Below are 54,686 nucleotides of genomic sequence, written 5' to 3'. Positions count from 1 at the left end.
TTTGCTACTTATAGAAAAAACTGCTTGGAATTAGAGGTTTCTGCTAGCGCTTTGAGACCCAACAAGTGCTTTTTGGGTCGGAATTCTGATATTTATTCTTTTGTGAACAACACAGCACCCACTTTTGTCAGTGGCTTTCCAACGTACGTAGGGTGGACTGAGACTTGTTGAACTACTAGATCTTGTTCATCCTGGTTGACCAGGTTCTCTCTCCACATGCCGAGAGTACATCCTGATGTGTTAAATTGTTCCTAGCTCCTTCAGGTGTGATGTGCGATTGCTCTTACCCGGTACGTGTGTGAATACTGTGTACTTGACATCGGGTTTGTCTTTTCACAATGGCCATGTTTATTATTTTTAGAGCTGTCTAATAAAAGTTTTTTTTTTAAATGTGGATCTTTTTCACGATTTCCTCTTTACTTTGAGGTTTCTACTGCCTTCAGTGATTACCTGCAGTGTTCATATTGGTTTACCAGTACATCATCGCTTCAGTCATCTAAACAGAACTGTTATGGGAAGCACTGAAGTGGCGGTGCTGGAATAGAGAGGGATCAAATGGGAGAGAATAACTTTTTGGGACTTTTTAATATTCCCTGCACCTACAAAAATAAATGTATAACTTGGCTGACCAATTTAATGTTTTAGGTACCTGTTAAAATCCAAGTGCAGTAAATTTACAGTATATGGTCCTGGTCTTCAAACTCATAGCATTTTAATGTTAACATTTTTTGCCTTCGCTATGGCAGCTTGACCAGCTCTCAATGAGCACCGTGTAATGAATAGAGGCAATGGCACTGCAGTTGTCTCTATTGGGCCCAGCGATGACATGTTCTCTAGGTGCCCCCTGACATGGGAAAGCTTCTGTGTGTTAGAAGACCCAGATTAGCTCTGTCAGGGACTTATGTCAGCACAAGGATGCCCCAGTTACAGTAAAATACTGCAAAAAATAAGTGAAAAAAATCAAAACCAGGTATAAAAAAAACCATAGATATAATAGACACTGAAACTGATGCTGTAGCTGCTGCAAAACGTCTAAGAATATACATAGTATATGTCAAAATGGTTGAAATAATAATGGAGAAAGTACTGTATTGTTTTTTTTACCTTTTGTACAATTTCTCTCTTCTAAAAGTAAACAAGGAAAAAAAATATGTGAAAAACAGCCCTAAATGTTGTTTAAATAAAAAGACTCAAAAATTGTTTCCTCAATCTTGCAATGTAATGTAATACCATAGTACTACATTACACCACAATCTCACAGGCAGTCTTTCAATCCAACAATGGGAGCACTGAAAGACTTCAGAAAGCTCCAGACTGCCATGGCAACCGAACAGCACCTCGCGATCCCATTGCGGAGGACAGGGGGTGGGAAAAGTGGGGTATTCAGGACCTCAGAATATCAAATTGAGGGATTTAAATGCCACTGTCAGAAGAAAGAGCAGCATTTACAGTGGTAACAGCAGTGATCAGTGTTAAAGTTGATCATAGCTATTGACAGCGATGATCTAGTCCGAAAAGGGACTTTGGCCATATTCTGCGTATAGGTGCCCAACGAAAAATGGCGACGTGTGCGCAGAAGACCGGATAGTCATGGGACATTTCAAATCTCCTGCTTCCCGGGTACTGAAGGTAAATAGGAAACAGGTGATGTCATCGGGAACTGCGGTGACCAGTCCCCGGGCCCATGATCACTGCTATCCAATGGATAACGGCGATCACGGAAAACTTCTAAAAAGTAAAATAAAGTCAAAGTTTCACCGTTTCTCATCCTCCCTTCAGATTCACGAGGAGAGGTGAAAATACTCACCCTCCTCCTTCCAGAATCTCGCGTTGCCTTCTGCGCATGCGTGCCTGATGGAAACATCGGGCACATGCACAGAAGGGCTCACCTCCACGCCCACCATCACTTTTTTCAAATAACTGCCTACTCGTCGGAAAGATTTGGGGGGGTGGTGGGAGGAAGAGTGAGATCTGTCTCTGTCTTGCCTCTGTCTGCCCCTCCCCACCCCCCGAATCTTTTCGGACGAGTAGGCAGTTACTCGAAAAAAGCGACGCTCACTTGAGTAATTGCCTTAACCGAGCATGCTCGCTCATCTCTAGTAGGGATCTGACATCTAATGTTTTAAGGACAATGTATGAAAAAATAGGATAGCGCTGCCAGAGTGTACTAAGAGGTCATATAGCAGACATAAAACAAAATTATATCTCACTCACCCGGTGTCTAGTGAAGATCCTGTTTGTTAGGATCCTCACTAACACTCTTTATCCAGGTTCTCTTATATATGCGCCTGTGCCTATAATCCTATAATCTTCCCCATCCCCAACATCGAACATGGTACCAAGAATATACAGTTACCAGATGGGGAAGATTATAGGATTAAACAGAAAATGACTTGTGACGTGACAAAAGTAATTTATATGCTGGAATGCCCATGCGGGCTGAGATATATAGGAAGAACCATTAATACGCTACGAGAAAGGCTCAATAAACACCGTAGCAATATTAAGAAAGGATTCGATAAGCACAGCATATCACGGCATTTCAACACCCATCATGCCAAAGATTCTTCACTTTTGAAAGTTATACCTATAGAAAACATTAGGGAAAGATCAGTGGAGAAATTGAGATCCAGAGAAATGTACTGGATATTCCGCATGAACACCCTAGTTCCTAGGGGTCTGAATGAAGTGGTAGAAAAATTATAAAAACATTTTTAACAGCAGGAAAATACGGTACTAAATTTTATTTTATTATATTTATTTTATTATATCCATCTTATTACTGTATTTTTATGAAGGTTACGGAGATAAAAGTACACATTTTTAATGGATTAAGTATTTATATTTATATGACATCTAGCATTTTTATCCATAACAATTATATTATTTATTTATTATTATGAATATGATTATGAGAAATATAGAATGCAATAGGAGTGTTATGTTTATTTAAGTGTTATACATGTTCCATTTTTATTATATTGATAGAATAGTATGAGTTTTATAATGCTTAATAATACATATAAAAAGAAGTATCAATTATATAGAAAGGAAATAAGAGGGATGTAGGCCAGTAACACCCATATTATTAATGTATTCAGGCAGTGCGAGCGAGCCCGTCCACATTCCCACTTCCACATAAGAAGCAGCGCCCGACGATGTGACGTCACGGCACCACGTGACCTAGTCAGCTGACACGCGCGGAGGGGGCGTGACGCCGCAGGACGCTGGAGGGGATGGAGGACGGAGCGGACCGCATGTAATGAAGGTATGTAACTTTTACTATAAATGTTTAGTTTGTAATGCATTGTCACACTTGAAAAAGTCCCTTTAGAGGGATGAAACGCATTGTGAAGTGAAGATTAAAGTATTGAAGTGCCACATTCCCGGAGCGCGGACCTATTTTGTTATTTGTATACATCTAATGTTTTAATACAGCAAGAGCATTACATTAGTTACATTACATAAAAGTTGCATACTTCTAATATTTTGGCTGTTTAATCAGACTACTTTTATAAGCAGACGGTAAAGGAAAAGGGACGTGTGCAGTATAGTAAATCGAGACATTTGACACATTAAGTGAAGTATATTCAGACTCTGTGGTTTGATTTTGATAATTGTTTCTTTCTGTTTCAATTTCCAAATACATATGATCCTCTTCTTCAGCCTGCTCTTTTGAATCCGTCATCCTTCTGGTCTCTGCTTCAGCTTGTTCATTTGCTGGTGTTGTATTCTGGTAGATTATGGAGCACATGGTATTGTTCATCTGACTTTGGACCAGTAAAGGGATATTGTTTACTGGCTCTCTGAAGACACCATGCCCAAGATTATGGTGTGTGATCTGTAAATGAGGAAAATAATTGGAAAATAAGATACTGTTTTATGTCCCTGGATCTGCTTATGTCCCTTTTAAATGGGACAACACTTGACTAAGGGCATTAGCTCTTGTGCAAAGTGTATACCCAGACAGATTTTGCTGCTGGATCGCAGGCCTCTCGTTGGCTTCTCGCTCAGCGCTTTACCTGCTATCCGCAGTCTTCATATTCTGTGCTGTGGATGTGCTGGCCGGCGTACATACGCATTACAGATTATGCCGCACCGTCACTAGGTGATAATGTGCATCCCGCAAGCTTTCCGCAATGATGATTGCAGAAGGGCCGCAGGTCGGACTGCTTCCATTGACTTTAATGGAAGCCATCCACACGGAATCCGGCTCAAAATAGAGCATGTTGCGATTTTTTTCCCCCACGAGTAGAAAATCACAATTGATTTCTGCTCATGGGCAGGAAAAACACTTTTCCATAGCATGCTATGGGCGGTCTTTGCTGTGGAATCCGGAGGTGGATGCCCACTGCGGATTCCACAGTGCAAATCCTCCCATGTGCAAGCGGCCTAATTATGGAATATCTGGGGTTTAAACATTTTTTAGATAAGTGTAAACACAAAAAAATTTAGAATGATGGGCTGAATTTAGCTATAAACACTTTTTCATGGGACAACCACTTTAAAATAACAGCTAAATCAGCAACTAGAGGGAACATAGGACATGCATTGTTTACTGGGACTTGTAGACATAATGGTGATGCAACAACAAATCTAAGCAAACTACCATCTTGGAAGTCAGGTTTGACTTTTTCTACAGTACAGCGAGCAGCATAATGGCTGAATGAGAATTGTATAATAGTTCAAAAGGAGGCCCACAACACTGGAGATCCATTGTAATACAGAGGATTATTTTTTTTTAACTTAAAAGTGAAATTATATTACATAGTATGTAATTTTTGTACAACCTATTTGAGGTCACTTACACGGGTTCCTGCGGCACTGCTTGGAGTTTTTCCTGGGGGAAGATAACAATCTTATATTAACGGTATGTACTAGCTCTGGCAATATTAACAGTCACACTCATGTGAGAAGCTGCTAACAATGCTTGTATCTACAGCCGTGAGTAAAAGAAATGAAAAAGGAGGGTGGAGCAAGACCAAGTGAGGGTGGTGGAATATTTATGGAGTACAAAGTGTTTCCAATGATTGAGTATTTTGAATGGTGGAGATGCTGCCAACCAGATGACGCTCCACCAGTGTGGGCGTGAGTGTAGCGAAAAGGATGTGAAAAGAACTGGTATGGAGGCGCAACCCTCTAAGCTACTAGAAGATGTAGATCAAAGTCCAATGTGTGATGGTGAAAGCACTTTTTTATTTTTTCACAAATTAAAAACCAGCAATAGAATACGCGTTTCGGGGATGAAACCCTTCGTCAGTTCGGCTGGATAGGACAACAGGATGCCTGGGGGTGACACAATTCCAAAGGTGTATTGGATGTGTCAGAGGTCCTGTATGTGCAAGAGGACAGGGGAGAAAAAAAGTGCTTTGGCAAAGTGCTCTGACACATCCAATACACCTTTTGGAATTGTGTCACCCCCAGGCATCCTGTTGTCCTATCCAGCCTAACTGACAAAGGGGTTCATCCCCGAAACGCGTATTCTATTGCTGGTTTTTAATTTGTGAAAAAAATAAAAAAGAAGTGCTTTCACCATCACACATTGGACCTTGATCTATATCTTCTAGTAGCTTAGAGGGCTGCGCCTCCATACCAGTTTTTTTCACATCCTTTTCGTGTATCTACAGCCAGCTTTCCTTATAGATGTATTACTTAGGTCTATTGGAGATGATGAGCATTCTGTGTTGTCCAAGTTGGGAAAATGGCATGAATGACAAAATATCACGCCAACTATATTTCTATGTAATATCACTCATATCTTTTTTAAAAGTGCATCAGCATGACCTTTTAGTCAGACAGAAGTAAACATTGTGATCGTAGGTTTTACTGCTAGCAACCAAGAACAAATGAGCTCCAGGCAGCTTCCAGATTAGCATATTTTAATTAATTACTTAATCCATGTTTTGTGGTCCATAATACAGAGCGAAGGAAAATCTGTAGGACTATTCACGTGCGATTTTCACAGCCGTGTTTAAAATACGACGTATGCACTGCTTTTTGACATTTTTATGGTTTATGGATACTTTTTTAAACTGTTCAGAGTAAAATGTGTTTAAGGCTGGGTCCACACGGGCGGCTGATTTGCAGCGGAATGTCTGCAGCGAGCATTCTACTGCAGATCAGGTTTGATTTCTCTGTTGGACTCACCCCCGCATTGAGAAGAGGTGAATTCCGCAGTAGAAATGGCGATAAATTTGACATGCTGCGGAATTGAATTCCACACAGCATATCAATTTCCACACTGCTTTTGTCTGGATTATTCAATAATTGGTGGTTTACCTAATTACACAATGCATAACAAAAATCCTAATAATATCAAATTTTTATTTTGTGTATCAGTTTAAAAGGGTTGTCCTGCGCCGAAACGGGTTTTTTTTTTTTCAATAGCCCCCCCGTTCAGCGCGAGACAAACCCGATGCAGGCATAAAAAAAACAAACCGTCCAGTACTTACCCGAATCCCCGCGCTCCGGCGACTTCTGACTTACCTTGTGAAGATGGCCGCCGGGATCTTCACCCTCGGTGGACCGCAGGGCTTCGGTGCGGTCCATTGCCGATTCCAGCCTCCTGATTGGCTGGAATCGGTACACGTGACGGGGCGGAGCTACAAGGAGCCGCTCTCCGGCACGAGCGGCCCCATTCAGAAGCGAGAAGACCGGACTGCGCAAGCGCGTCTAATCGGGCAATTAGACGCTGAAGATTAGACGGCACCATGGAGACGGGGACGCTAGCAACGGAACAGGTAAGTGAATAACTTCTGTATGGCTCATAATTAATGCACGATGTATATTACAAAGTGCATTAATATGGCCATACAGAAGTGTATACCCCCACTTTGTTTCGCGGGACAACCCCTTTAAGTTTCTCCTGTATATTGTCAACACAATTGTTCACTATTTAAGTCTCTTATTTTTCTAAAACATACATAAACCTAAATGGATACGATGGTGGAAAGTTGCAGTATTTTACTAGGTTGGGCAATGGTAAACGTCTATATGAATATACTTACTTTTCTCCATTCTCTTGTATACCAGGCAAGATAATAAAGATACTGCAAGAATGACAAGACCTCCTACTATGTAATAGATCCAGGATGCCGGAGTATCTCTGTCATCTATAACATCTAGGGAGTGAATAGATGAATACAAGTGTGAACACATCCATTTATTGCAGAATATATTTAAGGCACATATATTAAGCTATAGCAGTCAGATGGAAAGAAAGACAGACAGACACTAACAAAAGCTAAATGATGCAAAATTGGGATTACTCTTTCTTTTTTATGTCGAGAATTATGTGCTGATTTGTTCCATAGTCTTTATAAGGAAATCTAGAGCTCCAAATCCTCTAAATCCTTTTATACAGGATAAAGTTAAATGATACAATCTTGTTTGTCTGAAGTCACTATGATCCTGCATACAGATTTATTACTGAGTAGAATAGAAGCTGTAGACATCTTCATGCAGTGAGCTCCCCCTAGTGGAGGTTGAAAGCAGACAGAGTTGTATCATTTTATATAATGATGGTGTAAAGACAAGCTGGTGATTTGGACCTCTGAACAGTCAGCCTCCAGACCCTAGAAGGATATGTAATAAAACACAGTTTTCTAGTATCATAAACAAAAGGATGTTCATAGTTCATAGACCAATAACTAAAATATAATAATCATGCCCCCCACCCCCTGTAAATCGTGGGGTACAATTTAGGCTGAAAAACTCAATTTTTTTTGCTTTTGGTTACTATGTACTCATTCAATAGGAGGTGCAGCGTAAGAGCCTTCTTACACGGAATCGATCATCGTTCAGTGAATGGAGGTAGAGCGAGCCAGGATCGTTCCAGGCCTCCCACTTCCATTCACAGTAAACAGGCAGTCGTTTGTAGATGAATGACTGCCTGTTTACACATGCCGATCATCATTGAATTTTTATACATCCATAAACTGAATGAACAATAAGCAAACAAATTTTCATCCGTTGTTCAGTCGGTGCATACATTTATACTGAGCGATAATTGCTCAGATTCTCACTGGATCATCAGAACCTTAATGAATTTTGGCCTGGGTAAAAGGGCCCTAATCTATAAGGATAACAGAGTTATAATAGAAGATGTGGTGATCTTCCTGATAGAGCCATCACATGACACAAAATAATGCTAAATATATATATATATATATATATATATATATATATATATATTTTTTTTTTTTAAATTTTTTTATTGTTTATTCATTCTGAACAGTTTGACAATAAGAAGACTTATAACATACTGTATAATACGTAATACGTAGAAAGAATCCGGGTACATATAGACTCTTACCTGCTATCTGGATATTTACTTCATTACTTCTGTATGATTGTTTCACTTCTCCATTACTTCTCAGCCAGTAGCCACAGACATAAAAACCTTCATTCTCTTTCATTGATGTGATCATTATGTAATAATACATGGTTTCCTTTTTTGTATCAGATTGTATTTCAGTCAGATTCTTAAAAAAGCGGATTCTTTCCACATCCATGTTATTTGGAGGGGAGCAGATCATAGTGATTTCCTGTCCATTGCCATATGAAGGTTGTGATGGACTCACAGTGAGAGAAGGTGATGGACAGTACGCTAAAATAAAGGATTATTGCATATTTATGGTAAATAGCAACAAAATATAACATTTGTATTGCATGTGGTAGCTGGTAGTCTGTGAGAGGAAAATAGATTACATTCCCCGTCAACCAGTTGGAAGGGTATATAGTTCATGGTGTCTGTGAAGACGGAGGTAGTGACATTCCCTGGTGATAGCTTGTTATTAGGGAGTATTACCTACTTCCCTCTCACTGACAAGGGTGGCTAAAGGTACCTTCACACAGGCCAATAGTCCCCCGAATGATCACTGAACAAGCGATTTTGGGTGGCTGTTGGCTCATGTACACATGGCCCCAGACATGACAAAAAGCGAGAAGTCACTCACTTGTCACTAGTCGATCCATTTCAGTTCACCAAAACGGAACGATTGCTGAGCGGCTTCTTGCTCAGTGTAAACAGGAATTGCTCAATCTATGGGTGATTCCAGTATACTGTGAATGTAAAGGGAGTGCCACAACTATCCCCGACTCACTCCACCTCCATTCACTTGAAATAAGTTCGCTCCATTCACTTGTAAAGCACAGGAACAATAGTCACTGGAACGGCCCATTGTACCATGTAAAGGTACATGGGGAACATTTATTGAACTTTTAATCGCGTTCTGGCTTAAAGAAGCTGCATATTTTTGTACATGTCCCACTTACCGGATTTTTTTCCATTTCTTCGTTTTTACACAAGCGTTACTACCTCTCTGAAAAGTGGGCTTGTCAGGAGAGGGCGAGGCCAACCTGAACAAACTATAATTTACACCAGAAACTAGTGTAAATTATGCCAGAAATATACACCAGGTCGGACCTGGTGTACATTTCTGTGTAGGTGCATGGCAGTGTTGAGGAGTGAACCTCTTCATGTATCAGGTGCATTATTATACTTAGACCAGCATTGGGAATGTCGGTCTTGATAAGATTCCCTCAATATATCTAGTGTAAGACAAAAAGTTATTTCATATTAAATGATAAAAATAGTAGGAAGTCTACATACCTTCTAACTTTCTATGTTGGAAAGATGCAAAAATACCCCCATAATAGAGTCAACCACACGGAGTACCTTTTTAAAAAGAGACAGCCACAGTGGTATCTAACAGCAGCAGCACCAGTGCTTCTTTAAGGACTTTTAGGCCGCCTGTAGACCGCTGGGTCGGATCCCACTGCGAGAATTCTCACAGCGGGATGCGGACCCGTGCAGCTACAGAGGTCTGCGGCTCACCCACTCCCAGCGTCTTCTGTTTTCTGCTATGCGCCGGCTGCCTGCCAGCCAGCACATGCGCAGAGCGGAGCAAGCCTGGCACTACTGGCATTTTTGTGCAGGCCTCTGCGAGATCCGCACAGGAATAGAACATGCCGCGATTTGTTTTCCGCGTGTGTTTTCACGCAGACAAATCGTGGCTGTGTGCATAGGATCGTGTTTTTCAATGTAATTCTATGCATGTGGGCACAGGCGGAAATTCTGCAGAAAAGACCGCTGCAGAATTTCCGCCCGTGTGCTGCGGGCCTTACCCACCGGCAATAGACTTTCCTGAAATGCGGGAGTGAGTGAAAAGGCATGATTATGAAACCAAGGATTTTCAATCAGAGGACATCACCTAACGGTACGCAAAGTTGTACACTTAGTAGTATCTTATAGGTTATATATCCTCACTAAATTCCTGACTTTTAGAAGTTTGGAAGTGGACAACAACTTACAACATGGAAAAGGAGAGGAGCCATATGGTGAGCTGCAACATATGCTATATGTTTACAGATCTACTAGAGGAAAAGCTAAACTTCACCTGTCAGAAATGCAAGCTTGTGTCTCTACTGGAGGAAAAGCTGCTGAGTCTTTAGGAGAGAATAGCTACATTGAAACTCATTAAGGAGGTGAGGATTTCCTTGACAGAGCAAAAGAAAGTCTTTAAAATGTTGAAGTAAAAGAAATGTCCAGTGTATCTGCAGAAGCAGAGGAATGGAAGCATGTAACCCAAGTAGCAGGAGGATCAGGAATCAGCCAGCACCCATACTGCTGTAACCAGTACCAGGTTCGCACGTAGGAAAACAATGAAGAGGTACAGCAAGAAATGACTCTACCCACAAAGAACTGTGTACTAAGCACACAGAGTCCTCTTGGATAGAGAAAAAGAAGTGTTGGGAAGAAGAAAAGGAGAGTGGTGGTTGTGGGGGATTATCTATTGAGAGGAACAGAGGCCACTGTCTGCAGACCTGACACTTCACGAGAGATGTGCTGTCTTCAAGGTGCATATATCAAAAGATGTGTCTGATAAGCTGTCAAGACTCTTCAGTCCTACAGAACACCACCCATTCCTACTAATACATGTAGGGACAAATGACACTGCAAAAAAAGGACCTTGAAACTATTTGCAGAGGCTTTAAAGACCTTGGAAAGAAGGTGAAGGAACTAGAAGCACAGGTGGTCTTCTTATCCATCCTCCCAGTGGAAGGACATGGAATCAGAAGATGGAACAGGATTCTAGAGGTGAAAAACTGGTTATATTGATGGTGCCGTCAGCAAAGATTTGGATTTCTAGACCATGGAGTAAATTACCTATACAATGGACTGCTTGCTAGAGACGGGTTGAACCTTACAGAAAGAGGTAAGCATATATTTGGTGGGCGCCTTGCTTCACTCATTAGGAGAGCTTTAAACTAAAACAATATGGGAAGGGAAGTGAAAGGCCAGGTAAAAATATACAGCTAATTAATACATTTGAAAAACTTGCTATTAGAAGTGGAAAGAAAAAACAAAGACAAAAAATTCAGAAGGAAAGTAAAGTAGAGGCGCAAGAGACACCGATCACAAACTAAAATGTTTCTACACAAATGCACAGAGCATGGGAAACAAACAAGGAGAATTGGAGCTCATAACACAGGAAGAGAAATATGATGTCATAGGCATCAGAGAAACTTAGTGGAATCATACACATCATTGGAATACAAGGCTTGAAGGATACAACTTATTTATAAGAAACAGGCCTAAAAAAGGGGGAGGAGGTATTGCATTGTATGTTAGGATACGATTTATTTCCATAGAGATTTAAGTTTCAGAGAATGGGAGTTCTGTAGAAACTGTTTGGGTAAGAATAGAAGGAGAGAACAACAGAAAGGACACTATTGTAGACACTATTTACTATAGGTTGCCCGGACAAGCAGAAGATATTGATGAACTCTTTCTACATGAGATGGTTAAGTTCTCAAAAAAGCATGACATAGTGATTATGGGAGATTTTAACTATCCAGACATTTGTTGGGAATATCTCTCAGGTAAAAGTAATGGATCCAACAAATTCTTATCCGCTCTTGCTGACAACTTTATCTTTCAAAAGGTAGAAGAGAAAACAAGGAGATCTACTATTTTGGACCTAATTTTCAACAACAGGGAGGGAATGGTTGAGGAAGTAAGGGTGGCTGGGACCTTAGGAGGCAGTGATCATGCTATCCTTGAATTCTGGATAAAAAGGGGAGGAAGACCTAAGAAAACTCAGATCTCAAGATTGGATTTCATAAGGGAAGATTTTAATAGACTCATAAAGAGGGTAGGAAGAATCCAATAGCTGGATGTTCTTAAGGACAGAAATATCCAAGAAGGTTGGGAAATATTGCAAAATGAGATTCTCAAAGCACAATCGTTAACAATCCCTAAAAGAAGGAAGAATAGGAAGCATTTAAAGAGACCAGGATGGATGAACACAGAACTTGCACACATGCTAAAAAAGAAGAAAAATATGTTTACCAAATGGAAAGAGGGGAAAATATCTAAAGAACATAATGCGGTCTGCTAAAAATGTAGGGCAAGTGTCAGAAAAGCTAAAGCTAATAATGAATTGAGGATTCCAACAGAGGCCAAAAGCAATAATGAAGGATTTTGGGGGGTATATCAAAAGCAAAAGAAAAGTCAAAGATGCTATTGGATGCTTACAAGAAAAAAATGGTGAATTGGTTAAGAATGATGTTGAAAAGGCTGAACTTTTAAAATGCCTACTTTGTATCTGTTTTCTCTCATAAAGTAGATGTAACATCAACTGATCGTTCCTGTGCTATTGGGGGAATAAAACAATGCAGGTTATCTATAAGCAGAGAGATGGTGAGGGAACACTTAGCTAACTTAAATTAATTCAAGTCTCAATTTCCAGATGAATTACATCCTAGGATACTAAAGGAAGCAGTGGAGGTAATTGCTAAACCACTCGCCATAATCTTTGAAAATTCCTGGAGAACAGGAGAAGTCCCAGAAGATTGGAAAAGGGCAAACGTTGTCCCTATCTTCAAAAAAAGGGAAGAAGGTGGATCCAGGAAACTACAGGCTTGTGAGTCTGACTTCTGTACCGAGAAAGACAAATAATTGGATAAATAATAGAGATGAGCGAACACCAAAATGTTCGGGTGTTCGTTATTCGGAACGAACTTCCCGCGATGCTCGAGGGTTCGTTTCGAACAACGAACCCCATTGAAGTCAATGGGCGACCAGAGCATTTTTGTATTTCGCCGATGCTCGCTAAGGTTTTCATGTGTGAAAATCTGGGCAATTCAACAAAGTGATGGGAACGACACAGCAACGGATAGGGCAGGCGAGGGGCTACATGTTGGGCTGCATCTCAAGTTCACAGGTCCCACTATTAAGCCACAATACCGGCAAGAGTGGGCCCCCCCCCTCCCAACAACTTTTACTTCTGAAAAGCCCTCATTAGCATGGCATACCTTTGCTAAGCACCACACTAGCTACAACAAAGCACAATCACTGCCTGGATGACACTCCACTGCCACTTCTCCTGGGTTACATGCTGCCCAACCGCCCCCCCTCCCCCCCCACAGCGCACACCAAAGTGTCCCTGGGCAGCCTTCAGCTGCCCTCATGCCACGCCACCCTCATGTCTATTTAGAATTGCGTCTGCCATGACGAGGGACCGCAGGCACACACTGCAGAGGTTGGCACGGCTAGGCAGCGACCCTCTTTAAAAGTGGCGGAGCGATAGCCCACAATGCTGTACAGAAGCAATGAGAAATAGAATCCTGTGCCACCGCCATCAGGAGCTGCACACGTGGGCATAGCAATGGGGAACCTATGTGCCACACACTATTCATTCTGTCAAGGTGTCTGCATGCCCCAGTCAGACCGGGCTTTTTAATTCATAGACACAGGCAGGTACAACTCCCTATTGTGAAGTCCCTGTCGACCCACAGCATGGGTGGCTCCCTGGAACCCACCGGCGGTACACAGAAATATCCCATTGCATTGCCCAACACAGCTGAGGTAGTAATGTCGTGCTTAATGCAGGTGGGCTTCGGCCCACACTGCATGGCCCAGTCAGACGGGTTCTTTAGAAGTGTACAGATGTCTTAAAAACTCAGTGTGCACCTACAGCATGGGTGGCTCCCTGGAACCCACCGGCGGTACATAAAAATATCCCATTGCATTGCCCAACACAGCTGAGGTAACGTCAGCTGTAATGCAGGTGGGCTAAAAATTAATTTGATTACACTGTAGGCGAGGGCCCACAAAAATTGCTGTATCAACAGTACTAATGTACATCCCAAAAATTGGCCATGGCCAGCCAAGAGGGCAGGTGAAACCCATTAATCGCTTTGGTTAATGTGGCTTAAGTGGTAACTAGGCCTGGAGGCAGCCCAGTGTAACGAAAAATTGGTTCAAGTTAAAGTTCCAATGCTTTTAAGCGCATTGAAACTTATAAAAATTGTTCTGAAAAATTATTTGAGTGAGCCTTGTGGCCCTAAGAAAAATTGCCCGTTCAGCGTGATTACGTGAGGTTTCAGGAGGAGGAGGAGGAGGAATATTAGACACAGATTGATGAAGCAGAAATGTCCCCGTTTTGGATGGTGAGAGAGAACGTAGCTTCCATCCGCGGGTGCAGCCTACGTATTGCTTACGTATCGCTGCTGTCCGCTGGTGGAGAACAGAAGTCTGGGGAAATCCAGCCTTTGTTCATCTTGATGAGTGTTAGCCTGTCGGCACTGTCGGTTGACAAGCGGCTACGCTTATCTGTGATGATTCCCCCAGCCGCACTAAACACCCTCTCCGACAAGACGCTAGCCGCAGGACAAGCAAGCACCTCCAGGGCATACAGCGCTAGTTCAGGCCACATGTCCAGCTTCGACACCCAGTAGTTGTAGGGTGCAGAGGCGTCACCAAGGATGGTCGTGCGATCCGCTACGTACTCCCTCACCATCCTTTTACAGTGCTCCCGCCGACTCAGCCGTGACTGGGGAGCGGTGACACAGTCTTGGTGGGGAGCCATAAAGCTGGCCAGGCCCTTAAAGACTGTTGCACTGCCTGGGATGTACATGCTGCTCGATCTACGCACATCCCCTGCTACCTTGCCCTCGGTACTGCGCCTTCTGCCACTAGCGCTGTCGGCTGGGTATTTTACCATCAGCTTGTCCGCAAGGGTCCTGTGGTATAGCAACACTCTCGAACCCCTTTCCTCTTCGGGAATCAGAGTGGGCAGGTTCTCCTTATACCGTGGATCAAGCAGTGTGTATACCCAGTAATCCGTCGTGGCCAGAATGCGTGCAACGCGAGGGTCACGAGAAAGGCATCCTAACATGAAGTCAGCCATGTGTGCCAGGGTACCTGTACGCAACACATGGCTGTCTTCACTAGGAAGATCACTATCAGGATCCTCCTCCTCCTCCTCCTCCTCCTCCTCCTCAGGCCATACAGGCTGAAAGGATGACAGGCAATCAGCCGGTGTACCGTCAGCAGCGGGCCAAGCTGTCTCTTCCCCCTCCTCCTCATCCTCCTCATGCTCCTCCTCCTCCTCCTGTACGCGCTGAGAAATAGACAGGAGGGTGCCCTGACTATCCAGCGGCATACTGTCTTCCCCCGCCCCCGTTTCCGAGCGCAAAGCAGCTGCCTTTATGGTTTGCAGGGAATTTCTCAAGATGCATAGCAGAGGAATGGTGACGCTAATGATTGTAGCATCGCCGCTCACCACCTGGGTAGACTCCTCAAAATTACCAAGGACATGGCAGATGTCTGCCAACCAGGCCCACTCTTCTGAAAGGAATTGAGGAGGCTGACTCCCACTGCGCCGCCCATGTTGGAGTTGGTATTCGACTACAGCTCTACGTTGTTCATAGAGCCTGGCCAACATGTGGAGCGTAGAGTTCCACCGTGTGGGCACGTCGCACAGCAGTCGGTGCACTGGCAGCTTAAAGTGATGTTGCAGGGTGCGCAGGGTGGCAGCGTCCGTGTGGGACTTGCGGAAATGTGCGCAGAGCCGGCGCGCCTTTACGAGCAGGTCTGACAAGCGTGGGTAGCTTTTCAGAAACCGCTGAACCACCAAATTAAAGACGTGGGCCAGGCATGGCACGTGCGTGAGGCTGCCGAGCTGCAGAGCCGCCACCAGGTTACGGCCGTTGTCACACACGACCATGCCCGGTTGGAGGCTCAGCGGCGCAAGCCAGCGGTCGGTCTGCTGTGTCAGACCCTGCAGCAGTTCGTGGGCCGTGTGCCTCTTATCGCCTAAGCTGAGTAGTTTCAGCACGGCCTGCTGACGCTTGCCCACCGCTGTGCTGCCACACCGCGCGACACCGACTGCTGGCGACATGCTGCTGCTAACATATCTTGATTGCGAGACAGAGGAGGAGGAGGAGGAGGAGGGTGCTTTAGTGGAGGAAGCATACACCTCCGCAGATACCAGCACCGAGTTGGGGCCCGCAATTCTGGGGGTGGGTAGGACGTGAGCGGTCCCAGGCTCTGACTCTGTCCCAGCCTCCACTAAATTCACCCAATGTGCCGTCAGGGAGATGTAGTGGCCCTGCCCGCCTGTGCTTGTCCACGTGTCCGTAGTTAAGTGGACCGTGGCAGTAACCGCGTTGGTGAGGGCGCGCACAATGTTGCGGGAGACGTGGTCGTGCAGGGCTGGGACGGCACATCGGGAAAAGTAGTGGCGACTGGGAACTGAGTAGCGCGGGGCCGCCGCCTCCATGATACTTTTGAAGGACTCAGTTTCCACAACCCTATACGGCAGCATCTCAAGGCTGATGAATTTTGCTATGCGGACGGTTAACGTTTGAGCGTGCGGGTGCGTGGCGGCGTACTTGCGCTTGCGCTCGAACACTTGCGCAAGCGACGGCTGAACGGTGCGCTGAACTACACTGCTGGATGGGGCCGAGGACAGCGGAGATGAGGGTGTGGGTGCAGGCCATGAGGCGGTAGTGCCTGTGTCCTGAGAGGGGGGTTGCATCTCAGTGGCAGGTTGGGGCACAGGGGGAGAGGCAGGGGTGCAAACCGGAGGCGGTGAACGGCCTTCGTCCCACCTTGTGGGGTGCTTGGCCATCATATGCCTGCGCATGGTGGTGGTGGTGAGGCTGTTGGTGTTGGCTCCCCGGCTGAGCTTTGCGCAACAAAGGTTGCACACCACTGTTCGTCGGTCGTCAGGCGTCTCTGTGAAAAACTGCCAGACCTTAGAGCACCTCGGCCTCTGCAGGGTGGCATGGCGCGAGGGGGCGCTTTGGGAAACACTTGGTGGATTATTCGGTCTGGCCCTGCCTCTACCCCTGGCCACCGCACTGCCTCTTGCAACCTGCCCTGCTGATGCCCTTGACTCCCCCTCTGAAGACCTGTCCTCCTGAGTAAGCGTTGCACACCAGGTGGGGTCAGTCACCTCATCGTCCTGCTGCTCTTCCTCCGAATCCTCTGTGCGCTGCTCCCTCGGACTTACTGCCCTTACTACTACCTCACTGCAAGACAACTGTGTCTGATCGTCATCGTCCTCCTCACCCACAGAAAGTTGTTGAGACAGTTGGCGGAAGTCCCCAGCCTCTTCCCCCGGACCCCGGGAACTTTCGAATGGTTGGGCATCAGTGACGATAAACTCCTCTGGTGGGAGAGGAACCGCTGCTGCCCAATCTAAGCAGGGGCCCGAGAACAGTTCCTGGGAGTGTTCCCGCTCCTGAGCAGGTGTTATTGTAGTGGAGTGAGGAGGCTGGGAGGAAGGAGGAGCAGCAGACAGAGGATTCGGATTGGCAGCAGTGGACGGCGCAGAACTGCGGGTAGACGATAGGTTGCTCGAAGCACTTTCTGCCATCCAGGACAGGACCTGCTCACACTGCTCATTTTCTAATAACCGTCTCCCGCGTGGACCCATTAATTGGGCGATGAATGTGGGGACGCCAGAAACGTGCCTCTCTCCTAATCGCGCAGCAGTCGGCTGCGACACACCTGGATCAGGAGCTCGGCCTGTGCCCACACCCTGACTTGGCCCTCCGCGTCCTCGGCCGCGTCCACGTCCTCTAGGCCTACCCCTACCCCTCAGCATGCTGTATTACCAGTGATTTGATTTCACAGGCAGGAAATAAATTGGCGCAAGACTGCAGGCCAAATATAATTTTTGCCCTTTTTGGAAAACGAAAGGCCCCACTGCCTCTAGTGAATGAATTATCTAAGTTTAATAACTGTGCTGTGTCCCTGCTAATGTGTCACAGAACGTGAGGGTAGCAGAGTTATTATAACTCTTGGAGAGCAGGTATTTTTTTCCCAATTAAGGAAAGCAAATGGCGAAGCCAGCAGTAAAGCGTAGCTGGGTGCGTCTGATTTAGCAATGTTGTTCACGCAGCTCACACGTCTCCACCGCCCTTAGGACGGACAGAGGCTGGACAAATAGATTTGTTTTCAGTTTTTTTCCACCAAAAGGCAGCACTGCGTATATTCAATGAACATGAGAAGTTTAATAACTGTGCTGTGTCCCTGCTTATGTGTCACAGAACGTGAGGGTAGCAGAGTTATTATAACTCTTGGAGAGCAGGTATTTTTTTCCCAATTAAGGAAAGCAAATGGCGAAGCCAGCAGTAAAGCGTAGCTGGGTGCGTCTGATTTAGCAATGTTGTTCACGCAGCTCACACGTCTCCACCGCCCTTAGGACGGACAGAGGCTGGACAAATAGATTTGTTTTCAGTTTTTTTCCACCAAAAGGCAGCACTGCGTATATTCAATGAACATGAGAAGTTTAATAACTGTGCTGTGTCCCTGCTAATGTGTCACAGAACGTGAGGGTAGCAGAGTTATTATAACTCTTGGAGAGCAGGTATTTTTTTCCCAATTAAGGAAAGCAAATGGCGAAGCCAGCAGTAAAGCGTAGCTGGGTGCGTCTGATTTAGCAATGTTGTTCACGCAGCTCACACGTCTCCACCGCCCTTAGGACGGACAGAGGCTGGACAAATAGATTTGTTTTCAGTTTTTTTCCACCAAAAGGCAGCACTGCGTATATTCAATGAACATGAGAAGTTTAATAACTGTGCTGTGTCCCTGCTTATGTGTCACAGAACGTGAGGGTAGCAGAGTTATTATAACTCTTGGAGAGCAGGTATTTTTTTCCCAATTAAGGAAAGCAAATGGCGAAGCCAGCAGTAAAGCGTAGCTGGGTGCGTCTGATTTAGCAATGTTGTTCACGCAGCTCACACGTGTCCACAGCCCTTAGGACGGACAGAGGCTGGACAAATAGATTTGTTTTCAGTTTTTTGGCACCAAAAGGCAGCACTGCGTATATTCAATGAATAATAACTGTGTTGTGGCCCTGCCTATACAATTCTTTCCCTGCAGTATCAATGGAGGGTGCAATGGTCTGCAGAGGCGATTTTGAGAAGCAAAAAAAAATGCAGCACAGCTAACAGCAGCCTGGACAGTACTGCACACGGATAAATGTGGCCCTAGAAAGGACCGTTGAGGTTCTTGAAGGCTACACTCACTCCTAACACTCTCCCTGCCTATGCAGCACTTCTGTCCCTAATGCCAGGTGCAACGGTCTGCAGAGGCGATTTTGAGAAAAAAAAATTTGCCACTGCTAACAGCAGCCAACACACAGCTATCAGTGGCCCTAATAAGGACCTTTGGGGGGTCTTGAAGCCTACACTAACTACCAATTCTTTCCCTACAGCAGCTCCGGTACAAACAGCACTGTCCCTCATCTAACTCACACCGCATCTGAGGCGAACCGCGGGAGGGGCCGACTTTTATGTTCGGGTGACACCTGATCACCCCAGCCACTCACAGCAGGGGGGTGGTATAGGGCTTGAACGTCACAGGGGGAAGTTGTAATGCCTTCCCTGTCTTTCAATTGGCCAGAAAAGCGCGCTAACGTCTCAGGGAAGGAAGTGAAAATAACCAGAACACCGCATGGTGTTCGTTACGAATAACGAACATCCCGAACACCCTAATATTCGCACGAATATCAAGCTCGGAAGAACACGTTCGCTCATCTCTAATAAATAATTAAACAACATGTATGCTAATACTTGGATAAAAATGGAGTAATTAATCAGAGCCAGCATGGGTTTGTAATAAGCAAGTCATGCCAGACGAATCTAATTTCCTTCTATGACAGCATCACTGACTGGGTTTATCAGGGAAATGTGGTAGATATAGTACATTATGACTTTAGTAAAGCATTTCACAAAGTATCTCATACCATACTTATTGAAAAAAATGACCAAATATGGGATTGACAAGGCAATTGTTAGGTGGATTTACAAGTGGCTGAGTGATTGCACTTAAAGGGGTTGTCCCGAGGCAGCAAGTGGGTCTATACACTTCTGTATGGCCATAATAATGCACTTTGTAATATACATTGTGCATTAATTATGAGCCATACAGAAGTTATAAAAAGTTTTTTACTTACCTGCTCCGTTGCTGGCGTCCTCGTCTCCATGGTGCCGACTAATTTTTGGCCTCCGATGGCCAAATTAGCCGCGCTTGCGCAGTCCGGGTCTTCAGCAGTCTTCTATGGAGCCGCTCGTGCCAGAGAGCGGCTCCGTGTAGCTCCGCCCCGTCACGTGCCGATTCCAGCCAATCAGGAGGCTGGAATCGGCAGTGGACCGCACAGAAGAGCTGCGGTCCACGAAGACAGAGGATCCCGGCGGCCATCTTCAGCGGTAAGTATTGAAGTCACCGGAGCGCGGGGATTAAGGTAAGCGCTCCGGTAAACTTTCTTTACTTCCCTGCATCGGGGTTGTCTCGCGCCGAACGGGGGGGGGGTTGAAAAAAAAAAAAACCCGTTTCGGCGCGGGACAACCCCTTTAAGGAGTTGTTATAAATGGCTGCACATCTAAGTGGAAGAATGTACCAAGTGGGGTACCACAAGGCTCTGTCCTAGGCCCAGTGTTGTTCAACATTTTTATAAATGATCTGGAGGAGAGAACTGATGCGAAACTTATCAAATTTGCCAACGACATAAAGCTAGGAGGGATAGCTAACACTATGGAAGAGAGAGAGTATTCAAAAAGATCTTGAAAAGCTTGAACAATGGGCGTTGACTAACAGAATGGTATTTAACAAGGAAAAATGCAAAGTCCTACATCTGAGCTAGATGTAAATAATGAAAAAAGCACATACAGAATGGGGGGAATTGGGCTAAGCAGCACATGTGAAAAAGAATTTGGTATACTAATAGATTATAGGCTGAACATGAGTCAACAATGTGATGCAACAGCCAAAAAGGCAAAACACAATTCTGGGATGTATTAATAGGAGCATAGAGTCTAAATCACATGAAGCAATTATCCCCCTCTACTTTTCCTTAGTCAGTTCTCATCTGGAATACTGTGTCCAGTTCTGAGCACCCCACTATAAAAAAGACAGACAAACTGAAGCAAGTTCAGAAAAGAGTTACCAAGATAGTGAGCAGTCTGCAAGTCATGTCCAACAAGGAACAGTTAAAGGATCTGGGAATGTTTAGCTTGCAAAAAAGAAGGCTAAGAGGAGACTTAATAGCTGTCTACAAATATCTGAAGGGCTGTCACAGTGCAGAGGGATCAGCCATATTCTTATTTGCACAAGAAAAGACTAGAAGCAATGGGATAAAACTGAAAAGGAGGAGACACAAATTAGATATTAGAAAAAAACTTCCTGACAGTGAGGGTGATCAATGAGTGGAACAGGTTACCACGGGAGGTGGCAAGTTCTCCTTCAATGGAAGTGTTCAAACAAAGGCTGGACAAATATCTGTCTGGGATGATTAAGTTCATCCTGCACTGAGCAGGGGGTTGGACTAGATGACCCTGGAGGTCCCTCCCAACTCTACCATTCTATGATTCTAGAAAATTATCCCCGATCCTGTGGACAGTGGATAACCTATCATGGCACAAATACTTTAGTTTCAACAGATTTTATTAAGATATTTTCGAATGTAGTACAGATGCAAAACAGCCTTATGGCCCCATACAGGGGGCTAATTATTGCCATCTTGAAGTACGCTAGTTTTGTTTTTATAAAACAACTTACTCCTAGTATGGACTACTGGGAGGGTGTAACAAAGGGCATGAAACAGGGTTGTCAAGGATGCACATCAACTCCCTTGGTATGAGCATAGTGGATAACTGGAGCTGGTTTCTAATGTAATAAAGAATAGAAAATTAGATCAAATTTGTTCTAATTTTCTATTCTTTATTACATCAGTCTGGTTAGACATCTCACCCATCGGGTGATTTGGAAAAACCAGAAGACCACTATTTTGAGTGTATCAGGCTACCATCTATTCCTTTGGCTGGAAGTTTTATAGATACAGGTCAGCACAGAAAGGGCATATCCAGTAAGCAGGCAACTTTTGAAAAAGATATCCTAATAGGGTTCTTATTCAGTTAGTAAACTGTCAGTTGGTAGTACCCCAGTAAATAACAATATGGGGGTGGACACACTGAAAAATACGGATTGGTGATACTCTTAGAGAGATCCTTTCCCCATCAGGAATCTCTCTGGTTCATTATTTGAGTATCCCTTAGTGAAGTATCAAATATTGGACTTTGGGTGCACTTAGGGCTTTCATTTCAAGCCTGGAAGTACTATATACCTTAGTACCTCCATATAAGTGTTGTATGCTTGTCTGTTAGTCTGGTTAGTTCGCAGCCCAGAAATTGATTTTAATAAATATAAATAAAGTTAATGTTTTTTAGGGCACTTATTCTATGAAAGGACATTTGAGATGAACAACCTTTCTGGTTATTTAATGTCTATATCCTGTAATGTTGTCGTGCTCTAAAAAGACATCTAGTCCCCTTTTAAACTCCTCTATCAATTTTGCCATCTCCACGTCCTCAGGCAGAGAGTTCCACAGTCTAAATGCTCTTACAGTAAATAACCCCTTTCTGTGCTGTGATAAAACCTTATTTTCTGTAACCGTAGCGGATGCCCTCATGTTACCATCACAGTCCTGGGTATAAACAGATCATGGGAGAGATCTCTGTATTGTCCCCTAATCTATTTATACATAATTATTTGGTCATCCCTTAACCGTCTTTTTTCTAGGGTGAATAATCCCAATTTTGATATCTCTGGGTATTCCAGTCCTCTCATTCTGTTTATTAATTTAGTTGCCCTTCTCTGAACCCCCTCAAGCACTGCAATATCTTTCCTGATTACTGGTGTCCACAACTGTACACAGTATTCCATGTGAGGCCTGACAAGTGCCTTATATAGTGGAAGAATAATGCTCTTGTCCCTCGCCCCTATACCTCTTTTAACCCCTTAACGACGGCCCCATCGGGAAACTACGTCCTCAGAAAGTGGGCCTTAATCCTAGAGGACGTAGTTTTATGCATCCTCTTTGGATTGATGCCCACTGGCCTGAGGACGTGACAGCTCCATGCTGTCGGTGCCCGCAGGTAGCCGACAGCATGGAGCTGTCATCCCAGGATGCGGGCAGTCCCCCCCGGCATTGCGATCGGCGCTATAAAATGAATAGCGCCGATCGCAAAAAAGTAAAGAAAACAGTGTTAAAAAGTAGTAATTCAGCTGCTATGATGGATCGGATCCATCACGGCAGCTGAAAATACTCACACGGCTTGTCGGCGGTGTCCGCCGGAGATCTGGTCCTCCCGGACCCGCCGGCGGCCTTCTGCGCATGCGCGCCTGACGATGACGTCACGCGCACGTGCAAAAGCCCGGGTGTCCCCGGCAAATTTAAAATCTCCTGGCTCCCGGCTCCTGAAGGTAGCCGGGAACCAGGAGGTGTTACCGGGGACCACTGTGAGCGGTCCCCGGGCCCGCGATCACCGCTATCCATTGCGATAGTGGCGATCGCGAAAAAGTTTAAAAAGTAAAACAAAAGTAAAGTTTCACCCCCCCCATGGATCGGATCCATGAGGGGAGGTGAAGATACTCACCCCCGGTCCTCTGCGATGTCCCGGGACCCGAAATCCCCGTCTGCGCATGCGCGCCCGATGATTGACATCGGGCGCGTGCACAGAGGGGCTCGAGCCCCGGGAAATTCAAAATTGCTCTGCTCCTGGCTGCCATGTGTAGCCAAGAGCAGAGGGATGTAACCAGGGACATGATCACTGTCATCCAATGGATGACAGTGATCATGCAAAGTAAAAAAAAAAGTGCAAAAAGTAAAAAAAAATAAATAAAAAAAGGGGTAAAAGGTAAAAAAAAAAAGTGCAAAAAGTAAAAAAAAAGTTTTAAAAAGTTAAAAAAAGCTTGCGTTTCATCTCCCCCCACGGATCATATCCGTGAGGGAGGATGAAATGACGTACCTAAGGCCTGCGGATTTATCCGTGGACCTCACCCCAGCTTCTGCGCACGCGCCCGTCACCAATGTGGCAGGCGCATGCGCAAAAGCCGTGGTTTTTTAAAATCTCCCTGCTCCTGGCTACAAAACTTAGTCGAGAGCCTGGAGATTTCACGGAGGGCCGCGGTGAGCAGTTCCTGATCACATGTTCGCCGTTATCCAAAGAATAATGGCGATCACATAAAAGTTAAAAAAAGGTGAAGCTTCATCTCCCCTCACTGATGCGATCGGTGAGAGGAGATAAAAATTTTTACCGGAGGTCTCCATATTTACACCCATATTTGAACTTTCCCGTATTCTGCGCATGCGACCGCCGGCAAAACACCGGACACATGCGCAGGAGTCGGGGAGCCCAGGAAACTTAATATCTCCTTGCTCTCGGCGACCAACGGTCACCGAGAGCCTGGAGCAGTGACGGGTGGCCTCGTTGAGCGGTCCCCAGTCACGTGAAAAAATGGCAGCGATCTACCTTTGGCCGGTCTCACATGACCGGATAGGAATTACGGATTCCGCATGCGTTTGATTAGCGGTAATACGCAGATCAATCGCATTGGATTACACAATTCTGCTCACATTAGTGGGTTGGAATTGCGTAATCCACTCGCAGAAAAGAGAACGCAGCAGGTTCTATTTTACCGCGGATATCTGCAACATAGAGCCCATTGTGCTCCATGGTCATGGATATACCCGCAGCCCATACGCAACTACGTTGTATACGGGCTGCGGGTACCCGCGTCATCGCTAAGCGACGGTGCGGGAAATACAAACAACAAAAAAAAAAGTGTACTGCGCATGACCGCCCGTGTAAGTACGCAGTTATGCGCAGTACATTACGCGGCCGTACGCAGGGTCACAGCCGGGCTCACAGCCGGGATCCGCTGCGGGCCTCCACAAGCGGATTCCCCATACGGCTGCCTGAGCTCGGCGTTATTCAGACCGCTACCTGTAATACGCAATTTACAAGAAGCCCCGGGAACGCCCGCCTTCATGCAGTTCCAGGAGCACCTTGTTGAGCGCCTTCTGTGTGAGACCGCCGCACCTCATCAAGCTTACGGAGACTCACAGAGCGCCACTTTTTACACCCCATCCCCGCCGCTGAGGTCAAAAATGACTCCCAAAAAGCATGAGAGGAGGGGGGGGGATACCCGGTTTTATTGCCCCATGTGCCCATCCCAACCAGCCTCCATAATTACCCGTCTTTGGAAATACTACACAGTTCACATTATTACTTTTATCTAAGATTTGGGGAACGCCGAAAAGGGCGTGGGGGGGGGGGGGATTTTAGGGAGTCAATTTTTATTCCGTACAAATGAGCCTGGAATTTATTCAGTTATGCCCTGCAATCCAACTGGTGTTCCCTCCATTACAGGCCTTGCCATGTTTCCTGTAAGTAGATTAGGGCCACAATGGGTATGTTTTTGAACACGGGACAAACGGGGGTATCTATTTTGGGGTGAACGTCTTCATTCCTATGTAAACTATACAAAAAAAAAAGTTTTTAAATTGACAAAATTGCCAAAAAAATGAAAATTGTAATTTTTTTCTTCTGCTTTGCTGAAATTTATTCAAATACTGTGTGGTCAAAATACGCAGTACACCCCTAGATGAATTCGTTAAGGGGTCTAGTTTTTAAAATGGGGATATTTGTGGGGGTCTTTATAGTTTTGGACGCTCAATGACTCTATAAGTGGGCAATGGGGCCTGGAATTTATTCCGTTGTACCCTAAAATCCAATGGGTGCTCCTTCCATTATAGGCCTAGCCATGCGTCCTTTAAGTAGATTAGGGCCGCAAGGGGTATGGTTCTGAACACGGGACAAACAGGGGTATCTATTTTGGGGTGAAAGTCTTCATTCCTATGTGTGCTGTACAAAAAAAACAGTTTTTAAATTGATACAACTGCCAAAAAAATGAAAATTGTATTTTTTTTCCTACTGCTTTGCTTAGATTTATTCAAAAATTGTAGGGTAAAAATACACAGTACACCCCTATATTAATTCGTTAAGGGTCTAGTTTTCAAAATGGGATCATTTGTGGGGGTTCTCTGTCGTTTTGGCCGCTCAAGGGCTCTACAAGTGTGCAATGGGGTCTAAATCACCTTCATGCTAAATTTCTGTTCTGAAAGCCACCGACTACTCCTTTCATTTTGCGCCCCGTTGTGCATCCAGACAAAAGATTAGGGCCACAATGGGTATGTCTCTGAACACGGGACAAACAGGGGTATCCACTTTGGGGTGCAAGTCTTCATTCATGTGTGTGCTGTACCAAAAAAGCAGTTTTTAAAACGACAGAATTGCCAAAAAAACGAAAATCACAATTTTTTCCTTTTGCTTTGCTTCAATTCATTCAAAAACTGTGGGCTCAAAATGGGCAGTACACCCCTAGATAAATTCATTAAGGGGTCTTGTTTTCAAAATGGGGTCACTTGTGGGGGTTCTCTTTGATTTTGGCCGCTCAAGAGCTCTACAAAAGTGCTATGGGCCTAAAACTCCTTCAAGGAAAATCTATGTTCTTAAAGCCACCGACTACTCCTTTCGTTTTGGGCCCCATTGTGCATCCAGACATAAGATTAGGGCCACAATGGGTATGTCTCTGAACACGGGAGAAACAGGGGTATCCATTTTGGGATGAAAGGCTTCATTCATGCGTGTGCTGTACAAAAAAAGCTGTTTTTAAAATGACAGAATTTACAAAAAAATGAAAATCACAATTTTTTCCTTTTGCTTGGCTTGAATTCATTCAAAAACTGTGGGGTCAAAATGGTCAGTACACCCCTAGATAAATTCGTTAAGGGGTCTAGTTTTCAAAATGGGGTCACTTGTGGGGGTTCTCTTTGGTTTTGGCCACTCAAGAGCTCTACAAAAGTGCTATGGGGCCTAAAACGCCTTCAAGCAAAATTTATGTTCTGAAAGACACCGACTACTCCTTTCATTTTGGCTCCCGTTATGCATCCAGACATAAGATTAGGGCCACAATGGGTATGTTTCTGAACACGGGAGAAACGGGGGTATCCATTTTGGTGTGTAAATCCTCATTTTCATGGGCTCTATAGGAAAAAAATATGTCTTTAAAATGACATATTTGCAAAAATATGAAATTTTATTTTTTGTCCCCTAAATTGAACTAATTCCTGAAAAGAACTGGTGGGGTCAAAATACTCATGACACCCCTCAGTGAATACACTAAGGGGTGTAGTTTTTAAAATGGGGTCATTTGTGGGTGTATCTATTATTCTGACACTTATGAGCCTCTGCAAACTTGGCTTGGTGCAGGAAAACAAAGTGCTCCTCAAAATGCTGAAAAGTAATGTTAAATTTGTACGTCCTCTAAATGGTAAAAAAAAACACAAAAGTTTTTCAAGTGTGCATTCAGAATAAAGTAAACAGATGGAAATACATATCTTATCAAAAATTTGTACAGTATGTTTGGACATATTTGAGATATTCCGGTTGAAAATGTGAAAAAATGACAATTTTTTCAAAATTTTTCCAATATTGGTACTTTTAATAAATATACACAAATTATATCGGTCTCTTTTTACAATCTAAATGAAGTACAACATGTGGCGAAAAAACAATGTCAGAATCACTGGGATATGTAAAGCCTTTACGGAGTTATGCCACGTTGAACGACGCATGTCAGATTTCCAAAATTTGGCTCCGTCACTAAGGCGCAAACAGGCTTCGTCACTAAGGGGTTAATATACCCCAAAACTTTATTTGCCTTTGCAGCAGCTGACTGGCATTGGTTGCTTAAATTAAGCTATAGTCAACTAGTACCCCCAGATCTTTTTCCATCACACTTTTCCCTAGAAGTACACCATTTAGTGTATATTGGCAACATCCGTTTCTCCTGCGCATGTGCATAACCTTACATTTATCAATGTTGAACTTGATTTGCCATTTTTCTACCCAAGCACCCAACTTTTCTAGGTCCTTATGTAGCCATACATTGTCCTCCGTTGTATTAATTATCTTGTATAATTTCATATCCTCTGCAAATACTGATATTTTACTGTGCATTCCCTCTATCAGGTCATTGATAAATATGTTGAACAGAATGGGGCCTAATACTGAACCCTGTGGCACCCCACTAGTAGCAGTGGCCCAATCATATTATGAACCATTAATTATAAACCTCTGCTTTTTATCTCCGAGCCAGTTCTTTACTCAGCTGCACACGTTTTCACCCAGACCAAGCTGTCTCATTTTATGTATTAACCTATTATGTGGCACGGTGTCAAATGCTTTAGAAAAATCTAGATATATGAGATCTATAGATCCTTGCAGGTCCAGCCTAGAACTTACTTCATCGTAGAAGCTGATCAAGTTGGTTTTACATGGTAGACCCCTCATGAGTAGGGAAAAACCTGTTGTTTTCCTTAAGGTATTTTAGGATGGGATCTCTCAGAAACCCCTCAAATATTTTTCCAATTAATGAAGTGAGACTTACTGGCCTGTAGTTATCAGGCTCTCTTTGTGATGCCTTTTTTGTATATTGGAACCACATTGGCAATGCGCTAATCCAGTGGTACAACCCAGATCTCAGTAGAGCCCCAAAATATAAGAAATAGTAGTCAACACACCACTTAGTTCCCTTAGAACCCTTGGGTGTATTCCATGTGGGCCCGGTGATTTGTCGATTTTAATCTATTTTAGCCATATCTTCACTTCCTCCTACGTTAGGCAGATGATATTTAGCGTGTGTGTGTGTGTGTGTGTGTGTGGAGGAAGGGGGTCATTCTATCCACTTGCACCTTGTGTGACATTTCTTTTTCCCTTGTGAATATACGTGAGAAAAAAACAATTTAATAGATCCGCCTCCCCCCCCCCCATCCGCATCCGCATCTATGCTTTCTCCTGCATTATTTGTTAAAGGGCCAGTGCTTTCAGTGCAAATCATTTTACTGTTTATATAACTGAAAAATAGTTCAGGGTTACTTTTGCTTTCTTTGGCGATTAGTCTTTCTGCCTGCTCCTTGGCAGTTTTTATCTTTTCCTTACATATTTTTTTCCCCCTTTATGTTTTCAGTGCTTCTTCACTGCCTTCTTGTTTTAGTAATTTAAATGCTTTCTTTTTTTTTACTTATTGCCCCCTTTACAGTGTTGTTGAGCCACATTGGTTTCATTCTATTCGAAGTTCTTTTATTTTTGAAGGCCATGAACTACTACATATTGAAACAGAGCTCATTTTATGGCAATGTATGGCTCTATGGCTATTACTATGGCTAAGTGTAAAAATAGGCAGCAATGGCTTTAATAGGAAGATTCTATTGGACTTGTTTTCTAATCTCAGTTCTGCAATATCTTGATGCTTTTCAAGCTAGTACGCCAGGTGAAAAATAAATATATAGCAATACTTACATTCACAAATGTCACAAGTGCCGAGTCTAACTGAAAAAAAAAGAATGTTCATTATAACCCATAATAAAGGAGCTGGAAAAATACAGAGGTAAATATAAAGTTAGATATGTTACATAGTAAGGTTCCTGCACACAAACGGTTTTTTCATCTGATTTTCGGATGGAAAAATTGAACGGAAATAGAATAGTCTGATTAAAAAAAACTGCAGCATTTCCTATTGTATGATTTTTGGACAAGAATAAAAAATGGCAATGTGCGGTGTTCAGCACATTGGACCACACAAGGACTGGAGGCCAAGTGCTGTCCGATGCGAGTTTGCCTGCATATGGCAACTTTTAAGTCACCGGTGTGCAATTAGCCTTTGGTGGAAAAAATTTGCAAGCCCATCTAGTTAATTCTTTTATCTTGAGTGTTTCAGAGGAATTCTAAGGGCGCTTTTACACAGAACAACTATTGGGCAAATGATTGTTAGAGCGAGTGCTTTACACAACAATTGTTCAGTGTAAATACATGCCAAGCGAAAGCTACACAAACAGCCTCATTACTTGCATAAATACACAGTGTATTTACGTAGTAAAAAAGAATGTGCAAAATTGCACTGATTTAGTGCAGAATTGCAGGTTTCCTGTGTATTTCACACATACATATGCTTGCCCATTGATTTAAATGGGCTTCTATGGTGCATAGTACGCACCAAGATGGGACATGTGAACAAACCCTGGGTTCTATTCATTGCATAATACACAGCATATTCACGCTCATGTGAATGAGTCTGAATGCAGGAAACATGTGGTTGTCCATAAAATACTAGGCTTTCTTTAGGGCCCCTTCACAAAAGCATATGCACAAAAGCGCAGCGCATTTGTTCTGTGCACAGTGCGTTTTTGCATGTGGGTTTGCGCACATTATTGTATTTTTGTGATCGCTGGGTCAGTTCACATGGGTGCAGGACACATCATGCCGTTATTTTAAAGGCTATTTAGCCTAATGAGTTCCAGATGTGTTCTGTTTCCTGCGGAATTGCGCAGCTTATTGCTCAATAGCACGGGTATTGAGTGCACCCATAGACGTCTATTGGGCAAATATAAAGCATGTTGCTTCCTTTTTTTTAAGCGCGCACAAAACAGTGTAGTGAGAATGAACTCATTGAAAGCATGTAATGTGAAGCAACCCATGCACAGGGCTTTTTGTAATGTTTTTAAATTCATGTCCCACCAGTTTGAAAAATCTTAATTAGACTTTTGCATGCATTTTTGGTGATTTTTAAAAATTTTTTTGTGTATTCTTGTACAGGCATTTTTTCAGGTGTTTTTAAATTTGTACAGAGAAGCCTGTAGAGAAAAATACCTAAAAAATCATACCTAGATAAGGCATTGTACAACAGTAAATAAAGGGTGAATGTAGGATCGCACACATGATCTGACAGCATTCTAATTAATGAGACCAATGCACAATACTCTCCAGGTGTCATATAATTGGTGACCTTGGTAACTGCACTGCCCAGTGTGCAGAAATGGCTAGAAGTTATTACTAACCTGGTGGTAAGATGTTGTAAGGTACCCAGCGTACAGTGGCTTCTCTGAACACCTGATGTGTCAGATCGGGCAGGAGATCTTAGGTGGAGGTTTTGCATAACTGCATCTTGGGATGCAGTATTGCAAAACTTTCTTGGCAACCACCATCGGGCTGACAACTACGTTGAACCTGTAAGCAACATGTTAGCAACTCAGCTACCGAATGTCGCTCAAAATTCATTTCTTACATTCTCATCTGGATTTTTTAGGCGACGTGAGTGATGAACATGGGGAAAGATTCCACCAGGATTCTGCCACCATGGAAAAAAGGTATCAAGGCCACATTAACCCCAACATGAGGGGCAACTACTGCTGGTTTCTGCAGTGGTCAGCAAGAAACACTCACAAGCCCAAAAGTAAGCGCCTAAAGCCCTCGTGAACAGTGTATGTGCATCGCGTAAAGATGCAAGGGAATTATTTAGTTATTTTTTACACATTTGTTAATGTGAACAAGCTTTTATAATCTCTCAGGTTTGAAGTACAATATAACTATGTACAGTGGCTGTATTATGAACATAAAATGAGTTCCGCACATCTGTATGAATAGCTAGCCAATGACACTGTGTATAACTTCAGAACCTGACATCCCAGGCAAAATCCAGCTACAGATTTGGACTCTACATACTCTGTTTATTAAAGGACACATGAAATACCCCAAGTAGCAGACCAATTTTTTTTCCTGTGATCCAGTGTCATTGTGAGACCAACGTAGGGGACTCCATTGCTGTTTAGGGAGCACATTGGAGTGTAGGAGGCACACAGGGAACACCATTTTTGCGTGGAAAACACCAAGTAGGGAGTATTACAGTGTGGAACACTATTACAATGGGGAGCACTAAGAAATCACTAACTTTGTGGAGCATAGACAAAGGGGGCACTATTACCGTGCGCTAAACTGTGCTATAGAGAGGACTCATAGCTGGGAGAAAATGTTGTGGCAGTCTAGTCCGAATGGAGGTGAGAAGAGAAGGTGAAGAACCACAAATCACAGAAGATGTCACATCTGAGTCAATAGACAGAACTGTACTTAATTTGTGTATATGGTCTACAGAGGGATTATACTCTGTAAAGCGCCAGTGTAATATTAGTATGAGACCATTGACTGCTCACTGCATGGCAATATTACTGATTATTTTGATATTTGTGGTAATTATTTGTGGTGTGGAGTTATTATTGATCCTCTCTTATTATTTCGTATAGTATGGGCTCTTCAATAAATATGTGGAGTTTATATGGTATCGGTCATGGTATTATTTGTCCCATGTATCATGATATTACTTAGTATGTTACCACAAATACCAGATTTATACTATTATAAGTATATTTGTGTTTATAATGGGGCACATTTTTGGGGGCAAGGCCAATATAGGCAAGCCTATTTTGCTGTAACTTTTCATTTTTTAAAGATCTGTTGACATCTTTTTGGGGGTTTACTAACATATGCCTTGGAGCGTATGCCCCTTGTCTCTTTTAAACTAGGAAGGCCCCTTAGGTAGGCTTTAATATTTACTAAATGGTCATATACTATTTTTTTAAGCCGAGTAATCCTGGCTGATGGTAAAAATACAGCGTTGGTTTAAAGCGCCTGTACTGTAACAGGAGCAGGTCGGGTCTTCGGGTGTTTTTAACCACTTCTACATTCTCTTTTGCAGGCTACAAAGCGCTCATTGAATGGAGTAAGAGGAAGTGCCACTTCCGCTATTCGACCTAGTGAACGAATGACTGCCAGGTGCCCCCTGTCATAGCAGAGCTGCAGGGTGCTGGCAGACACAGATCAGCTTGGTTAGTGACTAATGTCATTACAGGGGGATGTTTTCTTGCATAACTGGGACACATATATTTCCCCCAGCTACAGTGGAAAGTGTGAAATTACGAAAAAAAAAACAAAACACAAAATGTGAATGACCCCAGAGGTCCTATATGACATCATGGTGGACATAGATAGTAGAAAAAGAATAGTTACAAACATAAGAACATGGGTAAGAAAAAAGTAAAAATAAAAAAGATAAAGAAAATTTTATATATATATATATATATATATATATATATATATATATATATATATATATATATATATATACACACATACATATATATATATATATACACACACACACACACACACACACACACACCCACACACACACATATATACGTACATACCCAATGCCAACCTAAACTATCGCTATGAGTGCCCTGTAATCAGAGACTATACAAATTAAATATCAAAACGTCCAAAACAAAATGTAAAAGTGAAAAATAAATAAAAGCAAATAAAAAAACTGCCCTATATGTCATGGAAAAAAGACAGCAAGAATAATTTTGTTACCTGAAGAAAGAAAAAAAATAGAGCTGTAGAACCACCACAAGGGTAAAATCCCTAAAAAGTGTCTGGTCACTTTGGATCAAAATACCCTGATTAAAGGGTTAAGTATTGTCAGAATTTTTCAAAATGCAATTTTGCAACTCTTGTTTAGTTAAACTACAAGAATGGCTGAAAAATAAAAAATGATCTATGGCTTTTGCTGTGCCTATGGTTTCACGGGAGCCTACAAACCATACAGATAACTGCTATTTCTGCTTGACTCTGACTATAAAGGCAGGATTGTCAATGAATAAAACAGGAACAGTTCAATATCTGAATCCTCCATCTGCTATTCCACATTCAGATAGTTTACCAGTTCCTACTCCACCCCAACATTATGAGCTTGAAGTAGAAAATGAAGAAAGTGTGGAAAAAGAAGAAGACCAAGCCTTCCACATCCCATGACCCTGACTTTGAGGTAAAATATGATACATCGCACAGACTGAGTCAAGCAGAATTGAGTGATCTCATTAAAGACTTTGACTTATCAAAGGAGAAGGCGGAACTTCTAGGGTCAAGACTACAGCAATGGAATCTTCTCCAACGTGATATCAGGGTCTCACAGTACAGAGAACGTCAGAGGGATCTGCTTCCTTTTTGTGAGAAGAAAAACAATCTGGCTGTTTGCTGCGACGTTAATGGCTTGATGAAATGTTTGAATTTAAACCATGATCCAACTGAATGGAGGCTATCATAGACTCCTCCAAGCTTAGTTTGAAAGCTGTATTACTTCACAATGGCAACCGTCATTGTTAGCATGTGTAATCAAAATGTGTATTTCTCTTAATTTGTTAAAATAACATACTTACACCCATTATATATCACAGAAACTAAAGCTAATAAACTTTCTTTGTCAGATTCTTAGTAAGATTTTTTTAAAGAATTTATTTTTATTAAAGTATTTTGCATGTAAACAATTCTGTAATATACAATGAGGCTGACGGGTCAAGCATGAAACAAAAGTTATGAAACAATGTGATTGAAGCACGCAGGTTTCACATAAAAAAAACAGTCAATTGCAATTCCCAACAGCATTAACACTTATCAAGTTTGACTCTGATCTGAATCTACTTTGCAACTTTTGCAAGGATTAATGATCTTAACCTTAACTATAAAACAATAATCAATAAACCAGAAAAGAGGGGGAGGGGGAAGAAGTTTGTCATCTAGGCTGGTTTTGAAGAGTTTCTAGTCTGGAGGATTATTATTTATTAGTAATTGGTGTGATTCTAAAGACCATTTGGGAGGCCTCAAGTATCTGGGGGAACTATGTTAGGGGATGAGGGAGATTGGGTGATTTTGATGATGTTGTGTGGCCATCTGATTGTTTTTTAAATTCAATCCATGGTGACCATGTGTTCAGGAATTTAGCTCTGGTACCGCTCTCCAAGCTCATAAGCTCTTGAAGCTAAAAATTTGATGTATTTTGTTTTCCCATGGAGTTAACAGAGGGGGATTACTTTTTGCCACATTAAAGGAATGAGAAGTTTGGCTACAGTTAGTAAGATTGTTTGCAAGTTGTCTTTCTTTGGGGAAAAATTTTGGGATGGGAGCTACAATAATACTTCCTCTGACACCAAATTCAGTGAGGTTGAACAAATTTTGTTGATTTGGGAGAATATTTGTTTCCAAGAAGGGGCAATTTCTGGGCAGTCCCACCAAATATGAGAGATGGTGCCACCCTGGAGGTCGCATCTCCAGCAGCAATCAGATGAAGCCAAGTTTAGTTTAAATAGTTGATGGGGTGTTTTATACCATCTTGTTAGAAGTTTGAATGAGCTTTCTTGAATGCAGATACATTTTGAGAAACCATGAGAGTTGCTCAGGATTTTGTCTATGTTATCTTTGGACAGGGTAATGTTTAATTCCTTTTCCCATTCTCTCAAGAACCATGGTTTGTGTGGTGCTGAGTCTTAGAGCACTCCCTTGTGAATCTTAGAAATTAATTTTTAGCAGGAATTCGGGAGTGATAGATAGGATTCAAACCCAAAAGCAAGTAAGCTGTGACTCACGAAGTTAAGGAAACATTCCAAAATATTTTTTTTGTTGGCCAGTGTTATGACCGCTCTCTGCATTTCCTTCCTTATTCTAATTGCAGAACATGCAAGCCCATCAAGTCTCCAACTCTCCAATGGCAGTCATGAGACAGTAGGAAAGACAAAAAGTGAAAAATATCCAACTTCTCTTATTTAGTGAAGTAAAAGTACCTTACAGTACTAAATCTGTCCATATATATATATATATATATATATATATATATGCATCTGGAATATTATTTCGCCCAATTACCACTATTTGTCAGTATGATACATTTTACCTTTTTGCTTTGCATTGTCCTGTCTAATTATAGAGTGTAACATGGCTATTTGTTTGATGTATATTTATATTTTTTGATTAATGTTTCTCATATCTCACACAATATACACATCATATGTTGCAGCTATCCTTTTATATATTAGTTTCTCTCAATGAAAGGGTTTAACCCCAAACTGCGTATATTTTAATTGATTAAATAAAAAAAAAGTTGTCTCATGACTTTCATTAGAGAGTTGCACCACAATACCAGTTTTTCCCTCCTATCTAGTCTGCCTACCATTGGTGGGTTTACTTGGCTGGCAGCACCGCCACCACCTACTTTCTATAACCCTCCTCAAGGCTGTTTGAGTCCTGGTTATACACCTGGGACTCAAGCCTTTGACACTTTTTTGGATTTGCTCCACCCCTTTCCTTTGTTCCTCATCATGTCTCAGCGACATTTGTATCACATATTATTCTATATATAAAAGTTGCAAAGTATTCTCTTATTCCGAACCTCATCATTCTGGAGAAGGTTTAATTAAAGTCAGTAATTTTCTTCTGTCTGCTGCTTTCTGTGTATAATGAACCTTCATATAGTATTTATAAGAAGGAAATATACTAAGTGTATTTACAGCATATCATTTACTGAGGAATAACCCTGCATATAGCATATTACTAAATTTACTACTGGATTTTACTAGATTACGTCTTCACAACAGACATATTCCTAAACTCAGAGGCTGCTTCTTATAATACAGTACAATCTGGTCTGCACTGCATTCTGGGAGAGATACTTTTTTGCGCATCTGGTTAGTGTACATTGAGTGCTGTATAAACAAAATTACCCAAAATGTTTTCAGAGCAATTGCTTAGACAAAAGAGAAGTTACCCCAGAACAATATCGAGACCGGCCCCCATTATAATTCTAGGTTTTGTCAGGCATCGTTCCGCTATCCATGACTCTTAGGCCACTCTCACATTTGGCGTCGGCAAAATGCTGTGATTTTGATCATGGTGTTTTGCCGCAATTTTCACCATTGTTTCATTATAAGGTGCGTTAAAAAGCGCCAAAATAGAGCAGACAGAAATGCTGCATTCTAATGCAGGTCTGCGAGGCTTGGCTGAAATCAATCAGAACGTTGTACCACGATTACCATGGCGTTCAAACACACAGCAGTAAAAATGGCATTTGTGATAATGGCCTAATTTAAGCCAATTCCCCCATCCTCTTGTTTACTAACAATACCAGAGAGAGGAGATCTGTACAGGTACTCACCACCTAAAAGTAAACGGGATGAGACCAACCAGAACTGGGACTTCTGTCTCCCAAAGTTCCCCATAGCAGCTGCCTGTTATGTAAGCCCTTGCCTTACAGCAGTCTCAGCACCCGAACTAAACAGATAGGAACTGTTGAAATAAATGAGCTCAGAAGCATGCACCATTACGATTGCAGCTCAGGATAACAAAGGGCTGTAATCAAGGCTCTAACTTGGCATCAGCACATTATAAGGAGAGCAATTTGCAAAGTTGCTGAACTTTTTATGCATATATCTATCAATTGTAAAATAGTGTTATAGATTGACAGATTAAAAGAGGTTGTACTTAACCCCTTAATGACATGGCCTATTTTGGCGTTGAGGACCAAGCGATTTTTTGGTATTTTTCCATCTCCATTTTTCAAAAGCCATAACTTTTTTATTTTTCCGTGGACGCGGCCGTATAAGGGCTTGTTTTTTGCGTGGCGAACTGTAGTTTTTATCGATGCCAATTTTGGGTACATAGACTATATTGTAAATTTTTTTTTTTTTTTTTTTAATGATAGCAGAGAGAGAAAACGCATCAATTCTGCCATAGATTTTTTTTTTTTTTTTTTACACTGTTAATCATGCAGCATAAATGAGACTTTCCATTTTTTCTGCGGACCGGTACGGTTACAACGATACCAAAATTCTTACATTTTTTTTAGGTTTTCCCACTTTTCTGCAATAAAAACCCTTTTTTTTTGGAAATCTTTTTTCTATTCTAAATTGCTGCATTCAAAGTCACATAACTTTTTTATTTTTTGATGTACAGAGCTCTATGAGGGCTTATTTTTTGCGAGACGAGCTGTAGATTTTATTGGTACCATTTTGGCGTACATACGACTTTTTTGATAACTTTTATTGCGTTTTTAGTGAGGCAAAATGCTAAAAATGAGCATTTTGCCTCAGTTTTTTAGCTTTTTTTTTAGCGTTTTTTTCGGTGCACAGTCAAAAGCATGTGCAACTTATTGTACGTATCGTTACGGATGCGACAATACCAAATATGTGGGGTTTTATTTTTTTTTTACCTTTTTTTATGCTAATCTGAGAAAAAGCATAAAAAATGTTTTTTTTACTCTTTTTTTTTACATTTTTTTAATTCATTTTTTAAATCTTTCTTTTTTTTACACTGTTTGTGTCCCTCTGAGGGACTTTAATCACTGCCCTGATGATCGCTGTCATAAGGCATGGCAGAGCTACTGCTCTCCCATGCCTTATCGCTCATACAGCGATCTCAGGCATAGGCAATACAGGACGCCAGTGTCTGGCGTCCTGTTGCCATGGTGACAGGCCGGGCTCTCGCGATGACATCGCGAGTTCCGGCCGGAGACACAGAGGGAGCCGCGCTCCCGCTGTGAACTCTTCCCCTGCCGCGATCTACTTAGATCGCGGCAGGGAAGGGGTTAAAAGTGGCGGGCGCATCTCCGATGTCCCCCCGCTGCTGCAGCGAGACGCCGGCTGTGACTGACAGCCGGCTCCCGCTGCGGGATGGCGCTGGATCACATATGATCCAGCGCTATCTCCAGGACGTAAGTTTACGCCCTGTTGCGGGAAGTACCCCGCTTCCAGGACGTAAACTTACGCCCTGCAGCGGGAATGGCTTAAATCAACTTTTATAGCCATAGCATAGGTGATATAAGTTTGATTGGTGGAGGTATCACTGCTGAGATCAGTGTTCCCCTCTCCTCCTCACTGGGGGTTTGCTGCTCTTCTTGCAATGTTCTGTTTCATTTGTCTTTAGTTCGATTGCTGTAGGTAGCCAAGTGCCCATTTCTATTAGTCCCATTGAAATACATAGCGAGGCGCTGTGCATATGTGATCACTACTCCATTCATTCTCTATGCCACTGAGGGTGGGTGCAGAAAAGCTGCAGTGACGAGAAGAGGACACCAATCCCCCATTCTAGAGATCAATGGGGGTCTCCGTGGTGAGATTTCTAATGATTGCACTTTTTTCACCTGTGCTATGGATAGATGATGAAAGTTGCGGTTGGTAAAACCTATTTAATATTATTCTTCCTATAAAGGTTTTTACTCACCAATAATTCCTGCCACACAAAACAATGTTCTGAAGAAATCCATTGTGACTGAAAGATTAAAAGAACAATAACAATAAGAATAAACTGCAAAACACATATGCTTATTATTAGTGAAGCAGAATTGTAATATATGTAATTAAAATGATGGCTGGGGCATTGTTAGACAAGAACCTACATCATGCTGAAAAGAAAATTATTTTCATACCGTTTTTATAAAAATAAAGTCCTGCCTGTCACAAACTAACAACAATGACATGGAGAACATAAAAAATAAATGAATAAACAATATATGGGCATTCAACCAGTAGGTACTGCAGGCGACTATGTGTTGTGGGTCATCAAGGCTTAAAAAAACTAAACAAAAACACAGTTGGTTAACATTACAAAAAAATGTAAAGAATATTATGGATATGAGTTTTCTAAAATTATTATTATTAGAGCAGCCCAAATATACCAAGATCCATGTTTAACCCCTTTGCCACCTATCCTGTTGCACCAGAAATAATTACTATTGCTACTACGGTATGTTAGTCATGTGGATGTGGTTAGTGGCAGAGTTACAGTCAGCTACATTTCTGTAATGCAACTTTTTTTCTAAAAAAGTTGCAAAAAACTGCACCTGCATGCCGCTGACAGTCGGGCATTAATATACAAGCAAGCCCACACCGTCTCCAATATAAACTTCTACAAAGGTCTTACCTTTCTCACCCGGTTCTATCAGGTATGAAAATAAAATACAAACGGCACAGAATACTCCATAATGGATACTGATTTCTTAGGATGGGTATAATTTGTGGGCAAGTTTTTATCTTTGCCGGAGATATTGGGTGATCAGCAAGTACAACTTGTTAGGGACCCCCAGGAAGACGGCTCAGGATGAAATGGGGTTTCTCTCTGTCATATGATTCTTGTCTGATACATCCCAGATTCTGTGCTACTATGTAACGTTTACTGCTGGATCAGTCTACAGCGATACACTAGTGTAGGGAAAGCCTTGTTCATTGTATACCAATATATGTACAAAAAGTGGCATGTTATAGGAAGAATGTGTGGTACATGAAAATATTTACAGCTATCATGGAAAAAGGTTTCAGAATGTATAAAATACTTGTACAGGTGTGCAAAAAAAACATGGATCACATGCTGCATTCAGTGTTTGAAAGAAACTTAAAAAAAAAATTCTATTATTTACAGCAGTTCTTGGAAGTTTTTTTGCAGCTTAGAGCTCCTTTATATCAGAGTTAGGGAATTCCGTTTTCCAGCTCCATTCGATCTCCGGTGAGCAGTCTGGCATTTTGCTGGAACTTACAGGATGAAATAATGCTGCTTGAGAAAGAGAGAAAATTGCCAAAGTAATAGAAAATGACATAAAAGAAGAGTTTTGTCCTCACCGCATGGTGGTTGATCTCCTCAGTACTCTACTGCTATTGGGGTTGTGTCTCCACTGTGCAGACGAGTACAAATATATTGCTTTGCCAGCATTTACTTCCTGATTCATTTTAGTCATTGCACTCTACCAAGTTCTGCAGTGTGTATAGGGTTCATTACCACAATTGGCTAATACATAGTAGGCAGACAGCTATTACTGACCTGCACTGGCAGCTTTACAGAGACCGGTCACTTCTGCTTTTTGCATAATTTTTGCAGTTTTGTACATTGCTGGAAGGCGACCCATGAGATATTGCTGAGTACTGGCTATGTTCTTGCTGGGACCTCCTAACCAATTGCAGCTCACAGCTACTGAAGCTGTGTTACAATGAGAGGGGTCATCAGGTTTGGACAATCAGGCCATGTGCCCTGGATTAGAGGCCATGTGTCCTTAACCTTTTCCAGAGCTACTTCACACACGAGGACCTTTCAGCATGACCACAGTAAGGGTTCCTTCACATGGGCGGACGCACTTTTGCACAACATGTTTATACCAAGAACGAGTCTTTTTTGCGTGTATGAATATTTTACAATTCTTTTTCTGCATGCAAGGCATGTTTTTTAGCGCGCAGGACACAACCACGCCCCAATTTAAATGGCTAATTCTTCTAATGAGGTCCAGGTATGTTCTTTTCCCAGCAGGATTGTGCAGTGTTTCATGTATCCCCTTACACATTTGCACACCTCCTATACACTTCTAAAGGGACTTGTGGTGCATAAATGCGCTCAAAAGTAGAGCATGCTGCAATTTTTTTCGAGGGCGCAAAAAAAGAAAATATGAACAAACCCATTGACATTAATGGGTTGTGTTCTCTGCATACTGAAAGTGCAAATGCACTCTTGTGAAGGATGTGGATGTCCATCGAATTCAATGAGATATAAAAATGACACAGATTCTCACATGGATTTTGGTGCAGAATTTGTATAGCTGAAACTCCATGTGAATGGGGTTAAAAAGTGAAAGAAATTACCAAGAACATTTTACTAGAGTCTGCTGTATTTTTCCAAACAACGGGCTTTATACCTGGGTTATAAAAACACCCAGGTAGGTCAGCAAGACACTCAGAGAAGGGAAGGTGCGTCATAGTACTTCAGTGTTAGCAGGTGTATTATTATATTTCTTCTCCTAGCTGTTCTAGTTCTATATATATTTCTCCCAGACAGTTAGCACTATTCAGCTAGCTAAGGGCTTATTAAGACGGCTGTATATCGGACGGGTTTTCACGCCCGTCCGATATACGGTGTCCCTCTCTGCAGGGGGAGGAGGCTGGAAGAACCGGGAGCAGTGCACTGAGCTCTCACACCCTCTCCGCCCCTCGCCACTATTTGCAATGGGAAGGGGCGGGACCGGGGTGGAGCTAAGTTCCATGGTTGTCTGAATAAGCCCTCACTTTTAGATACATGCTATGTGTCAAAAAAATAAAGCACCTAGAAGCAGTTGTTGTTTTGCTGAAAAACTTGGCATGCAGTTACATCTCAGCCGAATGATTAGAGTTGTGGTGTGATTAGATGAATGGTCTTGCCATCTAAGGCCCTAAAAGTGGTTCCTATAAAAAAGCTCTCAGAGGCTACTTGTGTGTAGTAGACCTCTTTTTCCACTTGTGAAGAGCTTGCTGATCACTAGACGCCTCTACGGCGCAATCAGAGATTTTGCCCAGTTTACAGAGTTTGAGAGGAGGTGCATTATTGGAATGCAAGAAGCTGGATGATCGTATCAACAAATTGTCTGCTACCTGGGCCGTTTTGAACAGACTGTTAGAAGGTGTTCGGACTTGTGGATGTGTGGAGTGGAACCCGGTTGTCTTCAGTAACAGAATCAGGTTTAGTTTGGCACTGATGACGGCCATAGTTGTATTTGGAGACCTATTGGTGAGCGCCTCAATCTTGTCTTTGCTGTGGAGTGGCACACTAACCCCACTGCAAGTGTGAAGGCCAGGGAGGGCCATCGCATACGATAGTCGGTCACTCCTACTAGTGGTGCGAGGGACAATGACAGTGCAGCAACCGAGGCGCAAGGCAGACCACTGAGGAGATGGCGGGGTAGCTGTTTAGGGTTCTCATGGGGGCACTACCAACTCCTCCCCTGAGGGACGCGTGTGACCCTTGGCCAAGGCCCTTATAGGCTTCTCCAGGCAACTCTGGTGCAGCAGTTATCTAAATAAGTTGTGTCGTGGACTTGTCACGGGTGACGCCACTGTTCCTTGCTCCGCAAGATATCTGACGGGAAAAAAGAAAGTCCGCACACGGGTTAACTTGATAACACTCAGTTGCTGGGAACGGTCAACAACCGGAACTTTACTTGCAAAAATATCTTGACATGGGCTTACAAGTTGTAGACAAATTCACACACCAGTGCAGGAAACAATTGAAGAGGTCAGGGAGGAAACACAGGATGAAACTAAGCCTACAGTCCAGTTATCTGTAGAACTACGCTCCTGGACACACACACTCCAGAGGAGGACAAGAACACTTCACTGAACACTCACTTCTGTAGGATTCTAGACACTGCACAGCAGACTCCTTTTTCTCCTTCTTCTGTACTCCCACTCTCTCTTAGGGTAGGGGTCCTGGGAATAGGTCTACAGGATACCTATCTTCCACTTTCATGCTTCACCACATGAGGGTTGAAGGTACCCCTATGTGGCCGACACGCACTTCTTCTTTCTCCGACTAAGTCAAACAGGTTCTCCCTTCATTTGCACCTTGCATTCACATATATCTATCAAACTCACGTAACATCACAAATTGTTACATTTCCAAACATAACCCATACATTCACAGACATTAACCTCTTACATGCTGCAGCTGTGCAATACACATAACTAGTGACAAGACAATTTGCACAGAGCATCCACAGTGAAGACATGACATTTAAGACAATTATAGACAATTATGGAGTGGCCAGTTATAGGTATTTTGGGCCACAACAACAGCTCAGTGATATGTGCTGGATATCCTGCAGCCACATATGTTCCTCCCATCGCGGCTTCAAAGAGATACTTTTCCAGCAGGATAATGCTCGGCCGCACACAGCAAAGGTGTCACAGAAATGCCTCCACAACTTTGCCACATCGCCCGATCGCAAGATTTATCAGCAATAGAACATGTATGGGATCATCTGGGATGCCAGATTGACAGCCTATGAGTTTGCGTGATCTAGAGCACACATGTCAAAAACAAGGCCTGCAAGTTGAATGCAGCCTGCCACCTCATTTTATGTGGCCTGCTGGAAAAATGGCACAATATTATCCCCTTGGCAATATCTGATATACATATACGTTGGATGTGTGCAGGATTAGTATGGAGTAGACTCGGGAGCCAAACCTGCTCCATATGTGGCAAGTGGTCAGCATTGTCCATAACATTTAAATGGCCTGAAAGAGAGAGGGTTTCCTCTGTCTCTTGAATAGCCCCCATGATGAGATCATAAGGTGCCGTTTGGTTGGTTACAGTGGGACTTTGTGAAGGCCTTTATGCCTGCTATAGATTTTTCCCTATTACCCCTGTGTAGTGACCCAGAGTTTGGGGTCCCCTCTAGTACGTGTACATGTCTGTTTTGTGTATGTCTCATGTCACTATATGGCGTATTGAATGAATCAGCAATATCTATAGCAACACTGTAGTGGGTTTGGAGGAGTGTCTGTGCCTGTTGCCGCAACTGTTGCTTGATCCCAAGTTCACTGCCTGTTGTGGGATCAAGTGTGAAAAAACTAGTACAGAGGAATACTTCTGCTAATTTTGCCCCCAACAGAAAAAAGGATTAGACTGTTAAATTTTACGCCACGCATTTGTGGAATCACTCTACCCACCATGGATACTTGTTCATAAGGACAATGATGCCATGAAACAGGCTTTGCCAGAGTACCTGTTGCTGTATGTGGAAGAGTATGGCGACAAGAACTTTTCCTTTGCATTTATGGATGATAGAGACAATCGATCAAAGGATTTGTCCAGACCGCAGCGGCAGTCTCACTGTCTTATCACGCAGAGGAGGAGGACAGTGCAGAGGAGGACCAAGAGGTGAGAGACTTTACTATGGCCAGCTGTTCTTTGTGTTCGTCAGTGGGAATTTGTTCATAGGATAGTGGAGTAACGCCGACAGAATATGGCACTACGTTGCAGACAGAGGAGCCTATGTTCCTGATGCCGTGCAAAGTTACGTGGTGCTAAAGACTCCTTGTGTTTGTCTCATAAAAGGCCAATTTGAACTCTTTTTTTCCCCCTATTATCTATCACAGAGAGTGAAAAGTTATATTTCCCCATTTTATGCATAGAAATGCTATTTTATTTTGTGCTTAATATTTTTGCTTTATGACTAACTTCTAAAGCTTAACATTATGTTAATTATATATGCTAATAGGCAGGAGTGAGTGCAGTGGAATGCTAAAATTAAGTTTCGAGACATTGTTTGTGGGAATAACTGCCTACATTGAATGGTGTGTCTGGTCAGGAGGTCTTAGACGTTATCCCCTATTAATTCCATTACTCCAGTGTCAAGCTTGTGTCTTGTCTGTCTTAGAAGACACATCCTTGTTATCATTAATAGTCCGCTCGGTTGAGGGTATTGACTTTGAGCTACCACCCATCACAAGTAAAGGAAAAAAGTGAAGGTCATGCCACTTTTCTTCACTTCAAAGTCTGCCAGTCACCCTTTTCTATCTGCATGTCAATTTACAGTGTTGTTTTCAATTTCAGGCTTTGGGGAGAATGTTGATGGGCCCCAAAGCGTATGCTAGTGAATCCGCTCAGTCTAGCAGTGATGTTCTAGTGACTAACTGGTCTGTTTTTTTACATACTGTCATGTATTATAGTTGTATACCAGAAGTGAGATCCCAGGTAGTCAGAGTAAATCGGGATGGATTATCTGCAAGTATTAACCAAGAGGGGAATGTGCGTAGCGGTTCTGCCCTACACTCTCCAAGACTGAGATAGATAGTCCCCAAAATGATAATGGGATAGAAGACTGAGGAATCCCGATCCCGGATACATTCTCCATTTTGAGGAGATGTCGAGGTTGACTTTTCTTAAGTAGGGGGGAACTGTAGTGGCCCAGAGTTTGGGGTCACCTCCAGTACTTGTAAATGTCTGTTTTGTGTATGCCTCATTTCAATATATGGAGTGTTGAATGAATCAGCAGCATCTGTAGTAACACTGCAGTGCATGAAAGGGTTAATCGTTAATGTCTGTTGTCTGGAAAATGTATCTTGTTATGAGTGTTGTTTCCTAATGTCTGAGTGCACATGGTGGAATGTGTCAGGTGTTAGGGGGAGGAGTTGGAGAGTAGTTGGTGTTGAGATGGAGTGAGTAGAGAGAGTGGAGAGTTACAGTTGGAGTAATAGAGGAGAAGGAGAGATGGGATGTTGCCCCTGCCAGAGCTCAGCCATGCTTAGAACTCTCCTTGTGAGAAGCCTGCCCTTACAGGGTTTGAAAACTCAGGACATGCTCAGAATGCGTGGGTGTGCAACCGCATGTTCCTATCCAGAAACTGCAAGTTATGCGAGACAAGTGAATGTCTACTTGATGATAACAACAAGTATGAAAGAAGTTCAGAGTCCATCCAGTTGAGAGAGTTTCATCCGAGAGAGAGGTCCAATAGGTAACTGAGACTGTGAATGTAATACCTTGGGAAACCAAAAGTGCACAAGTGAAAGGAAACGAGGAATGTAAACCTACTTCCACTAATAATTCAATGCGTACAAGTTATTCTTCTGTTGATTTACAAAACGTTAAAGCAAAGGAACAGGACCATAAGTTCGCAGTTCTTGTTTGAAAAGTGCTCTCTGTGTGTGGACTACTTTATTCCAGTTGGGTGATCTGCCACAGAAGAAGAAAGGTTGGTATCACAGTGACAAAACAGGACTTAAGGTAACCCAGGTTACTAAACGTGATCTCCCCCGGTTAGTAAAGAGGTCGGGTTCTTAGCCACCCTTAGGGAGGAGATGGTAGAGCCCTGTGACAAGGTTAATTCTCTACTCTGCTATCTCCTCAGCTGAGGGCCTGCTCCTCGGATGCTGCACCTTCCTGTGGCAGGGCTTAATAGGATACATGTAAATGTACAATATACTGTAATACTGAAGTATTGCATTATGTTGTATCAGCAATCAAACAATCACAAGTTCAAGTCCCCTAGTGGGATTACATAAAAAAGTTACACTAAGATAAATGATTTTTTTCTCTTATTGTTTAATTGTTACAAAAAAATAATTGAAAGTTTAACCACTCCCTTCTAATTTTTAAGGTAAAAAAGTTTGCCTAAAAATGTATGGTTCTTCGCGCACATGTTGATCAAAATATGTGAGCCCATCTGCCAAGTCAAGATTATCCTTATTAGATGGGACCTCCATTGATAGTAGGTTCCCACTTTCTCTGAATGCATTTTGAGGCTTAGGCCCAAAGAAAGGTGATTCTGTCAGTGTAGGTCCCATCTAATTAAAGTCATCCTGGATTATTTGAAGCTCATCACCTGCTTTGAAAGACAATTTTTCTTCCTTGATACACAAAAAACCAGAGATTTTATAAATGATATGACCTGTATGTATAATGGAAACATAATTTAGAATGTAAATAATTTTCCTCGGACGGAAGATAGACTAATCACCATGACAGAGGAGTCTAGTGCTTATAGAAAAAGCCCTTCACAGGAACAGAACTCTGAACTATAACTTTTATTAATCTACTATATAAAAACCAGGGCTATAAATTAACACAACAAATTAGGGGTCCCTATAGTGGGGTCATTTTAGTTGAAATAGTGAATTCTCTCAGGGAAAATAAGAGAAGGGATCAAAGCAACAAGCGTAGTAGGTCAAACGATTTTGGCCATTATAGAACCCAAAAACTAGGACACAGATTGCATCAGTCTTAAAGTTTAAGGGATGGAACCAGATCATTCAACATACGCATATATACCTACTGGGACTAAAGCCCAATTGCTGCTGTACATTGTTTGATTTACTAGTTGAAAAGATTCATAGAATGCCAAAGTACGTAACAACTTCAGATATAATAATCTGACAAATTATATCAAAATGGGATAAAAAAAATCCCAACAGAACAAGATTAAGGGTTCAATCCCAATGAAACAAAGTTGTAGGTTTGACACGTTTCTATTGGACATCACAATTCAACAGGAACCATGTAGGTCAACTTGATATAATAACTAGTCTGAAGTAGAATTGACTGACATCTAGTTATCAAGTGACGGGCGCTTCTAATGAGCACCCAAAAAGGAAGAGAGGGGTATAACAGCATCAGCGTGAGCCCAGATGGTACCATACAATAAAGTTATTGTTGCTCAAAATTCGCTCAAAAGCCGTCTTTTGGGTGATAATCATTGTGTCTAAATGTGCCCATCTTTAACTGTTCAGTTCTGCTTGAAAACCATAGCCCAGCAGAGTAGCTGATAAGCAGGACCGCATGCTGTGTTGCGCCTGAAGAGAACTGATTACAGCTGATAACATTGTTAGTTCACAGCCCCGACAGCAAAACAGCTGATTAGCAGGATCGCATGCTGTGTCTGCTGTCCATGGTGCTGAATGTTCCATGGGGAGCCCCAGGCTGAACATTGGAGCTAATTACAGAGCTCAGACCTCCTGCAGAGTTCTGTAACAGCTCCCAGACGCTCATTTGTATGCCAATGAAGCTAATAAAGTACTAATAGCAATTATTGCCTATTAGTACGTTATGCAAAACGATGGATAATCTTTTGAAAGATATATGTATGTGTGTAAATGGGCCTTTATATTTTAGGCCTCATGTCCACGGGGAAAATCAGATCCGCTGCAGATTCTACATGTAGAATCTGCAGCGGGTCCCTCCTGCCCCGCGGACATGAGCGCTGAAAATAGAAATTTAAAAGCATTTACCTTTCCGTAGCGGACGGCGAAGATCAGCTGTTCCTCACGGCCGGATCTTCATTTTCGGCCGGCGGATGAATTCCTGACGCCGGCGGCACGTCGCCGGCACGTCGTCGACGTGCCGCGCGCATGCGCCGGGCACATCCGCCGAGCCGAAGCAAGGGAGATGCGGCCGTGAGGAAGAGCAGAGCTTCGCGGCCCGCTGCGGGTGAGTAAATGCTTTTAATTCCTATTTTAGGTCACCCGCATGAAAATGGAGCATGGTCCAGATTTTTTCATGCTCCATTTTTTTTTAAATGCCTTTTATTGACGATCCGCGGGTATTTATCTACCCGCGGGTGGTCAATGCATCCCTATGGGGTGCGGATCCGCGTGCGGGAGATCCGCTGCGGATTTTAAATCACATTTTGCCCGTGGACATGAGCCCTTAGGGTTCTGTTTCTGTGAAGGGCTTCTCTGACAGAAGGAATTGTATGGAGCAGGTTAGGAGCAGAAGTCCCTACATATGCAGCAAGCATTGGTGTCACATGGCTCAATTGACATAGGTGTAAAAAAAAGTATAGAGGGATTTTTATTTTTTAACAGTAGTAAAACATAATGAAAACTATATAAATTTGGTATCAGCATAATAGTAGTAACTTACAAAATAAAGTAAAAATGTTTTTTTTACCCAACTAGGAATGCCATAAATATGAAACACAAAAGAAACATTTTTCCATTCTGACATGCTTAAAGTTTTTCAGTACATTATATAATACTTCAATAATAGCATTAAAAAAGACAACGTATTCTATAAAAACAAAGATATCATCTCGTAATGTCAGGGATGTAGCTTGGTTGGTGGGCAAGATGGGTATGTGCCCCAGATGCAATGAGGAGGGGGGTCAGACCAGTCAAAGGATTGCTGCAGTAGATCAGAGTAAAATACTACCTTTAGGACTGAAGGATCTTTGATGTCTGTTGATCATGTGACCAGTCATATGTATAGGAGGGCTGCTAGGAAAACTGGAGGACCTTTTATGATCTCTTGAACATGAAATTGGTCACATGTGTGGAAAGAGTCAAACTCCAGGCTGCGCTGTCGGGGAAGGTTGTTGCAGTTTTTATTACAGTTTAGGAAATGAAGATCCTAAGGGCTTTTTCCCACGAGTGGATACATGGTGACAGCGTTTTTATGTTTTCACGCCTACTCCGCATAAGCACCTGAATGGGCATTTTTCCACGATCATGGCCAGCATTTTCTCGTTCATTCACACGACCAAAAGCGTCGCTTTTAGTGAAGAAATACGCCACACTCCGGTAAACCCTTGCTCTGCCAAAATTCTCAGGATGCCTTCCAGTACCTATATAGAGGCACCTGTAAGCTTTTTGCAGCATTGGAGGCTCTCCCTTCTTTTTCCCTGTTCCCTAAGGAGTCTATGGGACTATCTTTTTGGCCACCATATATATGTCGGACGTATTTCGGCCTCTTATGTTTCATCTTTCACGGTGCTGATGTATTTACGCGCCGTATAATCAACCATGTGAACAAATGCATTGGGAAGCAATGCTTCACACGGGTAGTGCAAATACGCCCGGGCGTGAAAACGTGGCGTATATGCGCTCGTGGGAATGAAGCCTAAGGAGCAGGTGAGAGAGATCTAACACTGCGGGAGGCACATAGGGGCATTGTTAATGTGTGGGAAAAGAAGGAGGAACATAATTCTCAGGGATTGTGCCCGATCACTTCAGACCCTAGTAACACTCTTGGCTGCTGGTGCTGTGTCGATTGGTCACTTAAGGCAATGTTCCTATGGGGTTTTTGAAGTGCAATATGTACAAATTTCAAATCAAATCCACATTAAAATCTGCATCAGAATGTTCACATTAGTTTTCTTGCATGCAAACTTAAAGTGGATTTGTGGAAGAAAAGGAAGTGACATATCACTTCTTAAACCAGCTGTTGCATTAGAAATCACCAAGATTTTTCCTATTGACTGCTAAATCTGCATGTGGATCTGTGGCTCCAACAAAGGAAAATCTATGTAAGAAATCTCCAGCAACCACAAGGAATTCTGATGTGGATTTTCATTTAAATTTACCCCATGTGAACAGCCTAAGACACCCAGCATGTAGCAGAAAGTTACAGATGAAATGTTGCCAGCAGCCGTGAAAAGACGTTGCACAGAGGGGCTCCAAATGAAGTGTTTGCACTGGAGTCCGTGAGCCTTTATCTATAACCCTGGGCTTTGAGTAGGCACAGATTGGCATGGTCACTTACAGTACAGCAAGAACTACGCCTAAATACCGTTGGCGTGCTTTCAAATTAATTGTTAAATTGCTGCACACTTTTGCAACTAAGCAGCGGCTTTTCCTGTAAAACCGCACAACCAATAATCAATTTACAAACTGCCATCATGCTGTTCAGCACATATTTCAGCTGCATCATGGCTGACCAGAAGCCGCACTCTCACATGTCTAGATCCGGACCACACAATGTAGGAACAGAATAAATAAAAAAAGTTATGTTACATTAGTTCGTTGATTAATTGGTGTGTGTGTGGGAGGGAGTAGGGAGCGGGGTGCCAAACTGTTTCTTTGCCTTTGCCAGGTGCAGGAAGACCTAGTTATATCTATGGGTCATGTGGATGGAAAAAAAAGTTACACCTCTTGGAATGCTGGAATGAAAAACTGAAATATGGCTGTACCTACGAGAAGAATAGGTTAAAAGTGGACATGTAGATATCCTAGATAGAGTGAAGGCAATTTCCTCTGCTAATCCCACACTGATGATGATAGGTTTATTGTGAAATGGAGTTTGTACTGAGCAATAGTGGAAGAAGACTATACATGTTTTTAGGGCTGCATATACTGTAGTGATTGGAATAGTTTCCTATACATTATCATTGATAACTGAGTATAAGTCTGCAGAATGAACAAAAGACCCCTGATTATTAGAAGGATTCGGTGAAGGTAATAAATCCATGAAGGTTGTACATGGATTAGGTTGTTCATACACATTTTCTTCTTCCACATGCACAATCATTGGTATCTGAAATGATGGAGATGTCTTCCTAGACTTGCTAGAGGTTCTAGAGTTCATCCACTAGAAATAAAAGACAGATTTGGTGACAATATAATCATATAATAGAAACTGTAATAAGATTTGAGTGAAGCAATTGTAAGAGTAACCTGTAATAGTGATTTACACTATTATTTCAGGATTATCATCTTTCATAACTGACTCCTAAAAGCAGTCAAAAACAGAAGTTACAAGTTCAGTGGTGGAGGCTTTAGCAAAAGTATGCATTCATGTAAGCTTGAGATAACATAACTGCCAGCTTTAGCAAAAGTACATGTTCACTTTTAAGCTTGAGATAACATAACTGCTAGCTTTATCAACAGTATATGTTCATATGTAAATTTTAGATAATGTAACTTCCACATCAATTGTAACTTTTAGAATAAGTTGATGATTATTGCTGAGTTGGGGAAACCTAAGACCCCATTTACACTGACAGATGATATATCAAAAGTGACTCAAACAACAGTTTGAGTGATCATATTTGCATAATCTATAGTAACTACTAAAGAGCTATGCATGTGGAGCGGGACACCACTGCTATCACTCCGTGAACAATACAGCTGTTCTGCATAAGCAGAACAGCTGTACCCACTGCACTTACATCCTGTGGATTGCGCAAGATCATAAGAGATCTTGCGCTATTCAGCAGCAGGAGTCGGCTGTCACTGATAGCCGGCCTCCGGCTGCAAGAGCGGGGGTGCATCGGAGCAGCGACCACCGCTATTAACCTCTTCCCGGCCACGATCTATGTAGATCGCGGCATGGAAAGGGTTCACAAAGTTAGCGCACTCCCTCTGTGACGTCATCGAACACTCATGATATAATCGCAGAGAGCCCAACTCGTTGCTATGAAAACAGGAAGCCAGATATCGGCGTCCTGTATTGTCTGTGCCTATGATCGCTGTAACAAGCAATAGGGCATTGCAGAAGAGAAGTCCTGCAATGCCTTATCATAGCGCTCATCGGTGCTATGATGTTAGTCCCCCACAGGGACACAAATGGTAAAAAAAAAAGTAAAACAACCCCTTTTGTTTGTGCTTTTCCTCATATTAGCATAAAAAAAATCCCACATATTTGGTATCGTCATGTCCATAATGATGTGTTTAATCCTGCATGGCAAAAATCGTAAGAAAAACTGAGGCATAATGCTAATTTTTAGCATTTTGCTTCCCAAAAAACGCAATAAAAGTGATCAAAAAAGCCGTTTGTACCCCAAAATGGAACCAATAAAAACTACATCTCGTCTCACAAAAAATAAGCCCTCATGGAGCTCTGAACATGGAAAAATAAAAAATTAATAGGACTTTGAACGCAGTGATTTAGGAAAAAAAAGATTTCTAAAAAAGGGTTTTTATTGCAGAAAAGTGGGAAAACCTAAAAAAAGTATAACAATTTTGGTATCATTGTAATTGTACTGACCCACAGAAAAAACGCAATGCGTCATTTATGCTGCATAATTAACGCTGTAAAAACAAAACACCCAAAAATCTATGGCAGAATTAATGCATTTTCTCTTCCTGCTATCATAAAAAATAAAAGTTTTACAATATAGTCTATGTACCCCAAAATGGCACCAGTAAAAATTACAGTTCACCACGCAAAAAACAAGCCCTTATACGGCCGCGTCGACAGAAAAATAAAAAAGTTATGGCTTTTGAAAAATGGAGATGAAAATCTGCCAAAAATAGTTGTGTCCTAAAGCCCAAAATAGGCCATGTCCTTAAATGAAATGAATGACTTGAAATGTCTACTGGTTCTAATACCTATTTGCATCCTAACATCATATGGAAGGAAATGCATTCTCTGAAGGAGTTAATTTAAGATGCCGCACTAACTATTAACCCCCCATTCCTGACAAAGGTGGAGCCATTGCAGTTAAGGATATTAGTTATTTTACAGGTGAGATATACAGATAATTAAATAATGGGGAAGTGAATAAACATATAGAACAGGATCCTAGGTTTGATTAAAGAGACTCTGTCACCTACTATTAGCCCTATGAGCTAAACAACCCAGTCTTTCCCCCAGCGTCTGCTCTAGAGCAGTCACTCGGTACATTGAGCGGTGCTGTTAAGTAGTCTTCCCATTATAATACATTAAGTGACGGCTTCCCGGAGCCATACTCTCTCCATACCCAGTGGGTGCAGGTTGTTTTTGATAGCTGACAGCCGCCTGCAACTGTAGCCATCAGAGATGGTGTCAATTGCTCCAGTTAACTGTTATGTCATAGTTGAAACTGCATCTAAGCAACCAGCCATGGGTCCCCCTCTGGCACCCAATCGGCCTCTGCGCAACACAGGGCTGCTATGTACATGGCTCCCAGGGTTGCCATGTTCTGCAGTCTATTACGCTCTGCCTGTAACAAGACTTAATATACTATCACTGAAAATACGATATACTGCAATATATTACAGTATATTGTAGAAACAATCAAACAGTCACAAATTCCAGTCCCCCATGTGGGCTAAAAAATAAAAAAAAGTTAAATAAGATTTTCAAAAATCTAAAAAATTTAAATATTAAAAGTTAAAAGAAAACCTTTTCCCATTTCTCACGTAAAATAAATAAATATTATCTGCAAAAGTCCAAACTATTAAATGTATAATACTTTATCCTACGTAGTACACATTGTAGGGGAAAAAAAAAAGTCATATGTACTCCAAAATGGTACCAATAAAAACTGCATGTTGCTCCTCAAAAAACAAAGCCTCACACAGGCACATATACGGAAAAATAAAAAAGTTATGGGCCTCAGAATATAACTGCAGAGGCATTTTTTTAAAGGTTCTTATATTTTTTAGAACTAATAAAACTTAAAATAAAACTGGTATTGCCACATTTGTACAGAGCTGCATAATAAAGTTAACATATTTTGGTTGCACCATGAATACTGTAAAAAAACAGAACCCAAAAAACAATGCCACAATTGTGATTTTTTTTTTCTATGTCACCCTATTTAAAAATGTATAAAAGTTTTTCAATACATGATATGGTACAATGAATAAAACTATTTAAAAATACAGGTCGTCCCACAAAAAACAGGCCCTCATACAGGCGTATCAACAGAGAAGTAAAAAAGTTGTGGTTGTTGAAAAGTGAGAATGAAAAAAAGAAAAGGTGAGAATTTTCTGGTCTTTAACAGGTTAACCAAATATGTTTGTAGAACAGACAATAATATATGTAAACTTCTAATACACATACAGCATTTTTAGTAAATATATACAGAAATGTGTTACTTACAAATGAGGTTTTCCTGG

At 42.3% G+C, this 54,686-nt stretch overlaps 2 protein-coding genes across 5 annotated transcripts in view; both read right to left on the bottom strand.

Annotated features, from left to right (window-relative positions):
• Window positions 1-3,469: 3,469 nt before the first annotated feature.
• LOC136627021 (uncharacterized) lies at window positions 3,470-40,602 on the bottom strand. 2 transcript variants are annotated; one of them, XM_066601979.1, is made up of 7 exons: window positions 40,473-40,602; window positions 39,082-39,129; window positions 29,506-29,535; window positions 8,315-8,608; window positions 7,008-7,121; window positions 4,809-4,840; window positions 3,470-3,841 (listed from the first exon to the last, which is right to left on the bottom strand). In XM_066601979.1, exons 2-7 carry the CDS (start codon window positions 39,122-39,124, stop codon window positions 3,482-3,484), a joined length of 873 nt encoding a protein of 290 aa, XP_066458076.1. In that variant the 5' UTR covers window positions 39,125-39,129; window positions 40,473-40,602; the 3' UTR covers window positions 3,470-3,481. The 2 variants fall into 2 exon arrangements, with proteins under 2 accessions (XP_066458076.1, XP_066458077.1); XM_066601980.1 differs by having other exon boundaries at window positions 29,506-29,531; window positions 40,473-40,516.
• An 8,454-nt stretch (window positions 40,603-49,056) lies between these two features.
• LOC136627019 (uncharacterized) overlaps window positions 49,057-54,686 on the bottom strand; it is an 18,365-nt gene continuing 12,735 nt past the window's right edge. For all 3 annotated transcript variants that reach the window (XM_066601974.1, XM_066601977.1, XM_066601975.1), the window contains exons 6-7: window positions 54,670-54,686; window positions 49,057-51,450 (exon numbers count right to left, since the gene is read on the bottom strand). The exon at window positions 54,670-54,686 is cut by the window's right edge and continues 12 nt beyond it. In XM_066601974.1, the coding sequence (XP_066458071.1) occupies window positions 51,238-51,450; window positions 54,670-54,686 (230 nt within the window). In that variant the 3' untranslated portion in view covers window positions 49,057-51,237. The remainder of the gene's footprint in view (window positions 51,451-54,669) is intronic.

Source organism: Eleutherodactylus coqui, chromosome 5 (genome assembly GCF_035609145.1).
Source record: "Eleutherodactylus coqui strain aEleCoq1 chromosome 5, aEleCoq1.hap1, whole genome shotgun sequence".
Lineage (NCBI taxonomy): Eukaryota > Metazoa > Chordata > Amphibia > Anura > Eleutherodactylidae > Eleutherodactylus > Eleutherodactylus coqui.
The sequence above is the reverse complement of the archived record's forward strand: the minus strand, read 5'-3'. Positions and strand labels throughout refer to the sequence as shown.

Excerpts from the sequence above, each read along its gene's own strand:
- LOC136627021 (XM_066601979.1), bottom strand. The coding sequence starts at position 39,124 with ATGGATTTCTTCAGAACATTGTTTTGTGTGGCAGGAATTATTG. Across the intron at positions 4,841-7,007 it reads ATACAAGAGAATGGAGAAAA|GAAAAACTCCAAGCAGTGCC; the intron begins GTAAGTATATTC and ends ATCTTCCCCCAG. Across the intron at positions 3,842-4,808 it reads GCAGTGCCGCAGGAACCCGT|ATCACACACCATAATCTTGG; the intron begins GTAAGTGACCTC and ends CCTCATTTACAG.